Here is a 70,677-nt window from a genome sequence, read left to right on the forward strand (position 1 = left end):
AAGAGAAAGCTAAACCTCTAGATGTGATCATTGATTAGGGTGCTTTAGAGATTTATTCATGATGCTAAGAACAATAATGCAATGCAAGTTACTCTTTAGTCTAGACTTCAAAAGCAGATTAATTCATTCCCATGACAATAATCTCTTTGTAAATCACTTAATCAAGATTAATTCACCTTAAGCAAGATCAAGCAATCAACAAGCATAAAGTATCAAGTCTAATAATGACCAAACGGTTTCTATTTCAAAGAGACCGAATCTTACACAGAAAGCAGCAACAAGCAATCACATGATCTCAAAACCAATTAACTTAGAACTCAAATCTAGACTAATCCTCTCATGAAGGCACTAATCTCTACACAAATCCACTTTCAAACCAAATCATCATTTGTGAAATATGAATCAGTGAGCATTAAGAAACAGTTCTACTATGTCATTCATGCATTTAACAAATCATTCCCATGATGAAAAAGGCATAAACCCTTAGCTTAGCTCATTCAGACATTTCATCAAACACCTTGTGGGTGGAGAAATGACTAAGGTCTAGATCAGAGTGATGTGCAAAGATCTAGCATTAAGAGCAGCTAACTAAGGAAAGGAAATGAAGATCTAGAACCTAAACATCATAAACCGATCATCTAAGCACCCTAATCTACACACTTAGAAGCTTAAAAGATAACTACTCACTAATCATGATTAACACACCATTTCCTTTGCAAGAGGTGATGTTAATCATGATTAGAAGTTGAGATCAGATGATGAAATGATAAGGAACAGCTTTAAGATAATGAAATCTCTTAGATATCTCTTAATCACGTCGGTTTTACACAGATAAGGAAAGAGAAATCAAAGAGAAACTAAGATAAAGGATAAGATAATGGATAACTAGGGTTTTAGTCTCTAAAAACAATTTATATAAAAGGGTGTGGGCCGGGTCAGCCCAGGACAAACTGGGTACTGACCCGCCCTTTCTGGGTTGCTGGAGCCACCCCTCGCCATCTGAAGAAGTCTCACACCGAGGGCCATACACCAGGGGGTCATGTGCTGGGTTGAAACTTTGATGAACACTTGAAGAACATGCATGAGACTTGGCCTTTGATCCGGTTAAAGCTTTGAAACGTGAAGAGGATTTGTTTGTGATCTGGGTTGGAGAGATGAGGACCTCGGCATAACATGCCGAGGGGCTTGGTACCCGAGGTTTGTGAAACATAGGACCTCGGCATAACATGCTGAAGGGTTCACACCAAGGTCTGCTTCAACACTTAGTCGTTTTGGGATCATTTTGGTGATCAAGGGAGCCTTGGTGTTGAAATACCGAAGTCCTACCTCGAGGTATAGTCTCAAAGCTTCGTAAACATGCCTCCTCGGCATACATGCCGAGGTATTCACGCCGAGATAGGACACAACACTTAGCTTAGAGTCGCATCTCTTAAAACCCGAATTGACCAGCTTCTCTTCTGTTCAGTGTAACTTTCAGCTCATAACTCCAAATGGCCTAAAACCAGTTCCATGAGAAAGATAACTCATTCAGCTCAATCTTTGGTGAAGAAACTATCGGCGCTTGGGAAGTGGAAGGCTTCCTGGAGGGCTCATCTTCGCAGTGCATTTAGACGATCAGAGAGAGGCGTCTAGACATGTGTCCATTCCGGAAACGTTAACCTCTTTCTCATAGATCCGAATTGGATGATCTCGGACGTTCTGGAACGAGGACTCAAATATCTCTGATTCTCATGAAGGCCTCGTAAACCGAATCGGCCTGGAAGTGCGCCGTCCTTCGCATTCTTCGGAGCTCATCGGGTCGGTCCAAGACGGCAGCGAGACAGGGGTTTCTTCCGACGAGCTCAACTTTCTGCTCACGCATCCGAATTCCATTATTCCACTTGCTATAGAACCATTCTCCAATCTTCTCCAACTTTGATGAAGCCCCCGACAACTGAATCGGACCGGAAGGTTCCCCGGACAGGCGATCATTCAGGAGTATCGGATTGCTCCGGAATGGATGCGAGAGATGTCTGTCTTCCGATTATCATATCTTTCAGCTCCGTGGTCCAAATGCTTTGATTCCAACTTTTCTGAACTCTTGACTCAATTATCCCCAACGTTTATGAAGACTTCGACAGCTGAATCGGCCGGCAAAACCTTCCGGTAACGTGATTTCCGAGAAACTTAACCGCGGCACGTGTTTTTGGCCGAGAAAGCTACCCGCGGGAAGGATTTTGGCCGAGGATCTTCGACCTTCAGTACACCATTTTTCCGAGAAACTCAAAATTGCTCCTTTTCACCATTTTTGATCATTCCAACTCCATTTCTTCATCTGAATCACATCCTCCACTCCAAATTGGCTCCAAAAGCATCTGTTTAACACTCCAAAACATGCAAAACTCTCTTGGACCTAATGTAATCTCCTAAGTCCTAAAACAATGCCTAAAGACCTAAAATGCATGCAAATGAGACATGATTTGGACTAGAATATGTACATTAAATGATGCAATTTATGAATATATCAACTCCCCCACACTTATCCTTTGCTTGTCCTCAAGCAAAAAGAACAAATGAGAGAGAGAGGTTGAATGCATTGGGAGTTCATATTTCCTTTTAGAGAGAAGTGATCACAATGAGAATTCAAGTTCATGCTCAATTATGCAATGCAAAGCCATACTCAGATATATATCAACTCAACAAGGAATCTCCACAAGTTCTCCTCTCTCTCAACTCTTTCACATTCATTAAGGTTTTATCAAGTGAATCAAATGATGCAACGTTTAAACAAGCTGGCTTGGCTTGGGAGTGGCTATGAGATTAAAATGATCTCATCAGTGTTCAAGCGGGTTTAATGCAGCAAAAGGATCTCTCTATGAATGATCAAACTTTGGCAGAATGCTAAAGGTAAAAAGCAACCTATGCATACAAGGGCAAAGACTCATCACACCCCACACTCTACTCAAAGCTTTCTCACTGCTCACTCTCTCAAGAACCTCACTTTTCACACTCATTTTCCTCTTACTAGGGGACTTACTTTTCATTTTCACTCTCAAGTCTTGGGGTTCAAACTTTACACAGCTCTTTTTCTCTTTTGCAACCTCTAGCCTCTTTTTCTTTCTTTTCAAAACATTTGAGCTCTTTGGCTTCTTTTCTTTTCCTTTTACTTAGAGGCTAGACTCTTTCTTTTCAAGACACCAGAGCTCACTTTCTTTAACTCAAAACTCCAAGACTCATTTCTTTTTCTTTCATTCCCCTAGCTATTTCCACTTTCTCTTTTCCACTCATCTCACCTTTTTCCACTCACCAACAAGTCTTTTCCCCCACACTTATTCCTTGCCAACACTCTCAGTTCCTCAATATTGGAACACAGCACTCAATGAGACCTGCCCTTGTCGCTCTAAACCTAACACTTTCTGCTAAGTTTGATCCAAGGTGGCCTTTCAACTCACACACAAACATTGGCTTGAAAGAAGGATGGGTTCAAGGTGAGGGAACTGATCCATGATGTGGATTCAGCTACTTGAGCTAAGGAAAAAGGGCGGTAAAAACAATGGTTCTAGCTCAAGTATGTATGTCGGTATCCACAAGCTTATTCAAACAATGCATCACAAGATATTTTCAAGTCAAGTTCAAGGTTCTCATTTAATTAGAGTTGAGTTCAATTCAAACTTGCTTCTCAGATTCAGATCGTTTCAGACTTTGCAAGCACAGAAAAAGATTCACAAGCTATTCAGTTCAAGTTCTCAAAGTTATGTACTCTCTAGAAAACCTATCATTACTCCCAGCAAGATGCAACCTATATGATGCAACTAGACTCGATCCTAAAACATGTGAATGCAACTAGAATGAACATTTTTTTGTGAAAATTTTCTGATTAGATGCAACTACATGAGACTCAAGACTCAAAGTGGAAAATAAGATCAAAGAAAACATGATTAGTAAACACTAAACTCCTCCCCCACACTTAAATAACACAGTCCTCTGTGTTATAAAAGCATAAGAGAGAAGTGAAAGGCAAAAGCAAGAAAAATGCAAAATGAAAAATTAAGAACTAGATGCATATGTACAATGAGTTTGGAGAGTTACCAGACTTGTTCATGATGGAATGGAGGCATTGGACATGGAGGAGGATGCTGGTGCTTTGAACCCTCTGCATGGACTCAAGTCTCTCAAGCGTCCCTTTTTGTTCATGCTCGTTCAGGGACCCCTCTGCCTAGCCATGCCGAGGCTTCTATACCGAGGTGGACAAGTTTCTGTGTAAGTGGCAAGGGCACCTCGGTATTAGCTCAAGAACACCTCGGCTTTGGCTCTCCAAGGCTTCTCACAGCACTCTGTTCCGTGAAGATCAAACATGAGACCTCGGTAATGATCATCTCGAGGTGCTTGGCCGAGGTCTCAGGTTCACTGCTCCTTTGAATCATAAGGCCGCCACCTTTAAGCTCCTCTCTGCACTTGTTCCTTCAAACCATTGAGCAAGAACGCTTTCTAGAACCTGAGATCACTTAGCAAACCCATCAAAACGTTCTGAAAATACTAAAGAAAAGATTAAAAAGACTATATACAAGGATAAGCTTGGGGTGTCTCCCAAGAGCACTTTGTTTAAAGTCACTAAGTTTGACTTTGTAAAACCTTTCTTAATGAGGGAGAGGAGGAGCTTTGATGCTCCTTGTCATGTCCATGAATTCAAGCATGAGGTCCTTGTTCATCAGCTCTTGGACACCACCAGATCCCTTGTCTATGAGTTCTTGTGTGAGGATAGCTCTGACTTTGGCAAATGGTCTTGATCTTCCATTGCCTTTAACTCTGTATTCCACAGCTCCACCATCAAACTTCCATGGAGTGAGAGTTAAGACTTGAGAAAAAGACCCAAGAGTGAATGGTTTAATGCGTTTTGGGCTCTTGTCTTTGTACTCTGAACCATTGCCTTTATTGTGCTGATCTCTTTCTCACCTGGTGTAGGAGGTGGAGATTCCATGCAATCCTCATCATCACTAAAGAACTTCTCACCATCAATGAACTCAAGATCAAGCTCTCTTTGGTGTTCTTTCTTTTTCTCACAAGCAGCAAAAGGCTGATCCTTCTCTTTCATTCCACAAGTCCCCACATACGTCATCTCAAAGTTTTGAAACTCATCACAGAGACTTAGAGACACATAAGCTCGCGGTTCAATAGATTTTTCTTCTTTCTGAAGCTGTTGTTCGGCCTTCTCTTCAGCAGTAATCTGAACTTTGTCTCTAGAAGCTCCATGGATGTCTTTTATAGCGAAAACTTCAGTTCCAAGGGTCACCTCTCCACTGAGTTGCTCAATGTCCTCATTGTCTTGTGAATAAAGACCTCTAAGAGCAATGTCTTCTTGTGGACTAAAGAGTACACGTTCTATCTCCTTTACAGCAGCTTCATGATCTTTGCTCTCCATGTGATTCACTTGAGAGGTTAAACTCTCTATTTTGTTGTGGAGATCATTGTATGAACGCTTTACTCTTGTTGTGAGCTCATCTTGTCCCTTCAGAAGTTGTTGGAACATGCTGTTCAGCTCCATTTCTTGAGTCTTTGAAGCAGCTTGCCCTTGTGGAACAGACTCTTGCTGAAAACGAAGCTCCACCTCAGTTTTACCATCTTGACAATCTTCAGTATCAAGCTCTTTGTATCTTTCATTGCTCTTGGCCAAATTCTCAACAAGTAGCTCTCGTTGTTCTATGGTAAGAGTTGCAAAACGCCCATTGCTAGCTGTATCCAATGTCCATTTATGCTCTCTTTCAACTCCCCAATAGAAGATACTAAGGATAGCTTCTTGTTGGAACCCATGATGGGGACAATCTCTAGTGTAGCCTTTAAGTCTCTCCCATGCTTCATCAAAGGTCTCATGGATTCTTTGTTTGAAGCCCAAGATGTCTTTCCTAGCTTGGATAGTCCTTTGTATTGGATAAAACCTTTGGAGAAAGATCAACTTGCAATCATCCCAAGAATTTACCAAGTGGGATGGTAATGTTCTCTCCCATTTGCTTGCCTTTTCTCCAAGTGAAAATGGGAACAAGATCAGCTTGATACTGTCGTGGGGCACTCCTCCAGTCCTAAATGTCTCACACAACCTCTCAAAGCAATCCAAATGATCATATGGATTCTCCATGCCTGACCCCAAGAACTTAGTTTCTTGAATCAACCTAACCAAGCTTGCTTTGATCTCATAGGCCACAGCTTCAATTGGAGGAGGATGGATTCCATACCTCTTTCCATGACAACAAGGAGTGTCACAGCTTCCAACTGTTGGCGTTTTCTTTGGAGCTTGGGTCAGTGCAGGAGGCAGTGCTTGAAGTCGTGGCTTTTGTTGAGGTTTTGGGACTGGATAATGCTCTTGTGGACGTCCATCTCCAACAGCTCAATAGAACGTGTCTTTCCATTTCTCTTCTTGTGAATTTGGTACCTTTCAAAGCTCAAGAGAATCAAGGAAGACAAGTTAGTAACAATGAAAAAGAGAAAATTCATCATCTCAAAGAGATGCAGCTCTTAGTTATATACATTAACATGGTGAAAATAAAAGCTTAGTAAAACAAAAGAAAACAATGACTTGATCTCAAGAAGATCCAAAGTTCTAATGCTAGAATGAACTCTCCAATTGGCAACGGCGCCAAATTGATAGCAGGAATTTTTCAATCCTTGATCAATTCCTCAACTACTCATGTCATTGTAGCACTTGAGGTATCAATCCAAATGGAGAGATTCTAGACACTAGAACTATGAGGAGCTATCTTAATTCAAGTCTAACAAGCAGATGAGTTGGTAACAAGGTGATCTAAAACATAAAACAAACAAAAAACAAGCAGTAATTTAAGAACAAGCAACAAGACAACAAAACAAAGACTCAGATTCAAAACAAAGAGAAAGCTAAACCTCTAGATGTGATCATTGATTAGGGTGCTTTAGAGATTTATTCATGATGCTAAGAACAATAATGCAATGCAAGTTACTCTTTAGTCTAGACTTCAAAAGCAGATTAATTCATTCCCATGACAATAATCTCTTTGTAAATCACTTAATCAAGATTAATTCACCTTAAGCAAGATCAAGCAATCAACAAGCATAAAGTATCAAGTCTAATAATGACCAAACGGTTTCTATTTCAAAGAGACCGAATCTTACACAGAAAGCAGCAACAAGCAATCACATGATCTCAAAACCAATTAACTTAGAACTCAAATCTAGACTAATCCTCTCATGAAGGCACTAATCTCTACACAAATCCACTTTCAAACCAAATCATCATTTGTGAAATATGAATCAGTGAGCATTAAGAAACAGTTCTACTATGTCATTCATGCATTTAACAAATCATTCCCATGATGAAAAAGGCATAAACCCTTAGCTTAGCTCATTCAGACATTTCATCAAACACCTTGTGGGTGGAGAAATGACTAAGGTCTAGATCAGAGTGATGTGCAAAGATCTAGCATTAAGAGCAGCTAACTAAGGAAAGGAAATGAAGATCTAACCTAAACATCATAAACCGATCATCTAAGCACCCTAATCTACACACCTAGAAGCTTAAAAGATAACTACTCACTAATCATGATTAACACACCATTTCCTTTGCAAGAGGTGATGTTAATCATGATTAGAAGTTGAGATCAGATGATGAAATGATAAGAAACAGCTTTAAGATAATGAAATCTCTTAGATATCTCTTAATCACGTCGGTTTTACACAGATAAGGAAAGAGAAACCAAAGAGAAACTAAGATAAATGATAAGATAATGGATAACTAGGGTTTTAGTCTCTAAAAACTATTTATATAAAAGGGTGTGGGCCGGGTCAGCCCAGGACAAACTGGGTACTGATCCGCCCTTTCTGGGTTGCTGGAGCCACCCCTCGCCATCTGAAGAAGTCTCACACCGAGGGCCATACACCAGGGTGTCATGTGCTGGGTTGAAACTTTGATGAACACTTGAAGAACATGCATGAGACTTGGCCTTTGATCCGGTTAAAGCTTTGAAACGTGAAGAGGATTTGTTTGTGATCTGGGTTGGAGAGATGAGGACCTCGGCATAACATGCCGAGGGGCTTGGTACCCGAGGTTTGTGAAACATAGGACCTCGGCATAACATGCTGAAGGGTTCACACCAAGGTCTGCTTCAACACTTAGTCGTTTTGGGATCATTTTGGTGATCAAGGGAGCCTTGGTGTTGAAAGACCGAAGTCCTACCTCGAGGTATAGTCTAAAAGCTTCGTAAACATGCCTCCTCGGCATACATGCCGAGGTATTCACGCCGAGGTAGGACACAACACTTAGCTTACAGTCGCATTTCTTAAAACCCGAATTAACCAGCTTCTCTTCTGTTCAGTTTAACTTTCAGCTCATAACTCCAAATGGCCTAAAACCAGTTCCATGAGAAAGATAACTCATTCATCTCAATCATTGGTGAAGAAACTATCGGCGCTTGGGAAGTGGAAGGCTTATGGAGGGCTCATCTTCGCAGTGCATTTAGACGATCAGAGAGAGGCGTCTAGACATGTGTCCATTCCGGAAACGTTAACTTCTTGCTCATAGATCCGAATTGGATGATCTTGGACGTTCTGGAACGAGGACTCAAATATCTCTGATTCTCATGAAGGCCTTGTAAACCGAATCGGCCTGGAAGTGCGCCGTCCTTCGCATTCTTCGGAGCTCATCGGGTCGGTCCAAGACGGCAGCGAGACAGGGGTTTCTTCCGACGAGCTCAACTTTCTGCTCACGCATCCGAATTCCATTATTCCACTTGATATAGAACCATTATCCAATTGTCTCCAACTTTGATGCAGCCCCCGACAACTGAATCGGACCGGAAGGTTCCCCGGACAGGCGATCATTCAGGAGTATCGGATTGCTCCGGAATGGATGCGAGAGAGGTCTGTCTTCGGATTATCATATCTTTCAGCTCCGTGGTCAAAATGCTTTGATTCTAACTGTTATGAACTCTTGACTCAATTATCTCCAACCTTTATGAAGACTTCGACAGCTGAATCGGCCGGAAAAACCTTCCGGTAACGTGATTTCCGAGATGTATCTGCACTCGAGATTTTTGGCCGAGAAACTTAACCGCGGCATGTGTTTTTGGCTGAGAAAGCTACCCGCGGGAAGGATTTTGGCCGAGGACCTTCGACCTTCAGTACACCATTTTGCCGAGAAACCCAAAATTGCTCCTTTTCACCATTTTTGATCATTCCAACTCCATTTCTTCATCTGAATCACATCCTCCACTCCAAATTGGCTCCAAAAGCACCTGTTTAACACTCCAAAACATGCAAAACTCTCTTGGACCTAATGTAATCTCCTAAGTCCTAAAACAATGCCTAAAGACCTAAAATGCATGCAAATGAGACATGATTTGGACTAGAATATGTACATTAAATGATGCAATTTATGAATATATCACGGCCCGTGCTCATTTTCAGCCATCCATTCCGACCGGCCACACCTCATCATCTACATCATCTCACACTCATTCCGATCTGGAGCGCAGAGTTGAGAGACAGGGACGACGCTTTGAGCGCGTTGTCACCTTCTTACAGGAGCAGCACCAGTTCGCAAACGACACTTTGGAGGATGAGTGATTGATCAGCACTTCACTACCATCACGGTTCTATCATCATTTTCTTTTCTTTTCTTTTATTTTATTTCGCTTTTATTCACCATCTTCTCACCAACTTTTTCACACTGGGGACAGTGTGATTTAAGTCTGGGGGAGGATGTCTATCCGTACTAATCATTTTTCCTGCTTTGCTTTTAATTTTCAAGTACTTTTTAAATTTAAGTATGTAACCTATTCGACATTAAGTATTTTTCAGGAATGTTTGACGCAAAACTATGATGATTTAGACCTGCACACTTCTACACTATGCATGATAGCTCATTTGTGGTTAGCACTAGACTAGGCGGTAGCTAGAGTACTTGCACTACGAACTCCCACCAGAGGACTTCTATTCATAGAGATTCTTTCTGACAGGATATACTAGCTCATTTTATTTGGACATAATATTGATATCTAATTTTCTCATCATTGATTTTAGGCAGGCATCGACATACACATCTAAGACGTCTTTTACCATCACTTTTACCACTCTTTGTCGTCCTAGATGACCAGTTTATCTTTATCTGGTACCATACCCTAAACCCAAAACCTTTGTTTTCAATCCTCATGCATTCTCTCTTTAGTTTATATCAGCAGATATGTGCAAAAACGTCGGAGAGAAGAGGAGCGACGCAGTTTTCAGTCACTCGCAAAAGAGAGTATCAGAAACATAATAAAGCTTTACAAGACAGATATTAACTGGTAAATTCGTGCTCTCTAAGACTCTATATCTAAAGGCGTTCCCTTTCTTTAAAAAAAAAAAAAAAAAAACGTGAAAAGAGAAAGGGAAACAAAAAGCCTAATGAGTCTTAGATTGTCGAAATTTGTGGAGCAATGAGCAACCACTATTCGTTTAAGGAGCTATTGTTTTGAAAGATTTACAAAAATCTAAGTCTGGGGGAGTTTGAAGAGAACTTGAGGAAGAAGACCATGAATCTATGTCAAGAAGAAAGTGACTGAAAACTGTGGATACCAACAGCTTCACTCTCTCTTGCGGTTTTGCATAATGTCCTGCATCCTCCAGATCTTCAGGTAACCCTTAAACACAAAAAGCCATACCCCCAAAATAATCCTTCTTTACACCTAGCCTAGATTGCCTTGCCTAGATTTTCTTTGATGAGAACCACCGAGATTTTTAATGAATGTTAAGAGCTAGTTGACTGGAAGTTAGATCTTAGTGCATAGATTTCTGCATGACGGATTAACGGACTAGTTATGCCTGTATTGCTAGTGAGAATTTTCTAGGCTATTCCCGATTGATGCATACTGATTGATATTGGTCTAGAAGTTTGGTCTCTGAGATTTTGTTTAGTTCCTGCGTTTTCAAACCTCTCGCCGAGATTTAGCCTTTGTTTTGTTTGAGGACAAACAAAAGACTAAGTCTAGGGGAGTTGATAACACCGGATTTTGACCATTTTTATGGATCATTTTAATATCTTTTACAGGTGTTTTTACTCCATTTTCAAAGGTTTTCAAAGGATTTCTATGTTTTCGAATTTTAAAAAACTTTTCAGGTAATTTGGGATAAAGAGGCATAAAATGGAACAAAAAGACTCTTTTGGATAAATGCAGACCGTCAGAACTCTCATGGAGAGACGAAGACCTTCTCACCGTCTGATCACCCTCAAAATTGGACAACTTATAGAAGAATCAACCAGCTTTCAAATGCACTTGGTTTGGAGACATTCCAACGGTTGGATCTCAAGATATTCCATTAGCGCCGAAGCCACGCGGAGTCGGCCAGCAGCTCATGCGACCGCGGCCAACAAGCTATTTGCCACGGTCAGAAGCTTCCCGACCGCGGGAAACAAGCCAATTGCCGCGGTCACAGCACTCCTGACCGCGGCATTCAAGCTCCGACTTAAAGCCCACTTATCTGAAGCCCAAAGTCATTCCCAGCCTCAATTCCGGAACCCTAGAGACCATGGAGTATTGGAGACTATAAATACATGTCATTTAGGTCGTTTTTAGGAGAGCTTTTGATACTTTACAGAAACCCTTTTCCTTTAGCCGTTTTTATGAGATTTTTGTAGAAGATTGTTCAAGTCCGAGTTCTTCAATAGAGAAGCTTTCTTTATCTCTTTTCTTTGCTGTTTTTCATTACTTTTATTAAAACCAATGATGATGTCGAACTCAGCCATGTCTGAGTAGATCCCGAGTTGGGCTTAGGGTTCCCGAAAGGGGCTCTCATAATCGATTAAGACATCCAGGTTTATAGATCTGGGATTTCGACTTGTTCTCTGTTTATTCTTGTTCTTATTGCATGTATGCTTGATTGATCACCTAGTATCTGATCTAGATAGTTAGTGTTGCGAAAGTTTTCATTAAGTATCAGCCCTAGAATGAAACAGGCGATTTTTCCGTAGGAGTGGAAACCTACCTGCGGCGAGATCGTGAGTATTGAAGAGTCTTATGCAGCTCTTGCGTTCTCTCCCTTCCAGGGACAGAGTGGAAACCTACTGGTCAGGGTTGCGAGAAACAGTTGGTTATGATCACGACAGTGACGTAGTCATACCGCCGTACTCTAGCTCTAGAACCCATATATTGTTATCCGTCAATCCCAATCTATCTACCTTAATGTTAAAACCGATTATGATCCCTTAGAGTTTCCAAAAGCTCAGCGTTTTTAGCCATAGTTTACAATTCCATCGATTTTTACTTGCTTTCTTAGACCTGCATTTCAATTTCCTTAGTTCGTTATTTACTTGCTTTATTTACCTTTCATGCGATATTTTACTTGCCTTATTTTTGTTTAGTTCGATATTTTACTTGTTCTACTGCCTTTCATTCGATTTCTTTACTTGCCTTTTAGGATAGATTTATTTGCTTTATTTTCCTTTAGTTTAATTCAAGAAAAACAACCAACCTTTAAAACCAATTTAGTCTAGACATAAAGTTAAAAACCGTAGAAGAATACCAGGCACACAAATCTCTGTGGATTCGATCCCTAAATACTACAACAGATTAGCTGTGCACTTGCGGCTTTCTTTTGTTTTGTTAAGGGTAAAACTTGTTCCCTCACGTAGTTGACACACTCAGCACCGCATCAGTGTCCAACTGAATGTCCCGTCGCGAATACAATTTGTGAGAGGAGCCATAATAGAGCTAAAGTGAGGAACAAACCGACGGTAAAAATAAGCGAGTCCATGAAAACTGCGAGCTTCAGAGATTGTTGTGGGCTCTGGCCAAGACTGAATAGCAGCGACTTTTTCAGGATCAACTGAAATACCATCAGCCGAGACTATATACCCCAAAAAGTGTACTTGCGGAGAACCAAATGCACACTTTTTCAAGGTAGCAAAAAGCTTATCACGACGTAAGACGATAAGGACTTCCCGTAGATGTGAGAGATGGGTTTCGAGATCCATACTGAAGATCAAAATATCATCAAAGTATACCACAACAAACTTCCCAATAAAAGGACGCAAAGCTTGATTCATAACACGCATAAACGTGCTAGGCGCATTGGACAATCCAAAGGGCATCACCAACCATTCATAAAGACCTTCTCGCGTTTTAAAAGCTGTCTTCCATTCATCTCCTTGACGAATACGAATCTGATGGTAGCCACTCTTTAAATCTAGTTTAGAGAAAATGCATGCTGAACCAATTTGATCAAGTATATCATCCAAGCGAGGAATCGTAAATCGGTAACGAATAGTGATCTTGTTTACTGCGCGGCTATCAACACACATACGCCAAGAACCGTCTTTTTTTGGAATTAGTAGTGCTGGAACGGCGCAAGGACTTAGACTTTCACGCAAAAATCCCTTGGAAACTAAGTCTTCAACTTGCTTACGGAGCTCTTCATGCTCGCTGGGACTCATTCGGTAATGGGGGCGATTCGGGAGGGTTGCCTCAGGAACAAAGTCGATTTGGTGCTGAATATCGCGCAAGGGTGGTAGTCCAGGAGGTAGATCATCAGGGAAGACATCTGTAAATTCTTGAAGAATCTCAGAAAATTCAGGGCGTATCGGAAGCTTACTAGGGGTAGCGGAAGGTGTTGCAGTGAGGATGAAGACGATGACTTCTTCACGCATTGCAACTTCAAATGGCTTCTTTCGTAGCAACATAGAGGGGCAGGTGTCGAAGATGGAGCAGGTGGTAAAGATGGCTTGAGCGTAAAGCTTCGGTTGTTAAACTTAAAGCTGTACGTGTTGAGGAAACCATCATGTTGGACCTTACGGTCAAACTCCCAAGGACGACCCAGAAGTAAATGGCAAGCATCCATTGGAACTACATCACAGTAAACCTGATCACGATATGCATCACCAATCGAGAACGCGACCAAGGCGCGTCGAGTAATACATACATCATTGGTCTGTTGTAACCAGGCGAGTTTATACGGAGCGGGGTGTTGCTCATCTTTAAGGGCTAGTTTTTGAACGGCATCTGCAACAATAACATTCTCACAACTGCCAGATTCGATAATAAGCTTGCACACTTTTCCTGCAATCGTACAACGAGAATGGAAAAGATTGTTACGCTGAGGAAAATCTTCTTGAAGGCGTGGGGCAAGACAAGATCGACGCAGCATTAACGAAACTCCTGAGTCAGCTTCTAATTCCTCAGTGGATTCGTCGAAGTCAGGTTCATATTCGAGTTAAACATCACGACCAGAGGCGTCAAGTAACAATCCTCGACGATTGCGTGTCGGACAAGCGGACTGTCGATGACCTTGTTCACCACAAGCAAAACAACGAATGGTAGGGGGCGAGTGTTGCGAGGAGGGTCAATGGGAACAATAGCAGTGTCTGGTGTCGAGGTGATGGGGTCAGGGATTGTTGTTATGGAGCTGGAGGCTGTAGAGACGCGATGTTGGCGAGATGAACTCCACGCAGAAAAATTAGTCTTGGTCTGAGCTTCAACAGTTAAGGCTTGTTGATGGGTTTCCGCGATGGTAAGTGGGTGAAAGAGATTTAATGTATATTGAATTTGTTGTCGTAATCCTCCAATGAAACGCACTACTAATTGAATCTCTGAATCGTGAAGTTCAATACGGGTGATGAGTAAGAAAAATTCTGTTGCATATTCTTCGACGGAACGACTTCCCTGACGCAGATTTTGTAAGCGTTGGAAAATTAGCTGATTGTAGTTGTAAGGAAGGAATGTCTTTCGGAGATGTTTCTTTAATTTGTCCCATGACATGATTTTAGGTTTGCCCAAACGAACACGAGAAGCTTTGGTTTGGGTCCACCACGCAGCAGCTCTACCACGGAAACGCATCGCAAGGACTAGAACACAGCGTTCCACAGGAACATGTTTAAATTCAAGTATCTCTTCGATCGTTGCGATCCAAACAAGTAATTCAGGGATATCGAATTTTAAGCTTTGCTCCCAACGTCCAGTGTCATCATGTTGAATCACAGGATTAACGAGGTGTCGAGCAAAGGGGTTATCGTCAGCATCGGAATCATTGTTGTGTTCGTCTTGATGTTCAGGAGGAGGTGGGGCTTGAAGAGGAGCCATAGCCTGCATCGCGACAGTGAGCTGTTGAACTTGCCCTTGCAAACAAGCTAGGGCCTGGCGGGTGAGTTCGGCGTCGGTCGGTGGTGGATCACGGCGAGGAGCTCTCGGCATGGTGAAAGAAAAGGGTTTTGCTCTGATACCAACCTGATAGAGGGTAAAACAGAACTCAGCTCAATCTAGTGGTTCTAAGAACCTCTGGAGACCTGCTTCTTGAAGAAGATGAATTGAATCAAATCTTACTCAAGGAAACTAAGCAATCGCTCGTTTATTAATTCTTAAAAGTCTGGGTAACAAAGCTAAAGAAGAGAACTATATATAGGAGTCTTAAACCGACATAAGAAGAGTACTCCTAATAGAAATAGGAAACCCACTAAAATAAAGAAATAGATAAAAGGAAACAATAATCAAAATAAGGAAAGTCGTTAAGTTGTTGATCGAAGCTTCGAAGCTTCTAAGATGCTGCTGCATCAAGTTGGCTAATCTTAGAAGTGTCTATTCTAGTTTTAGAGTCATAGAAATTCCTTATCAAAAGTCCTTATGTTATAGATCATGAACCCTAGAGAAAAACCCTAATACTCAATTCCTTTTTATTTATTGTTTTTATCTATTGATTTTAGTTTTATTTCTTGCTTAGCTTAGTAGAAATCGTGACACAAAAACCCCCCACAAAAGCCCCCATTAGTCTTTGAAATCGATTACAAACCCAATTTGAAATTTTTGCAGAAAAGATAACTCTCCCTTTGGTTCGATAACCTAAGTACTACATCGCACTGTTGTGCACTTGCAGATACAAGGTTTTACAAATTTTAAACTTCTCCTGCAACATCAACCCTAGCAGCATCAATAGATGATGCATAACTAAGTGAGTAGATTAAAAAGAGATAACAAGGGTTCAAGAGAAGAATCTCTATCTTCCTAATCTAAACCTAAAATAAAATTTTGGTGCCTCAAAAACTCAATACAGGAGCACACACCCAAAATAAGGTTTTTAAGACATGTATTTATAGGTCTTCAAGTCTTCTAGGTCATCTTTAGGGCTTTCTTTGAAGAGACTTAGGAAATGGGCTTGAAGTTGGGCCTCTGAGTCGAGATAGGGCTTGCCATGGGTGAGAGTCTTCTGGGACCGGTAAAGCAGAGTTCCACTGCAGGTGAGAATTGTGAGGAGCGGCCAGACATGTTTTTGCCGCAGGTCAGCTGAATGTCGGGATGGTTAACGAGACATCTTGATCTTCATGTATCTTTTGAATGAACCATAGGATGAGCATAGGTCAAATTCAGGATATGCTTTCTTGCTAACTGATGGTGCCATTACTTGGAGTAGCAAAAAGCAATCTTGTACAGCTCTGTCCTTAACAGAAGCTGAGTTCATTGCTTGTTCAAAATCAGTTCAAGAGGCTGTATGGCTAAGGAGATTGTTACAAAGCCTACAAGTCACAATGAAGGTTTTGTGTCCAGTGACTATTCATTGTGATAGTCAAGCTTGTGTATCGCTTACACGAAGGATTCTAAGTATCATGGGAGGACAAAGTACATTGAGATCGAAAATAATTTTGTTACAGACATTGTGGTAAAGAAAAAAGTGGTCCTTAAGTACATACCTACTCATAGGATGATAGCTGATCCGTTTACTAAGCCCATTCCTAGAGATGTGTTTCTTGAACATGTTCGAGCTTTTAGGTTTGTGTAGAATTTGATGTATTTACGTACTAATGGAGCTTTGCTAGTTGACATTGTGACGTTTTCTTTTAATCTATATTTAAGGATATTTAAAACAGGATACACTGGCCTTGTTTACTTTGCATACTTACATTAATTTTGAAATGGGTCTCCAAGTTAGAGATTGGTTCACTCACATGAACATTCTCCTTAGATTTATTTGTGAACTATTGAGATGAGACGTGATGAGCTTGGCACTAGTGGGAGCTTTCCTCATAATGCTTATCATTGTCGCCTTATCGATCATGATTGTTCTAGAATTATGAATCCTTGGTATAACTAGATAAGTACATAACCAGGCGCTAGAAAGTGAGCTGGTTGTAGCTTGATCTACATAGTGATGTTTGGTTTATCCAGTGGACAAGGACTCTAAAAAGAAGAGTTAACCACTATAACATGTGACTCATACCACATGTGCTATCTAAACCATATAGGAATCAAGTGATTATTTTATTATGATCCCTATCTTTTGTAATGTGAGTTTCTATAAAACCACTTATGGTTTCAAGGTTACTCTTGAAATTTCAGTTATGTTATTGAAGGGATGAGCTAATGTTTGCAATTTTGGTATGTTCTTCAACGGTGATGGAATAATTAACCTTATGAGACATGCTAGGAAAGAAATTAATTTGGAACTGATAGACATGACAAAAGGAAGGGAAAGCTATTTATTTGTATATTTAAATATGTGTTTGGTAGTCAGCCACTATATCACTCAATGGAGTGTGAATATAGTGAACATATGATGTAATAAAAAGTCCAACATATGCTTTAGGGAAAAGATATGTTTGGACCGAGATAAAAGGCAAATGAGTTTGGGGAACAACAAGACATGCTGAAATACAAATTTTTTAAGGGTTATGGCAAGTATGTATCCTTAACAGGTTCATAGTTTAGCTCCCAAGGGATTTATATGTCTAGTGTTTTCCACGATTTCTAAGTTTATGTATAGACTAAATTGGGTTTAAGAGGTTTGGGGTGTGTCACTATCTAAACTAATCAAAAGAAAATAAATAAAACTATCCTAGAAACCAGTTGAATATCGAATGAATGCAAGTAGAAATGAAGATCTAAGAAACCAAGTAAACTAATCAAAGTTGTAAGCAATATTAAAAACGTTGGGCTTTCGTAAACTCTCTAGAAGATCATAATCGGTTTCAAACAACTAAGGTTTTAGATTGGGGTTTTTTTGGTGATATAAATATCTAGGATTCTAGAGCTAGAGTATGGCGGTATGACTATGTCACTCTCGTGATCATAACCAACTCTCACTCATGACCCTGACTAGTAGCTTTCGACTCTGGCCCCAACCACAAGTGTACGCAATATCTTCCACAAGACTCGTCAATACTCACGATGCATCCATAGGTAGCTTTCTTCTCCTATGGCAGAATCGGTCGTTTCATTCTAGGTCGGACACTAAATGAAACTTTCGCAACACTAACTATCTAGATCAGACGCTAGGTGATCAATCAAGTATACATGCCTTAAGAACAAAAATAAACGAAGAACATAAAAAAGATCCCAGATCTAAAAATATTGATGTCTTAATCGATTATGAGAGTCCATTTCAGGAACCTTATGCCCAACTCGGAATCTACTCAGACATAGCTGAGGTCGACATCATCGGTTGTTTTAATGAAAGCAATTAAAATCAGTAAAGAAAAGAGTTGAAGAGAAGCTTCTCTATTGATAAATCCAAAGTTGTAAAATCTTCTCTATAAATCGCTAAAAACGGCTAAGAAAATTGTCTCTATAAAAATCATGAAAGAGATATCTTAAAATAACCAAATTGCTAAGTATATATAGTATTCAATACTCCAAGACGTCTAAGGCTTTTGAATTAAGGTCGGGAAATGACTTGGGCTTCAGAATTCGGTTTTTTGATTCGGAGATAGCTGGCTGTGGTCGCGTGAAGCATGACCGTGGAGAAGGAAGGCTTTGCCACGGTCGCGTGGTCCTTACTGCGGTTAATGGTCGGCTGACCGCGGTCGCGTGGCTTCGAGGCAGTCTTCAAAGATCTCCTGGGCAACTAAAATATATTGAGATCTAACCGTTGGAATGTCTCCAAAATAATTGCATTTGAATTTTGGTTGAGTCTGCTGTTAAGTGTCCAATTTTATGGATGATCAGACGGTGAGAAGGTCTTCATCTCTCCTTGAGAATTCTGACGGTCTGAATTTATCTAAAAATGCTCTTTGTTCCAATTTGCACCTATTTCTCCCAAGTTACCTGAAAAGTCTCCTAAAATCCAAAAGCATAGAAATCTTTTGAAAGCTTTTGAAAACGGAGTAAAAACCTGCAAAAGATATTAAAGTGATCCATAAAAATGGTCAAAACCGGTGTTATCAACTCCCCTCGACTTAGAATTTTGTTTGTCCTCAAACAAAATAGAAATCAAATCTCAGCGAGAGGTTAGAAAACGCAGGAACTAACAAAATCTCAGAGACCATACTTCTAGACTAAAATCAATCATTATGCATCAATCGGGTGTAGCCCAAAATATTCTCACCAAAATACAAGCATAACTAGTCTGTTGATCCGTCATGCGAAAATCTACACACTTAGACCTAACTTCTAGTCAACTAGCTCTTAACATTAACTAAGAATTCCAGTGGTTCTCATCAAAAGAAAAATAAACAAGACAATCAAGGCTATGTATTCAAAAAGCTTTTAAGGGTTAAGGTTTAAAGTGTTAAGGGTTACCTTAATTTCTGTAGAAGCAGGATATTATGCAAAACAGCAAGAGAGGATGGAGTTCTCGATATCCACAATTTCCAGTCACATTCTTCTTGCCATAAAATCTCTGATCTTCTTCCTTAGCTACTCCTCTTAGTTCCCCCAGACTTATATCTTTGTCTATGTTATAAAACCATAACTTCATAGATGAATACTAGTCACCTTTTCTCCAATACGTTCGACCATAAGACTCTTTAGGTTTTTGTTTCATTTCCTTTCATTCTTTTTGTCTCTTCTCTTTTCTTTTTTTAAAAAAAAAATGGGGAAACACTTTTAGATATAGAGTCTTAGAGAGTATAAAAATTATCATTAAAAATGAGCTTTCAAGGTAGTTAAGATCACTGATACTCTTCCTTTCCAATTCCATTCAGTCATTCTCTTGAGTGACTGAAAACTGTGTGGTTCCTCCCTCTCCGGCATTTTTGCACATATCTACTGATATAAACTAAAGAGAGAATGCATGAGGTTCGAAAATAAAAGACTGGGTAAGAGTATGGTACCAGCTTAAAATGAACTGGCCATCTAGGACAATAGAGAGTGGTAAAAATTTGGAAAAGATGTCCTAAATATATATATATATATATATATATATATATATATATATTGATCTATGCCTAAAATCAATGATGAGAGAATTAGATATCAATATTATGTCCAAATTAAATGAGCTAGTATATCCTGTCAGAAAGAATCGCCATGGATAGAAGTACTCTGGTGGGAGTTCGTAGTACAAGTACTCTAGCTACCGCCTAGTCTAGTGCTAACCACAAATGAGATATCATGCATAGTATAGAAGCATATAGGTCAAAATCATCATAGTTTTGGTTCAAACATTCCTAAAAAATAATAAAAGTCGAATAGGTTACATTAAAAGTTTTAAGAAGTACTTGAAAATGAAAAGCAAAGCAAAGAAAAAGATCAGTACAGATAGACATCATCTCCCAGACTTAAATCACACCGTCCTTGGTGTGAAAAAGTGGTGAAAGATGATGAAAATAGATAGAATAAAATGAAAATGAAAATGAAATGAAAAGACTAAAAAGAAAATGGTGATAGAACCGTGGTGGTGGGCGAATGTGGTGCAATACATGTCTTGTCACTCCTCCTCCAAGACTCGCTCAAAACGTCGTCCCTATCGCTCAACTTTGTGCTCCAGGTCCAAATGTGAGCGGGATGAGGTAGATGATGATGCATGGTTGGTCAAAGCAGGTGGCTGATAGCGAGTACATGTTGCAGCTGTGTTGCGCTTGGCTCTAGCCACTAAATACTGCCCAATAATATATGGCAAAAGAGGAACATATGACACTTACTCATCAGATTTCAGAGTCCATTGTGGGTGTGCTCTGTGTAAAGCTTTGGGACTGATGCTGATGGTAAACAGACTCTGTGCTCCTCGGTGCTAGTGAAAAACTTGTAACCAAACCTCTCTGGATCCAAGATAGTGTGAGAGATAGTGTGGTCTCTAGAAAGATAGAGTAGATCATACCAGGCCTCAGAGAGTAGAGTATCAGATGAGAAATCGAATCCTACAGCTTGTAGTATGGTTGTAATGGTATTCCCAAAAGGAGTAGATGCATCCTCACATCCATGTAACTCATGCTTCACCTTCACCATGTTCTGCGCAATGATCCAAGCAAAACAAGCAAGTCTGGGGTGATCCGAGAATGGTATCTGAAGTGTGATGAGCTCTGACTTGAGGATGCATCCCATGTTGGCTCGAGAAAAGACTGTGTGTGCCAAGAGTTTGTGCACAACTCTCACTGTAGGGTAAGTGAAAAGAGCAGACTTGGACCTCCCACTATCATAGCCACCTTGACCCATCTCTCTCCATACATCTAAATCAAGTTCTTCCTCAAGGTGAATGCCATCAATGTATGGGAGCTTTAAAGCTTCACAAAGCTCCAAGATAGTGAGTGAGTAAGACTGTCCATGGACACAGAAAGATAGAATCCTGTCTGATATTATGGGGCTCCTCCTCTTCATGTGGTGGAGGGTGACGGTCGACAAGAACTCGCGGACTAAGTCGGCATAGATGGGTAGATTCAGCTCCATGTATGGTCGTAATCCTAGTGCATCAATATACTAAACAACATCCTCTCTAATCCCAAACATCTTGAGAGTGTAATAGTCGATGCAAAGCATCTGTTTGGTGTTCAGCTTCTTGAACTTTCTCGCATAGTTAATCCTCAGGTTCATCTCTTTCCTAATGTATCGAATCTTTGGTGGCTCAGGAGGTGGATCGGCTTTGCATGGTTTCTGGAGGAGCTTCATTATTCGACCTCTTGTTCCTGGTCTAGCTTGGCTCAGGATATACTCTCCCAGAGTGCTGTCATCGTGTGCTATCTCCGGGTTATTATTACTATGACTGGTAGATTCCATGTTCCTTCAAAACAAGAAAAATTCTTGGCAAAAAGAGTGGATATGGCTGTTGAATTGACAAGATTAATGATCAAGGATACTTATTTAAGTATCAGTAGACAAAATAATCAACAAATGGATAATATTGATACCAATTTTGAAAAATGGAGTAGTTCATGACCAGATTCGGATTTGATGTTCTTGACATAGATATTTTCCAAAAAAGAATGAGAAGTTTCTATGCAAAACTTATAGATTACCTACTACCAATCACTAATCACACAAGACTTAACTAAATTTACCAATTACACCCTCCGAATTTGTTTTTTCAAAGAAGCTTAAAAATTCCAAATTTTAAAAATCTCAGATTCTCATTAACCAGGTGCTAAAATTGACTTCCAGACAACCTAGAAGGTTAATCTAGAGTTTTTAAGCAGTTTCTATCAATAACAGACCTAGATCTAAGCTTTTAAGAAAAACCTAATTCTAAGACTATAAGAAAAAGATGAGATTAAACTTCATATCTTGGTGGAGAGTAAGATATGATTAGAGATTTGAAATTTACTTTGAAAAAGAGTGAGATCAGGCCTTCTTTAAAAGCTTAGGAATTGAAAAAGTTGTTCTACCTCCGAAATCTCCAAATCTCTTGGAAGAGAGAAAAAAAGATTTTGATCCAAAAAGTTTCTCTCTTTTCTTTTTAAAAGCGTTTTATCATTAAAAAAAAAAAGTTTTTCAAAAGTTTGCGGGAACCTACCTTGGTTTGATGATTACATGATTGAAAACCGAAAAAATTTTAAGCTTACAGGATTGCGGAATTTTCTGGACCGGATTTGGTTCGGATTGGTAATGCAGGAAAAAGAATGAAAGAAGGGATTTGGCTCAACGACCAACGACGGCGGTCAGGGGACAAACGACCGTGGCGAGCCATTGCTTGGCTGCGATAAGTTTTTTGGGACCGCGGTCGATTACTGGTTGGCCACGGGTCAGTTGATCGCGACCGCGGTCAATCTTCTTGAGGTCTAACTTCATTTCCTCGGTTATTGCTGGGCCGAGCAATAAAAAATCGATCCTTATTTTTGGTTTTTTCATTTTTTGATTTTTTTGGTCCTTTTATTTTATAAGAACACCTTAAACTAAGAAGAAAAAGAGAAACATTAATAGAAAAAGAGAGAAAAAATAAGAAAAGGTATACCTAAATGGGTTGCTCCCATTAAGCGCTTTTGTTTTAAGTCGTTTAGCTCGACTTTTTGGGAAGAGGATCATGGAAGAGGATAAGGTACTCTCTTGGATGTGCTTTGAACATCCTTGAGCCTTGTTGATATAGCTTTCTCTTCTTGTAGTACCAACTTTTTTTCTTAATTTTTCTTACGAACTTAGACATTGCTCAGGTTCTCTTTAGTGCCTTCAATCAACTCTTCGATTTGTTCTTCATCGGTGTCCACTAAATCTTGTGGGACAACAATCCTTACTTTTGCAAAAGGCCTTGTTTTGTGATTGGCTTCTCCGTTTCCTTCTCTTTTGGTCGATTTCCTTTAGGCTTTTTTTGTGATATTGGACTTCATCTCGGACAGTAGGATAGAACTTCTTAAAATCCACATTCAGGAAGACAACACATCGGTTTTTATGTTCTATTACTGCACCTACAATATGCTAGAAATTGGCAGCCAAAGATGAGTGATCTCTCTTTGTCTTGGTCCAACTTAAGAACTTGGAAATCTGCTTGAACAATCTTGTCTCCTACAAGGATTTGCATGTCTTGAATCGCCCCTTCATTATCTTTTCGAGACGAATCTCCAAAAATCACTTTAACAGTTAATTTCTTGAGTGATATTATTCCTAACTTCTCAGCAAATTTCTTGGACATGATGTTGACATTAGCTTCTGAATCGCATAGAAAATCTGTGAATCTGATTCCTGAAATGAAGCAAGAGAAGGAAAAATGTCTCAGATCATCGGATTTGGTAAACCTTTTTGAAACGAAAAATGTTGAGATACCTTGAAAAGTTGTTGCTTTGCATCGACATCTTTGTAGAGAGGCACAAAAATTGAGGTTTTATTGCCTTCTTCCTTGGCTTTTGCTTCTTCTTCCAGAAATGTGGTGATAACATTGCATAACCTTTGACGATTATCTTCAACTCTTCCCGGAAGAGCTCCATTTTGTCTCTTCATTGAATCGGTAGTTGGCGACTTGAACGTCTAGCTTCTTCATGTGAGTAGATAGTGCTTCAAACTTCCCATTTAGATCATTGTACATACAGTCAACCTTCACGTTTATATCTTTAGCGGTCTTCTCATTAGTCATGACGAGTTGCTGGATTGATTGCCCGAGTCTTCCGATTTGCGAGGCTAGTTGGTTTGGTGTGCCTCTTTGCTGTTATCTGTATTGACTGTTGAATCTCGTACCTTGGTAGTTGTAGGGTGGTCACGGTTGAAAGCCTCCATTTCCTCCATAGTTTCCGTTTTGGAACTTGTTTTGGAATGGTCTCTGCTGCTGCAGGTATTGTTGATCTTGGGGGTTCTCCACATTCAGATTTCGGTAAGAGAGATTGTTGAGGTTGGCATTGCGGAAGTTGTTATTGAAACCATTGTTGAAGCGGTTTTGATATGGTCCTTTTGCTTCTACATAGTTCACATCTTCTTCTTGAAAGTTTGGATTGTTGTGATCTGCCTCACAATATCCTTCATCCTCCACGCCATTGGTGGTTTCACAAGCATGGACTAGACGATTATGGCTCTTCAGAAGTTGGTTCACCATGTTCTTCAGCTCAGTAATCTCCTTGTTATCTGATCATGTCGGCTTTGTTGAGCGATGGACAATCATTGTTATTAGCTTGAGCAAGATTCTCGATGAGAGCTCTTCCTTTTACTATGGTCTTTTGTCCAAAATCTCCATTGCTGGCTGTTTCAAGTAAAAACTTGTACTTTGGTTGCAGTCCTATAGAATGTGCTCAGCAGACTCGATCCGGGAAAGCCGTGTTGTGGACAATCATGTTTATACTCCTTAAAACGCTCCCATCCCAAGCTTTATAAAAATACTCGATTGGACCTTGTTGGAAACTTTGGATTTTGTTTCTCAACAGGTCGACCTTGACTTAGTATAGAAGTGGTTCAGGAAAGCAGTTTTGCATTTTTCATACTTAGTAATTGATCATGCAGGTAAAGATTTTAACCAATAGTGAGCTTTATCACTTAATGAGAAAGGGAAAAGCTTACATTTAAGATAATCTTTGGGAACTTTGTTAGTTCTAATCAGGCTACAAATTTCTTCAAATAGCTCAATGTGATCCATTAGATGTTCAGAAGGGACTCCATGTAATTGGTTTTGTTTCACCAAAGAAATGATCTGTGGTTTGACTTTGGATTCATTTTGGTTTGGGAAAGGTACTTGAATTGCAGATGGGTTCTAGAAATTCTGAGTTGGTGCATCAAAGTCAGCTATACAATGGTTTCAGGCTTGTCTTCGGTGTTGATTTGTGGGCTGAATGGGGCGGTTGTTGCGTCCATTTTTCTGTACTCCTTGGTTGTCATTCTCGGCAGCATTGATTGGTGCATCAAGGGCTGCATGCTCTTCTCTTCTAGGGTCTACAGCATCTCAGTTTTGAGGATTCCGTGGAGGGATTTGGTTTCCATCTCCATCGAGCTGAGGTTAATCATCTCCTCTTTGATCATCTACTCGGTCATCACCATGATCAGATCCGTCATGGTTGTCATTAAGATTGCGGGTTAAAGGATCTCCATGATGGTCCGGATCATCGACCATCATTTTCGTTCTCCTATGTCTTCAAAGTTATTATGTGTCTGTCAATCTGGTCTAGGATCGAAACGTTTGCTGCAGGCGTGCGCCTAGTATTCATGCACCGTTAAAAGACAAGAAAAAACAAAAAAAAAGAGAAAAGAGATATCAAAAACTTAAAAAGAAACTAGAGATCAAGTGTCCAGAACAGAAGTTAGAACACGAAAATCAACAAACAGCAAATCAAATCCCCGGCAACGACACCAAACACTTGATGCGAGATGTGAGTAGTTCCTAACAAGTTTTACCCTAAATAGATTAACGAGGCTGCAATTGCACAACTGATCGGTTGAGTACTTAGGGATCGAATCCACATGGATTTGTGTGCCTAGTGTTTTCCATGATTTCTAAGTTTATGTCTAGACTAAATCAGTTTTAAGAGGGTTGGGCTGTGTCACTATCTAAACTAATCAAAAGAAAGCAAATAAAACTATCCTAGAAAGCAGTTGAATATCGAATGAATACAAGTAGAAATGAAGATCTAAGAAAGCAAGTAAACTAATCGAAATTGTAAGAAATATTTAAAATGTTGGGCTTTCAGGAACGCTCTAGAGGATCATAATCGGTTTCAAATAACTAAGATTTTAGATTGTGTTTTTTGGTGATATAAATATCTAGGGTTCAAGAGCTAGAGTACGGCGGTATGACTACGTCACTTTTGTGATCATAACTAACTGTCACTCACGACCCTGACCAGTAGCAATCTGCTCTGGCCCCGGCCACAAGTGTACGCAATAGCTTGCACAAGACTCAACCATATGTAGCTTTCGTCTCCTATGGTAGAATCGCTCGTTTCATTCTAGCTCGGACACTTAATGAAAACTTGCATAACACTAACTATTTAGATCAGACGCTTGTAAACTATGATTGATAAAGTAAGATTTGTTTATATGTGTATATATAAGAAGGAGAGAGATTGAGTGGAAGTAAAGCGACGATATATGAAGAGAAGAAGCTTTTAATTTAACTTCAGTTACTTACAAAATAGAATGGGGAGGTATCATCTATTTATAAGGGGAAGCAAACATAAACTACCACAAGTAAATGGTAATGAAATCTACACATTATCACATTAAAGATAGGTAAATATTGTGGTGGAAAATCATTTACTTAACACTCTCTCTTGATTATCCATCACTAATAACATATTACGTAATGCCTCGTTAAAAACCTTATCATGGAAAAACTCATTGGGATAAAAAATATGACAAGGAAAAAAAGTACAGTATCGTAATCTCCCTCTCGAAGTGATGAATATAAATTTTCTTCATAGATCTTGCAGTCAGCGCATTCCAATACTATAGATATGTTTTCTGAATGATGTAGTGGGAAACGCCTTTGTAAAGAGATCTGCTGCATTGTCACTCGAGCGAACATATTGGATATCCACTTCCTGATTCTTCTCTAGTTCTTGAGTGTAAGAGAAAAACTTTAGAGGAATATGTTTTGTTCTGTCGCTCTTGATAAAACCTTCTTTAAGTTGAGCGACACATGCAGCATTATCTTTGAACATTTTTGTTGGTTCCGTATCCATGACTATTCCACTTGCACCTTGTATATGTTGAGTCATAGATCGGAGCCATATGCATTCTCTACATGCTTCATGGAGAGCAATGATTTCCGCATAATTTGAAGAAGTGGCGATCAAAGTCTGTTTTTGAGAACGCCACGAGATCGCTGTTCCACCAACTGTGAAAACATATCCAGTTTGCGATCGAGCTTTATGCGGATCTGATAAATATCCTGCATCTGCAAAACCAACTAGACCAACTTCGAGGTTTCTAGGATAAAATAAACTCAGATCAATCGTACCTTGGAGATAACAAAAAATATGTTTTATCCCATTTTGATGTCTGCGCGTAGGAGATAAGCTGTATCTTGCAAGTAGATTATTAGCAAAGGCTATATCTGGTCAAGTACAATTTGCAAGATACATAAGCCCACCAATAGCGCTCATATAAGATACTTTAGGACCTAATACGTTTTCGCTATCTTCACAAGGTCGAAATGGATCCTTGTTAATATCAAGTGATCTATTGACCATTGGAGTATTCAAAGGAGTTTCTTTATCCATTTTAAAGCGTTTTAACACCCTTTTGGTGTAATTTGATTGATGCACAAATATTCCGTCATGGAAATGCTAAATCTGGAGCCCTAGAAAAAATTTTGTCTTTCCAAGATCTTTCATTTCAAACTCTTCTTTCATGTAAGTTCTTGCATGATCAATCTCCTTTTAAGTTCCGATTATGTTCAATTCATCAAGATATACAGCAATGATCACAAATCCTGATGAGGATTTCTTAATAAACACGCAAGGGCATATCGCATTGTTGATGTATCCTTTACTCAACAAGTATTCACTCAAGCGATTATACCACATGCATCCGGATTGTTTTAATCCATAAAGTGATCGCTGTAATTTGACCGAACATATATCTTTAGATGCTTCAGGCATCTTTGATCCTTCTGGGATATTTATTCCCTCTGAGATTTTCATATATATGTCATTATCAAGTGATCCATATAGATATGCAGTCACAACATCCATAAGGTACATATCTAGATTTTTAGATGCCGTTAAGCTCATTAAGTACCTGATCAATCAAGCATACCAACCTTAAGAACAAGAATAAACGAAGAACATAAATAAAATCCCAGATCTAAAAAATTTAGATGTCTTAATCGATTATAAGAGCTCCTTTCGGGAACCCTATGTCCAACTCGGGATCTACTCAGACATAGTTGAGGTTGCCATCATCGTTGGTTTTAATGAAAGCAATTTAAAACAATAAAGAAAAGAGATGAAGAAAAGCTTTTATACTGATGAATCCAAGGTTAAGAAATCTTCTCTACAAATCACTAAAAACGGCTAAGAAAGTTGTCTCTGTAAAAAACATGAAAGTGATACCTAAAAAATGACCTAATTGACAAGTATATAGAGTCTTCAATACTCGAGGACGTCTAGGGCTTCAGAATTAAGGTCGGCCTTTTGATTTGGGCTTCAGAATTGGGCTTTGTGATTCAGACATAGCTGGCTACAGTCGCATGAGGCATGAACGTGGAATAGGAAGGCTTGGCCGCGGTCGCATGGTCCTGGCCGCGGTCGCGTGGCTTCGAGGCAGTCTTCAGTTGTCCCTGGGAAAACTGGAATATCTTTAGATCCAACCGTTGGAATGTCTCCAAACCAATTATATTTGAAAGCTGGTTGAGTCTTCTGTTAAGTACCCAATTTTGGGGATGATCAGACGGTGAGAATGTCTTTGTCTCTCCTTGAGAGTTCTAATAATCTGAATTAATCTAAAAGTGCTCTTTTGTTCCAATTTGCATCTATTTTTCCTACGTTACTTGAAAAATCTTTTAAAATCCAAAAACATAGAAATTCTTTGAAAACATTTGAAAACGACGTAAAAACACCTGCAAACAGATAGTAAAGTGATCCATAAAAATGGTCAAAAACCGGTGTTATCATTTGTGATTGTTGGTAACAAAAAAATTACAGAGGAGATAGAAAACATTTTTTAGAGAGAGAAAGCTTGGAGAGATCAATTGGAAGGACATTTGAACAGTGTTAAGTGGTTGATTTCTATATCTGATCTCTTCCCCGATCTCTGCATCCGTTTTCAGATCATACTAAATCATAGTCATCGCTAAATCGGGTGAAGGTATTTGTTCGACATTCAAGCTTCTGCATAAAACTCTCACTACACCTCCAAATGTTGCAGGTTACAAAAGAAATGATACATCTTACAAAATTTTCCAGCTTCAGATTCACTTAGATCTGCCTCATGACCGCTCTATGCATCTAACCTTTGTCAATGATTTCTCCATGTTTTGTTCTTCGAAATGTCAATATAAGATATCAATATAGACACTAAAGAACTTTCACCAAGACGACCAATAAGATTTCAAAGACAGAGTCCAAAAAAACTTAGAAATGGCATAATATTATATAAAAAGAAGTTACAACAAAACACACTAACATAACATCCTCTTGTTAGATCTAGAGACAAGTATAGGGCATGAAACAATTACTTAACATGGAAAGGATTTAACAAAGTCGTTGATGGCGTAGAGGATTTGAGAGACCAAACCTTGAAAGATGCGGAGTGCGGTAAATTAACATTATTTGAGCATGGTGAGATCTGTGTCACCGGACGGTGGTTGAGACACCATAAACCTGCAAATTAACCTAACTTGATTTACATTTATTTAACGGTTTTTTTTAATAACAAACTCATTAAATACTCATTTATTGTCTAAAATACTTTATTAGAAAAAAATAAACTCGAAACTCGAAACGTCTTAACAGTAAATCAAATTTTAAATATTGAAAGAAAAACTAAAGAAAATATAATTAAAATTCTTTTAAAAAATAATTAAATAAAATGTGCCCATGTCCCCAAAAGCAACACCGCATCATTCACTACACCTAATACTCTTAGGTCTCACCTGAAAAAGAAGAGAGAGGGGGGGATAACAAACTACTCAGTGAGAACGATCCTACCTGTTCACTTGATCTATACGAAGAATTTAACATAACCACATATATGTTTACTTAACCTAAGATTAGACGAACAACAATCATAAATCTTTCACAAGTACATGAAAATATAGCACACAAGTTCCCACTCACGAGAACATGACACTGTTTAAATTTGGTGACTCATCAGCCACAAATCTCACAGGCCCATCAGTCCCTGTACTGGCCATACTTCCTCTGTGTATGGTCCAGCCATGGTCCCACTTCGCGAAACGTCTTTCGTGAAGACCAGCAAGCAATCCGTCCATAGGCCAGGATCAATCATGCGCTCTTACACGTCTAAACTAACACCAATCAACAATACATACAACAGTTCTCAAAAAATCATTCATATTCGTTTCTATTACCAATCAATCTCTTATTCTAGGTTCAGAACACACATATACAACTATGTCTAAGACAACCTATAGATCCACAAGTCCCGCCTCACATTTCCCTTGTGGTTGAAGATACGGTGCGTTGGAGAAACTGGTTAGAATATGCGTCCCAAGGTCTGCGATACACACAAAACAATAAACAAGGGTTTCAGATTTGCATGACTAAGCTGTTTCTTGGTCGAGAAGGCAAGCCCATAACTTTCGCATCCCACCTTAGAATTAAAATGTGAAACTTGATCTGAAAGGTTGGATGCAAGAGCTTCAAACTGATGGGTAGACCGTGATCTGGGTTTTTTTAAGATCGACGGCAAAACATTTCTCGAAATTAGCTTTGCGAAACTAGAAAAAATAATTTTTCGCCAACTTTGAGCTCGCATACAAAATGGAACTTACCTCGGATTTATGATATAAAAACTGCTATGGATTTCTTTCAGTGAGATCTTTCCAGAGGTATAAAGATCGATCTGAGTTGCTGACAAACAACTCAGCAAAACCCTCACTTGGACAAATTTTAAACTGATGCTATAGAGGTTTTTTTTTTAGTTTCACTTCGTTAACTCTTTGTAGCAGAAAAAAATGGCTGACATTTATATAGGGAGGGATCGAGCAAAAATACTAAATTACTCTTATTAACATTTATGACTTTTTTTCTCTATAACTTTAAGGATTTGTAAAAATTAAAGAAAAATGTTTAAAGATCGAGTCGCTGGGAAAAAAAAAAATAACCTCAACCCTAAATTTGGGATTTCACAGTCGTGGTCACTATAATACAACTTTTCTTTTGCTCGACTTTTTGTTGCTAATTTTGAACAGCCGCTGCCTCCAGCCACAGTCACCAGTCAAAAGAATTTCAAAAGATGCTTTTTTCTCCAATTCCATCTCCTTCGTCACCCTATCAAATATTGTTCTATCTTGTCATTTCCCTTTCAATGTGAATCATGCGAGCTCTTTACACTTATTTTATTTGCTGTTTGATGTGCAGGGATAGAGAAATTTAATGAAATTGATTTTTGTTAGTTTCGTTGCAGCGATTGAATCAAAGGTTGTTGATGTGTCAAATTAATTTAGATGTGTATTAAAGGAACGTTCTCATTAATGTTCTTAATTTTTCATTTATTAATGTGGCAACACTAAAATTAACAAAAAGGTGAGTTGTCATCCCCAGAAAATGCAATTATAAAATTATAGTGTTGATTACCGTTTCTAATTTGTCACAAAAGAGGATGCGTTACTAATTAGAAACGGAAATTGGAACAACACAAAACAAAGGCAACAAATAAGGAAATTGCAATTACTCTTTTCTTTACTAATCTAAGCATTGGTTCAATAGAAGAAAAAAAGCATTGGTTTTAAAATAAAAGCATTTAGCTGTTTAAAAACAAAAATATAAAACATCACATTTGGCAATTCTCTTTACTATATCCGCCTTTGAAAGCGCGTCTCTGCGTTTTCTCTGCCGTTTACTCTCTCCTTCCTTTGTCTGAATATGAACAAAGATCACTGGAATTTTTAATATATTAATCCAAATAATCTATCAAAATTGTCGCCGGAGAAACAGTGTGCATGGCGATGGAATTGAGGAGAAAGTTGTGCATTGCGGTGGCAGTTTTCATAATTGTGATCGAATTTGCATCATGCAATTTCGTGTTTAAGGTACAACACAAGTTCGCAGGGAAAGAGAAGAAACTTGCTCATTTCAAGTCTCACGACACACGCCGCCACTCTCGGATGCTTGCGTCCGTTGATCTCCCTCTCGGCGGAGACAGCCGCGTAGATTCTGTCGGGTTTTGTTCTTATCCCCCTCTCTTTTGAGGCCGTCTTAAATTCGAACAATGTGAATTAGAAAGTCCATTAGAATCTCCCACATCGAAAGTCTTAGACCTAACATAGTACAATATAATGAACGTATACCTCGGTCGCAATTATCAATTGGTTTTGAGTATGAAACCCATAATTTCTAAAATTGTATTATATTTTACTAATTAACATACTATGTAATGAACATACCAATCTCCACTAATTGCCGATTACAGTTTTGAGTTAGAACTCCATGATTCGTAAAATGCTTGTAATGGTGAATTTTTGTTTAGTTGATACGACGTGGTATTATGTATGAAATGAAATCATTTGGGAAGACAATGCGCAAGTATAGGTACTCATGAAGTTAAATTAATTTGGTTACTTTTTGTTTCAGTTTATACTTCACTAGAATCAAGCTCGGGTCGCCACCAAAGGAATATCATGTTCAAGTTGATACAGGAAGTGATATTCTATGGATCAACTGCGCTCCGTGCCCAAAATGTCCCTCGAAAACTAATTTGGGTGTAAACGCTCTTCTCCTTGCTTCATTTTCTTGACGTCTATTGTCCTCCAGCTCTCAGCTTGGATCATCTTTGTTTTCTTTTTTTTTTTTTTTTTGGCCAATGCAGTTCAGTTTATCGTTGTATGATGCGAAAGCTTCCTCAACTTCTAAGAAGGTTGGCTGTGAAGATGATTTTTGTTCTTTCATAGCGAATTCCGATAGTTGTCAGCCCGCTGTTGGATGTAGTTATCATATTGTCTACGCAGACGAAAGCACAAGTGAAGGGAACTTTATCAGAGATAACTTAACACTCGAACAAGTTACCGGAGATCTACAAACCGGACCACTTGGTCAGGAAATTGTATTCGGGTGAGAGCTTAATATCTAGCTTCTATGTTACCTGATCATATGAAAGAATGCATTCTTATGAATTGTGTTGACAATATGATGCTTTTGTGTATGCGCTACATCCATATCATTGCTATTTGTGATTTTGGGATCTTTGAGAGCTTTGGCATTAATGTGACATCGTGCTAAAATGTATTGAATTATATTTTGTGAAGTGAACTTTTAAGTCTTCTTGTGTTTTCTCACAAGGACTCCTCTTTGAGACAGGTGTGGAAGTGATCAATCTGGACAACTTGGGAATTCTGAGTCAGCAGTTGATGGTGTTATGGGATTTGGACAAGCAAATACCTCTGTGCTTTCACAACTAGCTGCCACAGGGGACGCAAAAAGAGTTTTTTCGCATTGCTTGGATAATGTCAAAGGAGGTGGGATTTTTGCTGTTGGTGTAGTGGATTCTCCAACTGTTAAAACAACTCCTATGGTACCTAATCAGTACGTGATGTCTTCTCAAGTCATTTACCTTATGTTGCTTATAAATTGTGCAAGTTCATCCTTTAGATTGAACAGCTTTCTTGATATATGCCGTAATTTCATAGATTTGTCTAGTATGTTCTGATCATAATTCTTGGTTGTGCCAATATGAGCTGGAAGTTTCTTCACCGGTCCATTGAGCTGGTTTGATATTATCTTTAGTGCACTTTAAGACTTAAGACATGTTTATATCTATTAGGGGTGTTCTTGACTCATGAATTTTGTGATAACATGCGTTGCTGGAAATTTTTTAGGATGCATTATAACGTTATGTTGACGGAGATGGATGTCGATGGTGCTCCTCTGGTTCTTCCACCAAGTCTTGTCAGGGACGGAGGAACCATTATTGACAGTGGTACAACTTTGGCTTACTTACCAAGGGCACTTTACGAGTCCCTAATAGAAACGGTAACTTTCTCTGCTCCAAGTTGAGTTTATATTCGAAATTGTGAATCACAATCCTAGCATGACTTTTTTGCTGTGTAGATCACTGCTCGTCAACCCGTAAAACTTCACATAGTAGAAGAAACTTTCCAATGTTTCAGCTTCAGTAAAGAGTAAGACGGCATGCTTTTTTACCCTAACGTGTTTCTTCTTTGATACCAAATTATGAATCAGTGGCTTGTTTTCGATAACTTGTATGTGTGTGTGTGTGTATTGTCTTGATTAAGAAATATTCATCTTGCTTACATAACTTCTATGTCACTATGTATTTGTATAAGCATGCGTCAATCTCGAATTCATTGTATGTGTTTATCAGTCTTGTGGAATAACAAAAAATCTATAAGCTGTTCTGAAACTAGCTTGAACCTATCAGTCATTCTGTTGTATGCTAAGATCTTCTTCTTCCTTGAACATGCAGTGTGGACCAGTCATTCCCACCAGTAAATTTTCAATTTGAGGACTCTCTCAAACTAACTGTTTATCCGCATGATTATCTATTTACACTTGAGGTAAGCAAAGCCAATAGGGCAGCTCTTGCCAGATTCCAACAACATTGTTAAACTTCTTATCAAGATTGATTAGGATTTTGTAGTCATACCAATTCTGTTCTGTATTTTCGTAGTTCAATTTGAATGTTCACTATTCCAGAAATATAACTCTTGTGCACTCATTTGCCAATAGAAAAACATGTATTGCTTCGGTTGGCAAATTGGTGGAATGACAACTGAAGATAGATCAGAAGTGATTCTCTTGGGAGGTAAACTTCAAAGTTCTAATGAAATCTTTCTTTCGATATTGCTCACTATTGAGTTAAACGGCACACATAAACATTGAAGATGCTAGATTGTAGCAGTTAACCTCAATAATGTGTGTCTCGTTTTGGTCTGTCATGTTTTATAATATAACTAGGACTAGTCATTTTGTAGATATGGTGCTCTCGAACAAGTTAGTAGTATACGATCTGGAGAACGAGGTGATTGGATGGGCAGACCATAACTGTAAGTATCTCTAAGAACCCAAAAAGATAGCAAACCAAACTCACTCTTCATCCTTTCTTTGTCTTACAAACAAATGGTTTCATGTTTTAAGGTTCATCAAGCATCAAAGTAAAAGACGGATCAGGAGGAGTTTACTCGGTCGGAGCAGACAACCTCTCATCGGCTCCTCCTTTGTTGATGATCGGAAAGCTTCTTACAATTTTGTCGACATTCATGGCAGTGGCTTTTACTTCATTAGAAAGACCGCTCATCTGATTATATGAGCATATTTTTTTGGTGATGAATGCTGAAAGAAGATGAAATGATGTAAAAAGTTCATCTCAACAAACACACTTCTCAATTTGTTGTTCAGTTTTTTTATACAGATCATATACAACAATATATAGACATTTACATTATATGTTATAGAGAGATGAGAGAGAGGGGGTGTAATTAGAGGGTGTTCCTCAAGAACTGTACAACAAAGTAGACAATTGCAAGAAACAGTGCAATCTGATACACATCTCTCTCCAAGCTGTCGTCTCTTTGGAAATACTGCATCATTACAACATTATTTTAGTTTAAACATAGAGATCGGACTATATAGCCTTTTGTGTCTAGTGTGTCTCGGGTTTGTGAGACCTACGTTATGGTTCAAGAAAGAACTATGAAAAACAGTTAGTGTTTGTGGAAACTGACCTTAGTTGGATCGGTTGGATCACGATATATCTCTGTATCTTCTCCCCGAGTTGTGAAACTGGCTGTGATGTCTTTCGTGGCATCGACCAAGTCTTTTGTGGATTCAGAAGAAGCAAAGAGGCGGCGGGATGTCCAGAAATAAGCTTGAGCAATAGGGGACGATGAAGATGAATCCCAATACTCTTCATGCTCAATCACTTGGCCACTAATCTGGTTAAGAGTAAACTCAGATTTGACTTTGATGATCAGATCTCCACTCACAGTAGCAAGAATAGATTTTGGTTTTCCTTTGACTGTCCATCTAATACGCAAGACACTGGTTGATAACATTACCATCTCTTGTATTGTCTACAGATAAATGCCATAAATACACAAATAAGAAGGAGAAAAACACATTTCTTGTAACTATAATGGTTAGAAAATGCAAAAAAAAAATGTTAAAGGTCGAGATTGGTTCTCACCACGGTGGGATTCTCTAACCCATTAGTTATCCACAGTGGTCTTTTATACTTCTCACGGCCTGTAAAACATCTAATCGCATCCTGCAATCACTATCAATCACGATATATTTACTTATTGCCAAGGAATATCATAAGACCAAAAGAGAGAAATGATGAAAACAACTGTTGTACTGTTCGAGCAAAATCAATTTTACGCGGCCAAAATGTCTAAAACCTATATTTTCCTTCATCCATTAGCTTATTAGCCATAATGTCTTTTCACCAAACATATGTAGGATCATTTAACTAGAAAAAAAAAGCTTCTTCTCTTTTCAATGTAAGAGCTATCTCATTCTAGCTAGTTTTGAATTTGTTCTAGACAGCTTGAAGCTGGAAGAATTTACTCACGAAATAAAAAGTAGTACTACGTTTAGCACAAATAGATATGAGCTTGTAACATATAATGTGACGAAAAATGTACCTTATATCTAACGGAAACTGCATAGCACGCAAAGGCGCGGTTTCCTTCCCTGAGTTCAAGAATATCGCGAGCAAGTTGTCTGGCAGTGGATTCGACCTGCGGGCTACTTGTGCACTCAAATTCATTGCATAGCTCCCCAAAATCAATCTTATCAACAAGCTTGTCTGCTTCTGATTTATCAATGGATACTTCAGTCCTGCTGGCATTATTCAAGACTGAGATAAAAAAAAAAAAAAACGAGGAGATAGTTACATAGTAAGATAGAGTACATTGGGAAATTTACAATCTGTTATAAATCAATAGCAGATGTATCATTCAACAAAGAACATTAATGAGTGAACATTCTTGAATGATCCAGAGTGGATCTTGAAGAAATCATACCAAAAAAGGCTAAATGCATCAAATCGTCTTGAACAATTACTACCAAGCGTTTCTTTTGCTTCTCATTTTGTGCTCACACCTCAGAAACGTAGCAAAAGTAAATCTTATGTTCTTGAAGATTGTACATGGGCTAAATGTGGTGTTTAACTCAATGCTAATGCTTGCGATTTTCTTCCGATCCTATGGTTGCTCCTTAACAAAGTTACTAGGACATATAAGTCAAATAGAAAGAAGGTAAAAAGACTAATGTTATGTGACATCAGGGTTCCATGTATCTAACCAAATGCTTCAAATAGAAGATGAACAAAAACATGTGAACTGAAATTTTTTTTGAAAACAGTTTGTAAGTGGTACAGCTAAAGAGAGTTTGGAATCATCGCTTAAAATTGAACAAGATCACATATAAACACTGAAGATTCCAAAAATCAAAAGGAATGTACCTCGAGAAATACGGTGGTGGACCTTGGAGGAAGACCAAGACCGGTGGAGGAAGCGCCGAAGAAGGGCGGCGGAGGGAGGAGAAGCATGGAGGAGAGAGCAGGAAGTAGTCATTGGAGTCTATTTCCATTATGATTCGTTATTGTGTGGCTTAGGGGTTAATGGATGTACACGCGAGTTTCTCATTTCTTCCTTGCCCCTTTTTGTGGTTTTTAAATCAAGACCCTACTTTTTGGATAAGGTTTTCTTGCTGTATTTAGTAAAGAGATAGTAATTTAATTTTGTGAGTAAATTATTCAGATTTCTTTTCTTTTTGGAACCTTTTAACTCAAAAAAGGTTAAAGAAACAAACAACCCACTAAAACAAGCAAATTATCCATTCAAACAAAATTTTCTCAAAATGCATTAAGAAAATCAAAGATTGTGTTTTATTAGAAGAGAGGAAGAAAACAGCAGATTGTGTCTCACTCTTCTTCCTCAGCTTCTTCCAGCTAATTCACAAACGGCTCCAATCCCTTCACAAACGTTTGCCTACAAAACCAACACAAAACATTACTAAAGAGGTAAAGGGAAGGGGTGAATCCTATTAATAAAAACAACCATTTTTTCCTAGAAAAAGAAAAACAGTTACCTGCCCTTAGGATTGCTTCCTTTTCGATACCAATGAAGAATAGTGTCTTCAGCAAGAACATCTAGCTCATACAGTGACATCACTACCTCAGGAAACACTTTCATCAGCTTTGCATCCTCATAGCATTGCATATGTACTTTGTACATCAGTTGCATCTCCATTTTCCCGCTGCTACAGAATGTGTTAAGAAGCGGAGCCTTACCAAACAACAACAACAACAACAACTTAGCTTCAAGACCGAAAGAACCTTAATCTTGCTTTGATACTTCCAATAACTCTAAAGTCAAACACTAACTTGACGTAGTACAGAGTTTGCTGCTGCTTTTTCCCAGACCATTGAACAGCATCCATTATTTCGTCCCAGATCACACGTACGACATCAATCTCTGGCAGTTTAGCATCTTTCACCTGTTGCTTCATTGTTTCAATCACTTCATCTATGTCAGTTTCCTCTGTCACTTGGCCTGTAAGTACCGCTTTGATCCCGCCTTGCTGTTAAAATCACAAGGAAAAATATTGTACAAAAAATCAATGTAGATATTGAGTAAAAAACGCAGAGAAGGCAACTGATAAAAGAAAATAGAATCAGGACACAGATGGAAGAGTAAATTATAGAATATTCTTGACAATGCATGTTAATCATATGACCTGGGAATTGTTGAACTCAACAAATTATCAACAAAAGTTAACCTACTTATGTTCACAAAAAAAGTTAAACTACTTAGAATCGTTCTCACTAACTCTATCTTAGCAATGGCATTTGTATCGATGTTAAATGACAAAAAAAAAAAAAGAGAAATGGATGGAAACCGAAGAGCAAGGAAGCTGTACAAGTGGACTAATGCAGGAAACTTCAAGCAATAGAAACTCACGTGAAATGCTCAGCAAAACTTTCAGTAGTTCGCTTTGTGGGTGGCAGAAAATCCAAGAGTTTGTCTTCCATCTTGCCACGCCTCAGAATAGCAATCAAGTCATCAAGGCTGTTCTCAACTAAATATTCATTGAGGAAGTCTGTTACAAAAGTGAGTACTATCCCTTTGGCAACGAGATTATCTTCAAGCAATGGCTGGAAGACAGTCTCTGCAGGTAAACCCGAGAGCTTCTGGGAAAACGCGAACGCTGTAAATATTGCAAGATTCTTTCTCTCACTTTCCTCGAAAAGCTCCAGCGACTGCAAGAACCTCCGCGTAACGTTTTCAAGGTTCTTTATAAGGAAGGGTTTCCTCCGCAAAATATTCTGTATGTATACAACTGAAGGTAAAATAGCTTCTCGCGTTGGTTCACAGTCGATTATAGAGTAAGGATGGCATTCTCCATCATCAGATTTCACTGAACAAGTTTGTGTACGTCCTCCAATGAAAACAACCTTAAATCAGAGAGATCCATCAATTAATAATCTCGGGAAAGATAAGCAAAACAAAAAGTCACTCGATACAAGAAAACATAAACTAGTCTCCCTTGTATCGAAGCAAATCAAACATCCACGAGACTGTGAAGAACACAAACTAATGATGCAGTTCTCCTAGTACACCATCTTTAGCAACAAGCTCCTAAGGTGCAATACTCTTACAAGCAATTTAAGACATAAGACAAAATACAAATACTAGAACACAAAAGAAGTACCAGATCACCAGCATTATCTAGATATATTACGACAACTGCATCAGAAAAAGCTGCAGGGTCCAGAGGAGGAGCAATATTCCTTTTGCGGGTCTTAATCCGCGTACCTCTACACATAAAAAAAAAAACTATATTAAAGGCAAGCAGTTTCTAAACTTAATGTGCACTAAATATTTCTCTAACAATAAACTCATTGGTTTCACATTTCATTTCAAAAGAGTCACTCACATTTCATTTCAACATACTTTAAAACACTCTACCACAGCTTAAGACTAATCATTAACATCAAAACACATACATTTTCAACTCCCATGGACAGAGATAGAGAGAAAGAACATTTACGAACCGCTCAATAATACAAAAAAAAATATAAATGTGGAAAAGATTCAAATTTGAGTTAAATTTAATAAGCAAAATGTAGATATTGAGATCACTTACCCGAGAGTGGGTTTCTCCTTCGAGCTGCACGGAAAGATCATAAAATTGATTAGCTACTTACAGAGAGAAGGAAAGAAAAAGAAAAAAATCCTTTTTTAAGCCAAAAGAAACCCTAGCAGTCGAAAAGGATTTCGTTCCAGTGATCCAAAATTTCAAGAGCCCTAATTAATAGATACAAAATACCTCCAAATTCAATCAAGAACAGCGAATAACCAAGACTGAAAGGAAAAATAATCAGTAGAGATTTCAAACGCAAAATCGAAAAAAAAGAAAAGAGATCTGTGTCCACAAGACGACCTATCAATATTTTAATGAGGAAACAAAATTGGGCAGAAGCAGATTCGTCATCATATCAGAAAACGCACAAGAGTGTTAAGGCTTACCTCATAAACCGAGATGTAGAAAGATCAAAGTCGAGATGAAAAAATCTGTATAAGCAAAAAAAAGAATCATGAATTTCAAGAAATGAATGGTGAAGTTTGCGATTTCTGCAGAAAGTCGAGGGTTCTGTCCACGCGAGCGGGCGGCTGAAAAGTCATAATTGGTGAAGAAATATGCTGAAAAGCCAAAACTCTAATAATTAATTGAATCAAATCTTCATATACTCAATTTATTCTCATATATTAGCTTTATAAAAATTAATTTATTTTTAAATTATTTTAAATCAAAAAGCGAGAAAATACTCAGTCACCTTTAAAACATTAAAATATTTACTGATCCAAATAGTCATGAATCAAATATCCACACCCAGTTAGCTATACCGAATCTGATTTCAGGTCTAAATTTAAATAATCCTAAATTCGAATGTAAATCATTTCTGGAAAATTCGTTCCATTAGGTACAACTACGAAGATACTACGAAAAATCTTAAATTTTCTAAACTGATCACAATCTTCAAATTCGCATCAAATTCGTTCTTCGTTTCTTCTTCGTTTTTGTCGTTTTATTGTAGATTATCTTAGGCAGAAGGCTTACGAATGAATCTGTAGTGTCTGATACATGGGTTTAGGAATGAGGAACTGAAATTAATATTACCTGCAAAATTTGAGTTCAGTTCACTTTGATTGATGTGTGGATCCGGTGATAATTAGATGTGTCTTACTGTAATGACATCATTCGGAGGAGATAGTGAGTCGCTTCAATTAACGCTGTGGGAGCCATTACGCTTTCGTAGTGAGATTGAGGAGCAAACGCGTAGTGAGCAAACGCGTAATGATGAGGAAAACCAGCCGCCAATACAACCACTGAGTATGTATTTTAGTCCAAATCAGTACAACAAGGCAATAAAGTTGGGTACTGGATCCACAACGCAGTGGAGAATCTGGAGTCGCCGTCACTGGGACTGAGACCCGAGGAGCTAAGATGGTTTAGCGAGCATCCTCAATTCAAGCACTTCTGGAATATGTACAAGGCCATGTATTTGGATACAACTCATAAAACTCAGGGGTTGTGGACGCTCCTTCTACGCACAGCAAAGACAAACAAGAGGAGAGAGTGTTGGTTTGTTGTTAATGGAGTTCCAATTCGGTATTCGCTTAAGGAACATGCACTCATATCTGGATTAGACTGCCATGATTATCCAAAGAATTATGAGAAGATGGGCAGTAGTGATTTTAAGGAGAAGTATTTTAAGAAAGGAACTGTCCCTGCACTTGCTGTTGTTAAAGAGAAGCTTGAAAAGATGCGTGGTGGTCCTGATCGCTTAAGAATGTGTGTTTTGTACTTTCTAGCAAGCGTGTTAGGTGGTAAGGCTAAGACTGGTAAGGGAGCTCCCTCGGTAGACCCTTTATTCTTGAGGATGGTAGAAGATCTCGATGCGTGTAGAAGATTTCCTTGGGGGAGGTATTCATTTGATGCGAATCTAAAGGAAATTGAACATACATTGAGGCACTTCAATGGGGTCGTCGAAACAGATTCTTGGACATTTCCTGGCTTTGTTACTCCCTTGGAGTTGCTACCTTTTGAAGCAATACCTTGTCTGAAGGACATATACAGAGAAGAAGCTAAAGGAGCAGACATAGAGTGTCCTCGGATGTGTAAGACAAAGTTCAGACCATTCACTCTCAAAGGATTTCCTCTGTCGGACCTCTACAAAACACTCGGTAATACCAAAGATATCCAGAGTATCTTGGAACCATCTGCTGATGAGGAAGATATGTTAGCTGGTATCATGGAAAGGTATGAAGACCCAGATAACAGTGATACAATTCCTGATACTTGGACGAGTCGTATAATTGATGATGGGAAGCCGATATTCTGGAAGGATATGAGCTTGGACGATGAAAAAACCGAGTTGAACCAGTGAAGAATGCCTCCTCTAAATCTCCAGCGCCGAGTGGGATTGTGGACCAGATTCAAGGGTTGAAGAAGAGTATGGATGAGCAGTCCAACTAATGAGAGACCACATCAATGGCATGGATATTAGATTGAAGTCCGTTGAATCATATGTGAAAGAGGCAATTCAAAGTGAATGTCTTGGAGAAGAGAAGGAAGGAGAAGAACAAGGTGATGAAGGAGAAGAACAAGGTGATGAAGGAGAAGAACAAGGTGATGAAGGAGAAGAGGGAGAAGAAGGAAAAAAAGGAGAAGAAGAGAATAAAGAAAGAGTTGAAGAGAATGAAGAAGTGTGAGGTGAGGTGGCAAAGAAGGAAAAGAAGAAGACGAAGATGAAGGCAGCGGTTGTCAGAAAGTATTTGACCAGACAACGGACTGGAATTCAGGTATTATTTGGTACTTATAGGTATTATTTGGTAGTAATAGGAATTAGTTGATACTAATAGGTAGAACTATAGTATAAACCACATATCTTTGTTACCATGTAGGAACAATCTGGTGTTTCAGCCGAGGAAGGGGAGGTGCAGCATGAGAAGAAGAAGAAGAAGAGTAGGAATTAACAGTCCCGGATGTTCACTCTATCACGCTATCTATTTGAATTTATGGTTTTTTTAAGAACTAAATTGTGGGATCGTGTTGTTTGCAAAATTTAAATTTATTTTGAGGATATTGTTTTGTTATTGTTATAAGAATCAGTTTATATTTAATTAGAGGATTTTGGTTTGGTATTAGTCGGTTTAAAATATTGCTGCTCTTTGGTTGTTGGGTAACTGTCTTGTCGTTATTAAATTATGTTATCTAAAACGACGCGTGTGAGAATAGAGAAAGGCAGCATTTGTATAGTGAGAGAAATCCCATAGTGAGACGACGCCATAAATGCATGCCACCGCTTAACTTCTTCTTCTATAAATACCACACCCTCGCCTTCTCATAACACCATCGCAGAGAAAGAAACATTCCCTAAACGTCAAAAAAAATAATCTTATCTTTCCCTTTGCTAACTCAAAACCCTAATTTCCCCAAATGGCCCACTTTGCTCACAACATTCGTCCGGCGTCATCAACACGTCTCGAGTACTGGATGCGCCGATACCTGCTTGACCTCCAGCCAAACCTGTCGCCCATATACTCCGCCGGGGTGGAGGCAGAGGACGTGTATGTGTGGGCGGCGACCATCACCGGTCCGCCGGGAACTCCCTACGAAGGGGGTGTCTTCTTTCTCCGCATCATCTTCCCTCCGGATTTCCCCTGGAAGCCACCGAAGGTGCACTTCCAGACCCCCATCTTCCACCCCAATGTGAGCCATCGTGGCAACATCTTTCATCCGATGCTCATGCCTGATACATGGTGCATCGCGACATCTGTGGCCCAGATGCTGATGAGTCTGGCCCAGATGCTATTGCATCCGCTGGTGGCGGAAGGCGACGTCGTGAGGGAGGTGATATATTCATAAATTGCATCATTTAATGTACATATTCTAGTCAAAATCATGTCTCATTTGCATGCATTTTAGGTCTTTAGGCATTGTTTTAGGACTTAGGAGATTGCATTAGGTCCAAGAGAGTTTTGCATGTTTTGGAGTGTTAAACAGGTGCTTTTGGAGCCAATTTGGAGTGGATGATGTGATTCAGATGAAGAAATGGAGTTGGAATGATCAAAAATGGTGAAAAGGAGCAATTTTGGGTTTCTCGGCAAAATGGTGTACTGAAGGTCGAAGGTTCTCGACCAAAATCCTTCCCGCGGGTAGCTTTCTCGGCCAATAACACGTACCGCGGTCAAGTCTCTCGGCCAAAATCTCTGGGTGCAGACACGTTTCCAAAATCGCCTGTCCGGGGAACCTTCCGGTCAGATTTAGCTGTCGGAGTCTTCATAACGGTTGGAGATAATTGAGTCAAGAGTTCATAACAGTTGGAATCAAGGCATTTGGACCACAGAACTGAAAGATATGGTAATCGGAAGACGAACAGGTCTCGCACTCATTCCGGAGCAATCCGATACCCCTGAATGATCGCCTGTCCGGGGAGCCTTCCGGTCCGATTCAGACGGCGGGTGCTTCATAGAAGTTGGAGAGCATTGCATCACGGTCTCTTAGCAAGTAGAATCGTGGAATTCGGACGCGTGAGCAGAGAGATAAGCTTGTCGGAAGGAACCCCAGTCTCGCAGGTATTCCGGACCGAGCAGATCAGTTCTAAAGGATGCGAAGGACGGTGCACTTCCAGGCCGATTTAGTTTCCGGGTCCTTCATGAGAACCATAGAAATTTGAGCCTTCTTTCCAGAACGTCCAAGAGCATTCAATTCGGATCTATGAGAAGAAAGATACAGTCTCCGGAATGGACACATGTCTAGACGCCTCTCTCTGGTCGTGTACATGCACTGCAAAGATGTGCCCTCCAGGAAGCCTTACACTTCCCAAGCACCGAAGCTTTCTTCACAAAAGTTGGAGATAAATGAGTCCTCTGTCTTCTGCAACCGAAATCATTCAATTCGGACAAGTCTCATAGGAGTTACACTCTCCGGAATGCGAAGTGGTCTAAGCTGCTCTGGATGCTGCGAGTTGGAGAGGAAGGAGACCAAGCCGCAGCAACACTCGCAAATCACTCCGACTTGAGCCTGCGACCTAGGTGCAATAGAGACCAACCCGCACAGTTTGTACATTCCCCAGAAACCGCCTTAGCCCTGCGAGTTGGAGAGGAAGGAGACCAAGCCGCAGCAACACTCGCAAAACACTCCTACTTAGGCGTGCGGCTAAGACAAGGCGATTCAGGCTTCACAAGACAAGTCTTCATCTACTGCGACTTAGGTGTGCGACCTGGGACATACTGGACTGACCCGCAGGATTTCCACTTGACCCAACTGAGCCGGGTCAGTACCCAGTTTGTCATGGGCTGACCCGGTCCATTAGCACTAGGTATATATAGTTTTTTGGGAGAAAAACCCAAGTATGTTATCTTCTACTTAGTTTTCTCTCTAGTTTTCTTTCCTTTTGAGGGTAAAAACGTTTTTGATTAAGAGATATCTGAAGGGATTTGATCATTCCAAGTCTGTTTCTTATCATCTCATCATCTCATTTCTACTTCTAATCATGATTAACATCATCTCTTGCAAAAGATTAGATGTGTTCTTCATGATTAGTGAGTAATCATCTTTTAAACTTCTAGGTGTGTAGATTAGGGTGCTTAGATGTTTGATTGGTGATGTTTAGGGTTTAGATTCTCATTCCATTTCCTTAGTTAGTTGCTCCTAATGCCAGATTTCCTTGGGAAAGTGAAATCTGGGTTCATAGGCATTTCATGCACCAAAAGTGTTTGATGAAATGCCTGAATGAGCTAACTTAAAGGTTTATGCCTTTTTCATCATGGGAATGATTTGTTAAATGCATGAATGACTTATTAGAACTGTTTCTTAATGCTCATTGATTCATATTTCACAAATGATGATTTGGTTTGAAAGTGGATTAGTGTAGAGATTAATGCCTTCATGAGAGGATTAGTCTAGATTAGAGTTCTAAGTTGAAATGTTTGAGATCATGTGATTGCTTGTTATGTCTTTCTGTATAAGATTCAGTCTTCTTGGTTGAGAGATTGTTTGGTCACTTATTAGGCTTGATGCATTATGCTTGCTGATTGCTTGATTATATCTAATGGTTGTTAGACTTGATTAAGTGATTTGCAAAGGGATTATTGTCATGGGAATGAATTAATCTGATTAAGAAGCCTAGACTAAAGAGTAGCAAGTGTTGCATTATGTTCTTAGCATCATGATTCAATATCTAAAGCACCCTAATCAATGATCACATCTAGAGGTTTAGCTTTTATCATTTGCTTAATCACCATCATCTTGTTTTGTTTGCTTGCTTAGTTCATTAATCATAGCTTGTTTGTTTCTTGTTTTATGCTTTCTTGTTGCTGGTTTCACAAAACTCATCTTTGATTACTTGACTTAAGAACCTATCACATAAACTAGTGCCTAACTACCACACATATGGATTGACACCCCTTATACTACTTTGACAAGGGGATTGATAACCCATCTAAGGCTTTAAAAACCTTAGTTATCAATTGGCGCCGTTGCCATATTGTGTGGGGATTGTTAGCATTAGTTTCTGATATAGTTTTTGAGATCAAGTTTATTTTGTTTTACTGATCACCTTTCAAGCTCTGACTCTAAATAATTGTGTTTTTTTATGTTTTTTTTAGTTTTTGTTGAACTTATTATTATGTTTTGTGTATGTTTATATTATGTTTTTATTTGGTTATTAATATTATTATGTTTTTTTGTGATTAATGGAAATATTTCACAAACTTTTTAATAACCTATATGCAACCCTAACATCTGATAAGACTTGGTAGTTGGACCAGTTTTACATCGAGAATCCGCACTCATTTATAGCCCCATTTATACTGGTTACGTGTGAAGACGTCATCAAGCAGACGGCTCTTTTTTTATTCATAATGGATAAGCGTAAATCACGGGAATTTATTATCTTATTTAAAGTAATTATTATTTAAAAATATATATTTTTTTAAAATAACTGAGGTTAAACCAAAAATTACAAACAAAGATATCCAAAATTCTAAAATCAAAAACTGAAAACCAAAAACCAAATGTGAAAAACTGAATACAAAAACCTACATCGTCTTTGCATCCTACAAAGCCTAATTTTGTTCAAGAAAAAAAAAACAAGATTACAAGTATAAGCATGAGCAATCAACGCCAATCAACGCTTTATACTTGTAATCATGTTTTTCTTGCCTGAACAAAGATTAAACCTTGTATTTCCCAGTCTGCAACATCAGGTGACCAAACTCGCTGACCAAACTCTGACTCGCTGATCTGACTCTTCATCAAGTGAAATACCCTTCCTTCTTGCTTTTATGGTGTAAGTACGATGGGTATTTCATCTGATGAAGAGTCTGAGATCAGCGAGTAAGAGATTGATGATTATTTTCAGGTTTATGTGTTTTTGAAGGACGACATTTCTCCAGGGTAAGATCTGACTCGCTGATCTGACTCTTCATCAGATGAAATACCCATCCTTCTTGCTTTTAAGGTGTACGATGGGTATTTCATCTGATGAAGAGTCTGAGATCAGTGAGTAAGATATTGATGATTATTTTAGGGTTTATGTGTTTTTGAAGGACGACGTTTCTCCAGGGTAAGATCAGGAATATATATATATATATATATATATATATATATATATATATATATATATATACAAGGAGAGGATGAGTAAAGAAAGCAGATAGATTCAATGAATAAATTATTTTTCGAGTAGTCGTGTTTCAATGAATTTTATAATCCCATTTTAAATAGATTAATGATAATAACCAACGCCTCAATTTTCCTTTAATACACCACTACTCATTTCATTTCTTTCATTTCATTTATTCATTGTAACATCTATTTATTCTCGACTTGTCAGAAACCCTAATTTTAAATAAATGTCTGTTCATCAAGTGAAGTCTCTCAAAATGGCACGGCCGCATCTTCTTGAGATATGTTTTTGTTTTCTTATTTTGTATTTTTGTATTTTTTTTTATTTTGATATTTTCACTTAATTTGTATTTGCAATGATATCTCTATTATTCACTTTTCCAACATTAATTATTATTTGGAATATAATTTTTTTATTTTATTTTCAATACATTAATGATAATAAATGATATCGTTTACCAGGCTTGGTAGTTGTACCAGTCTTACATTATAATTGTAAGCGTCACCAACCATCGCCCACTTATCCTTAAATACCCTAGTCTCCTTCTCATTTCATCACCCCAACCTTTCATTTCCTTTTAGAAAAAACCGCTTACTTATCGTTCTCGATATGAAACCCTAAGATCGTACAAAAAGTGGTTGATGAGAATATGAGCAACTTAGGAGACTGAGCGAAGAGTTTGGAGGAAAAATCCAAACACCAGCCTCCTAAGTTGTTTATCTTTTTCATCCACCACTTCCTGCACCATCTTAGTATGGATCCACTCAGATCGCCTTGTAATTCAGGTAAGTATTACGAAGGAGAATAGAATCTAATTCTTTAATATGTGAAATAACCGTACAATATGAAGAAACCCTAAATAATAGAGTCGTTATAATTATTTACATGGGGTTAATTCGTCCAGGGCAAATTTAAGAAATTATAAGTTCTCGTACAATTTGGTATAATTCGGCCCAACTACGTGTAAATTTGGGAACCCTTTGGTATAATTTGGCCCAACTACGTGTAACTTTAGGAACCCATAAAATCTGGTACTATTTGGTATAATTCGGCCCAACTACGTGTAACTTTGGGAATCCATAAAATCTGGTACTATTTGGTATAATTCGGCCCAACCACGTGTAACTTTGGGAACCCATAAAATCTGGTACTAATTGGTATAATTCGGCCCAATTACGTGCAAATTCTTGAAATTATAATAACTTTTACAAATTGGTATAATATAGCCCAACTAAGAGTACTTGTCAAACCATAACTCGGTAAAATTAAATTATCAGAAATTAAGGATAAGATAAGTTCTTAGTCTGCGAATGAAACAATCTGGGAATTAAACAAGGATTCATTAAACAACGGAATTGTTAAAGAACTGTACCAGTTCTACACATTAAACCCTAAACGGAATTGTTAAAAATGGTTTGACATTTTTGCAATCCTTGAGCGCAGGTCCTTAATCTCACATTTTAGCCTAGAAATCTCATCATCGACAGCGTGATCCCATTTTACCCTAAAGTGGTAGCCATCGTTCTACACAACAATTCATAAACTTAAATCCAGAGCCGTGCTTATAGTATATTGAAAAAGGCATTTGCCTCAAGCCCTTGGATAATAAAATTAATTTTAGGGCCTCCATATACAAAATATCTTTCATTTGTAATGGTTACATGTTTCCTCCTACTTTGATATGCAAGTGAGTTCAGCTATTCAAGTCTCACTTATGCTTACAATAGCTATTTTTTTAATTAACTTTATATTATAACTAATATCTGAATGATTTTAATAATTGTTTTTAAGAGCTGCTTTCTATTTTTGTTTTTCTATGCTATAAATTTAATTCTTTTTAAAATTTTAAAGAGTTTATTGTTTGTAGAAGAAAAATAAATATAACATTTATGTAAGAGATTTTTCAAAAAACTTAGAATTTATGTATAAATTTTAATATATTTTATATCATTATTGTTAAAACATTATAATATATATGTATTTTTTTTTTAATTTGCCTTAGGTCTCTAAATGTCTTAGCATGACACTGCTTAAACCTTATACACTCAACCCAGGAATTTTAAATCAATCTAAATCCAAAAAATTAAAGTAATTCAAACCTTATACACTTTGCAGGTGTAGTATCTCTTTCCTGGATCTTCAGAAGTCTCCTGGATGATTCCTCTACCACATGGACAAACTGTTGGAATCCCAAACTCTGCATCGGCTACGTGGTAAAGGCGGTCGATAAGCTGCTTGTTTCTCTTCTCGTTGCTGTAGGTCGGGTCCATAGTCGCTGTAGCAAAGGAAGTTCACAAATTTGAAGAGAGAGAGAGAGAGAGGAATGTCCCAAGAGAGAGAGACAGAATATAAATATGTGAAATGAAATTCAAAATGGGGGGGGGAAGTGGGGGGGAAGTTCGAATTTTGCTGAATTTGGGTATTGGGGGAACATTCAAATTTGAATTATATTACAACTGAGAAAAAAGGAAATCTAATATTATTTAAGTATTACACGCAGAAAATGGGGTCGTCCCTCACGTGTGGAATTCTCTCACGTGCCGCCGCCAATAGCTAATATCCAATAACGCGTGGACACATGTCATTTCTTCATATGAGATTTGATACGTTTTTGTACGTAGTATGACAGTTATACACACTCTCAAGTAGTTGTACATTTCCGATTTTAACCAAAAAACTAGTTATACTTATATTAAATATGTAATTATGTAGTTGAATTATTCACAAGTACTACTTAATTTGTTGCCCCATCATGTTCATGTAATCAGATTTCGTTTTCGCTTTTTTACGTTCTGTTCGATGCCTTATGTGGTTACTCATCGGGAACTCTTCATAGAACTATGATGTGTATTATGAGAAAACTTGTTTCAAAGTTCAAAGATTTACAAATTGCTTATTTTGGCTAGTTTAAATGTTAATCATAACATAACTATGCATACAATCTACGAGAACGCAATCGATTTCATATAATTTGGTGTATATGAAATCAATTTCATGGTTATTATAATTTGAAATTGGTTTACCGAACCGATAAATACGGAAACCTAGAACCAAAACAGAATGTATTCATATATTTTAATAATATATTAACTGAGAATGTCTGAAAAAGGTCTTGTCTGATAAAGGTATAGTCATCTACTCCAGTTACGGTGTCTAGCCCACAACCCTTTATCTGATAAAGTAAAAAGTAACTGATTGTAACTGATACGTGTCTATTTCTCACGGATGCTTATTTTCCGATGAAATGAAACAGAACATTCTCACTCGTTTTCCATAATTGTTAGAAAAGCCTTGGACACATAGAGCTTTCTTTATTTTTAGGACGAGAGAACAAGCAAACCCAAAACCAAGAGCTGAAAATAGTTGAACATAGTTGTACCAAGTTATTCATACTATTACAAATTAAAATGGTTAACTATTGTGAGAACATAGTAGTAACGTTTTTCTCCGGAAATTCTTTTTTTCCCTTCTGACTATGCTTCTGATTTTTTATATTTTTATTTTTTATCCATTACAAATTTGTAATAGGTTCCGTTATTTCACCACATTTCAATTTTCAAATACATATTCAAATCCATATTTGAATATCTCTCTCTCTCTCTCTCTATCTATTCAAATTTCAAAACCCTCTCTTTTAAGATTTCGTCAGAATGACAAACAACGTGCTTTTCCATTTGTTGATTGATATATTCGTAAGGGTAGGGAGAGAGTCTGCTGCTGATGCTGTTTCATTTGGTTGTACGTCGAAGGTTCTAAGCCAGATGTTGAAAGATCCAGAAGTCATCAAGGTGTTGAACCTGTCTGAATTCGTTAAGCACCCCCGTTTAATTGGTCGCTCCCGGATTTCTTTGAGTCGGCGGTCAGTCATGGTAATCCATACGCCTTATACCTTCGTGGCATGAGCCGGATGATTCTCGATGTTGAGATCGACAATTCAGTGCCTTTTTTTTAATCGGGCCTCTAAGGCGGGAATTGATGCGGCGACAGTCATGATGGCAATCTGCACCACCGCATATGGTTTCTATCCAAAGGGACTGGAAATCCTAGACCATATCGATGGTTTGAAATCACATATTTGTACCAATTTATTAATAAGCTTACAAATTAAAATTGTCATCTGTCCTGAGTACTAGATCCACCCTGAGTATTACCCTCAGGATTACTGGCATTGAAATATTGCCACCAGCCTCCACCATGAGTATTACCATGTGCATTCCCTTCAGGATTACTGGCATTGAAATTTGGATCCTTGCCTTCATTCCCCTGAGTATTACCATGCGCATTCCCGATTCCATCCTCAGTATTACCCTGCCTTTTCTTATGCTTATTACTTGGCCTTAGACCACGCTCTCTAACCGATGCAAATTTTCTCTGTTGCCTTCTTCCAGCTTTTTTCGGGACCTCAGGTGGTTTTGGAGCAGTCTTCTTTTTGATATCATCTGGAATTACCCATTGTGAACGATGAGGAACAGGGTATACCGTCGTGGCATATGCAAGTGCCACAATTCCGTAGTATAATACTTCGAGCACAAATCATACGAGTGGATGTCCTCACTTCTATCTTCCCTGGCCATAAAAATTCTCACTGCGACAGGTGCATGGACGCAAGGATATTTGTCTATATCAAACCATCTACATAAACAAGATTTGGTTTTCAAGTTCACCAGATAAGTCTTTCCATCTCCACCAACAACAGTGTATTCAAGCAGAAACGAGTTCAGCTCAGTCACATTTAGGGACTGAGCAATTTCAACTCTCCCGTGTAAGACATTTTCGACATAGGGAACCAGTTTATGTGCTCTAGGTGCTGTAGCAGCGTCCTTCCTATGTTTGTTACACCACTCAGATACCTTTGACAAGATGGCATCCATCATAGGTAATAAAGCATACTTCCTCGCATCATCAAACACGCTGTTCATAGACTCTACACAGTTACTAGTGTCGATGTTGTACCTTTCTCCCGGAAAATAGCACCTTGCCCATTTTTCCTCAAGCAAACTATTACATAAATACATAATTGCATCTGGATACCTTTCTCCCAGTTAACCATAAGCCACAAGAAACTCAGCCTCTGTATACTTCCTCGCAACTTCCATGAACTTGCCTATAACTAACTCTTTCTCTCTCCGAACGTTCTTTTTCACATTCTGGGCCAAATGATAAATGCAATAACCATGCTTAGCTTGCGGGTACACATCCCTTATTGCATTGATCAGGCTTACATTCCTGTCAAAAACAAACACCAATTCAGATCTGTCAGGTATACGGGTTTTAAGTTTAGTGAAGAACCAGTTCCAACTATCATTATTTTCCCCATCAACTACCCCAAAAGAAAGGGGATAATGGTGATGATTCGGATCCTGAGCTGTTGCAAATACAAGGCATCCACCAAATCCATTCTTCAAAAAAGTTGCATCAACAATTATCACTTTCCTCATTGCCGCAAACCCTTCAATGGTAGGACCCAGAGCGACGAATAGGTACTTGAATCTTCCTAACTCATCCACTTCAACACTTGATGTTGTACCAGGATTAAACTGCTCTATCATGTACAAATACGAATGCAGATGCTCGAAACTCTCTTCTGGAGTACCACGAACATAACTTATAGCTTTCTGTCTGCCTCTCCATGCGGTAGAGTATAATACCTCCACACGACCTCTAGTTTGAACCAATTGCATGATATCGTAATGGTTTTAATCGACCTGGGTAAGTTTTACTAACAACGCCTGCAACTAACCCAGGTGTGCCTTTCCTTCGTTTGCTGCTAATACACGCAAAATCCCGAGAGCAAGAATGCATTTTCCTATATATTCTAACCGTGAAAATATGTGACTGAGCTGTCTTAGCGGCATTTATATACCAGTTACATCCAGTTTCAGCTTGACCGCATTTCACATAGTATCGTTTCTTATCAGAATTGTGTACAGTGATGCCAAAACAATGTTTATGAGAACCTCTGTAAACTAAATCTATTAGCTCTTGCTTACAGCTAAACTCTGCACCAACTCTCAGTTTCAAACCGTTTGCCCATTCACGTTGAATACGTTGTTCTTCTACACAGTTTGGAGGATCAACAATATCAAGCATTCGATATGTTTTACTTATGTCATCTTGATCTCCACCGTTTTCCTCATTCTCACGGGATAGATTAACACCTTCGTCATTCCCCATTACTGGCACATGTTGTTGTTCTGTTGAACCGTTTCCTGTGTACATAACAATAGCACCATCATTAAACTCAGCATTGCCGACAAAAATGTCATCACTCGCTATATCATTAGCTGCGCTCACCTCCTTGACATTCACAACAACATGACTTACCCTCTCTACACGTGAAACTTGCTCGGCCACCTCAGACACTCCATCTACATTGATGACCTCTACATACAAGACACTTCTGCGTCCCTCATTATCAAACAACGTCAGATAGATACCGAGATCATCGTCATCCAAAATATACCATTGTTTCTTCGTTTGCACTACTACCAGAATATAACTCAGTTTCAACTTTGTGGATGATTCTCCTATCCCAACCTTCTTGCATATCCTACCCACTAAATCAGAATAGCTTATTTCCTCTAAGCCTGATGTCTTAAACATTATACCGTACATGGAACCTTCTCTTGAAATCCATTTATCATCGGTACATGAACAATGTCCTCCATAATCAAACAATATGTTTGTTATCATTGTGTTCTGAAAAAAAAAATATACTTAACTCATTAATACCAATTGTTCCGAGTTATACGAAAACTCCTACTATAACCAAATTGTCCCCCAGTTATCCTGAATCGGCGAATTTAGTGTACAAACTAAATCTCATTACAATTAAACCTCACCAGTCAATTAAAAGAGCATATGCGACCCAATGTGAATAAGAAAATTAACTCTCCCCATTCTGAATTGCCCTATTTTGTAAATCGAAATTATATCCAAAACCCAATTGTTCCTGGGCAAAATAATCATTTAGCGATTTAACAAGAAAAATACAGACGCCGAGGATGAAGAAAAACTTACCTCGTCCTTCGGCGTTGGAATGGAAGAGTAAAAGCCCCGTTCCCGAAGAGAGGAGATGTTGCATGCAAACGATGCAAACCCAGTTTTTCTGATTTCAGCAAACCCAGGAAAGTAGAATAAGACCAAGATTGACCTGATTTCTGATTGGCTTAAAATTTGGTCTGAAATGTTTTAATTGGCTGAAACTTCCCTATTTCCTATTGGTCGACATTTCCTTCCAGCACTTTTGATTGGTTGAAACTAACACTTTTGATTGGTTGAAACTAACACTTTTGATTGGGGATTGGGCTTCTTGTTGGGCTTTTCCATTAATGGAATTGTCGAGAAAAAAGGGCAATATGGGGATAACAAGTTTCATTGAAATGTTTTTATTGGCTGAAATCTCCTTCTTTCTTATTGGTCGACAATTCCCACCAAGACTTATGATTGGCTGAACATTCTTAATTCTCATTGGTCGATTATTCATTTTCCTAATTCACAGTTAAGGGTAATATGGGGATAACACATTTCATTAAAAGGAAGGGGGACCACCACTGGTATGAGAGAATAACTTGGGCATGGTAGAATAAATCATCACTACTTACTGGCAGAAGAGAATTTCCTCCTAATTAATTTTCTTTTGATTTTCTTTTAATTAGAAAATCCATGGAAATTCTACCATTCTCCTTATAAATCAATATAATAACGAAAATACCAGGGTAAAATCCACCCGTTTCAAATCCACCCGATAACCCGAGAATAATTCAATTTTTTCCCAAAAAAATAAAACTAAATGAATAAAAAACCGAAAATAGAATATTGAAAATCTTAAACCGAAAATCGATTTGGTAAAACCTAAAACCAACTCAACCTGAACCGAGTCTATCTAAATCGATTTACTTCTCCATCCAAAAACCTCGAAACGGCTATCTCCCTCTTCTCCGAAATTCTTGCAACTTCCCATTCTCACGAACTGAAACTCCCACAAACCCTAATCGATTTGGTTTCTCCAAAATCGTAACTTCCCCCTACTATATAACTCTCTCTTGTTAATCCTAACTCCTAATTCCTTTCTTCTCCATCATCGATAGCTATGGTTAAAACTCGATCCGGCGGGATGGTCTATGATTCCGAAGAACCCAGTTTACCCAATAGCAGCGAAGAAGCAGCCAGGGGAGATGAAGACCCCGAAACAACTTCGGAGGGAAGAGGAACCGGCGATTGATGAACAACCCCCTGAAGTAAGTCCGAGAGAAGAAGAAGGAGTGTTAGAAGGAGAAGAAGCGATTCCCGAGACCACCAATCAAGCACATGAAACCGCACCAACAGAAATGGAAGAAGAACCACCAGTTCTGGAAACCAACAATGAAGCAGCACCAACACCCATGGAAGGAGAAGCAGCGATTCCTGAAACCACCAGTCAAGCACATGAAACCGCACCATCAGCCATGGAAGAAGAACCACGAGTCTCGGAAACCACCAATGAAGCCGCACCAACACCCATGGAAGGAGAACCACCAGTTCTGGAAACCACCAATCAAGCCGAACCTACACCCATGGAAGACTGTGAGAAGGATCAACCCGAGAAACCCGAGCAAGAAGTAGGGAAAGAGGGACCGGCGGAGGAATCCCAGAAAGGAGAGGCAGCGGAAGAGGTATCCCAAAAAGATACAGCAGCAGAATAGGAATCTGAGAAAGATGCAGAAGAAGAGGGAGGGCGCACACCCGAGGAAGAACGAGAGAAAGAAAGAGAAGAGGAAGAAAATTCAGAGGAAGAAAGAGAAGAGGAAGAAAATTCAGAGGAAGATAAAGAAGAGAAAGAAAATTCAGAGGAAGAAAGAGAAGAGGAAGAAGCGCATGACGAAGAGAATGTAGAGGAGTCAGAACAAGATGAATCAAAGAGAGATTTAGAGGTAAGTATATTTTGAATTGAATTCTTGTTATGTGTTTTGTTGGACAACTGGGACAACATGTACAACTTAGCTTTACATAATTAGGTAATATCCGGACAACTAGGACAACTGTATAGAATAGTTACATCTGGATAACTGGGACAACTTGGTTTTAGGTAATTAGGTGCATATGGACAACTGGGACAACTGAGACAACTTGGTTTTACGTAATTAGGTGCATATGGACAACTTGGACAACTGGGACAACTTTGTTTTCGTAATTAGGTAATATTCGGACAACCGGAACAACTGGTATAGAATAGTTATATCTGGACAACTAGGACAACTGGGATAACTTGGTTTTACGTAATTAGGTGCACATGGACAACTGGGACAACTGGGACAACTAAGTCTGATAGGATTGTGTTTCTTGTTTATTTTTCAGGATGCCGATGATGATGGGCAACCGATGCTACCTGAGAAGCTTTACTTCGGTCCAACCGAGTACAGCAAGGGTTGTAGGATATTGACAAGGTGCTCGGTTAGAAGTGTTGTGGACAAGATTGATAAACTTGCTGAGGAGAAAGCATGGTTCAGAGCACATCCCCAATTTAAGCACATTTTTCACATGTTCAAGGAGCCCAACCACATGAATCAAGGATTGTGGATGCTTCTCCTTCCACTGCTCATACTGAAAGGTTTAGTGAGTGTTGGTTTGTTGTTAACGGAGTCCCAATTAGGTATTCTCTGGGAGAGCATGCGCTTTTGAGTGGACTTGACTGTCGTGATTACCCGGCTAACTACAAGGATTTGGGGAACACGAAGTTTGTTGAGAAGCACTTTGGTAGGGTGGATAAAATCAAGATTTTGGAAGTGGAAGCTAAATTAGATTAAATGAAGGAGAGCTCTGTGGACAGGAAGAAAATTGCACTCCTCTTGTTTTTATGCAAGGTAGTGAAGGCGAAATACAAGAGTGATGGTAACATTGATCCTTTCCTTCTCCGAGTTGTCAGCGATTTGAATGTGTGTAAAACGTTCCCTTGGGGGCGTTACACATTTGATGACATGATGAAGGAGATCCGGCGTGTGATGGCAAAGTTTGATGGCAGCATGAAAGACAAAAAAGCAGAATGTCCCCTTTCTACCTCTACAGGTAATTCTCAGTCACCATTTCTTATAAATTAACTTCATATATAATTTAACGATGATCTTTTGTAATTTTTTTGTGTAGATACTTGCTTTTGAGTGTATTCATAGCCTTGGCCGCAAATTCCGAGAAGCTGTACCTGCCCTCCAAGACTGTCCAAGGATGTGCAAGCACAAGTTCACTGATGTTTGCATGAAAGGCATTCCGTTGGATGATATAAATGCAGCAATCAGAACAAGTGCAAAGGTTAGTGTTTGCTGGGTTTGGTTAGGGTACAACTATGATTGACTTGCTGTTAGTGGTTTAAGAACAACTGGTACAACTGAGCAAAAATTAAGAATTATGGATCGTGGGACAATTAGGACAACTAGTACAACTATGTTTTACTGGTATTGGTTAAAGGGCAACTAGGACAACTTGTACAACTATGTTTTACTGGTATTGGTTAAAGGGCAACTAGGACAACTAGTACAACTATATGTAATGTCGTTACTATTGGTTCAATAATTTGTGTTTGTTTATATTGGCAGGACATTCATAGCATCTTGAAGCCTGCAGATTCGGGTGAAGAAAAACTTTTGCGTCGGATATTAGATCATGACTATGATGATGGGATAGGGCTCATTGATGTGGGTGTTGAGAGTAGGATGCATCATCTCACAGTGAAGAAGAAGAAGATCTTCTGGAGATCTTTGTATGAGTTAGACATTCAACATCAGGGTAGATTCACTGCCGAGGCTCCTCAAATACCTGAACCTGAGGTGACATCAATGTTGGAGCTTAAGGCTGCGATGGGTCTGTTAGAGAAAAGGGTGGCGACGCTCGAACAGCTAGTGCTTCCACGCCCATCCTCTCCACCACCCGCCTCTTCACCAGTCTCCTCTCGTCTATCCGCAGTGGCCTCCCCTTCAAGCGCACCTGCACCGGTTTTGTCTCGGCGACCTGCAGTGGCCTCCCCTCCAAGCGCACCTGCACCAGTTTCATCTCCTTGAACCGCAGGAGGAGGCACCCCTCCAACCGCACATCCACCAGAATCCTCCTTTTCATTGTTGGATCGTGTGGCGGTGTTGCATCGTGATGTATGGCGCCAAGAAATAGTGAGGGTGGTTTTATCCAACAACCGGTACAAGATCAAGATTGTTGACACGTTGGCGGAATTAGAGTTCATGTACTGGGATGTTGGGCATCATCCGCACCACAACCATCCACATCATCATCAAAAGGCGCACCACCACTGGAAACATCCTCATCCAAAGGCGGTAGAGCTGGAACTAAGAGGCCCCGGAAGAAATCAAAGTTCAAGCAGTCGCCTTGGGTCTCTGGGGGAAACACCAAGAAAGCGAAGAAGTAGATTGTGTGGTTTATTTCTTTTGTTTCTATGTTTCTTTTGTTTAGGACAACAAGTACAACTATGTTTATTTTGTTTAGGACAAGTGGTACAACTTTGTTTATTTTGTTTAGGACAACTGGTACAACTTAATGTCTTTTGTTTAGGATAAATGGTACAACTATGTTTCTTTTGTTTAGGACAACAAGGTCAACTACTACAAATATATTTATTTTGGTTAGGACAATTTGGATAACTATGTTTCTTTTGTTTAGGACAACAAGGACAACTTAATCTGAATAAGAAACATAACATGAGATTAATTCGAAATAGTTTTGGGATATTACAAAGGAGAACAGAAACATGATGAACAAAGGAAAACATGTGAATAAGATACAACAATCCAACATAGCTCACATAAGAACTCTCAACCACATAAAATCTTCTTCAACCTTTAGTCTTTTCCATAGCTGCCTCAAGGGATGCCACCTTGGACTCCAACTGGTTGAGCTTCGAGTGAACGGTGTCAAACAAAGACCGCATGGCTTCTTGGGTGTCGTTTAACATTTCAATCTCTTCAAGAATGGCAACATCCCACCACTTCTTGAAGCCACAACTGGGAACCTGAGAACCAGAAAATCGGATGAAACTCTATTTAGAAAACAAAGAATTGCTAAATTGACAAGTACTTCAGGGAAGTTTTTTGGGCCACAACAGCCGTAGAAACACCCATAATACTTGCAGCCCCTATCGAGCATAGAGTTGTCGCTTAGACACCCAATTGGAGCTATACCGCAGTAGCAAACTTTTGGAATTCCCTTTTGAACAGGGCATGGCGCCCTGGTCCTGACTCCATTCACTTCTGGTCCCCATCTAGTAGTTATCCCGTAATCCTTCTTGGGTAAGGCAGAATAAGATCCCTCTCCTTTGCCTTCAGACATTTTTGGCGAAGTTTTTTTGTGGGGAAATTTTCGGCCGCAGCGGAAACGCTAATTGGGAAAAAAAATTCCAAGTGAGGGAATGAATGGAAAGAGAAAAACACGACAACAACCCTTTTCAATGAAAGAGAAAACACTAGGACACTAGACTTCTCCCCTCTTATAGCCTGTTTAAAAAGAAAAGAAAAAAATAAATATTTTTATTCTCAGCTGCCATTTTAGTTGTACGGTTGTCCCAAAAATGTAATAATTGTCCTTTTGTCGATTTACTCGTATTTTCAGGACTCCTCCTACCGATATTCATTTTTTCTAGTTGTCCACAGGAATTTCGAACATTCTATAGCAGCTCCAAAGGCCTAGTGTAATTAATTTTCTATTTTCTCTATTTTTGTGTTTAGTCTGTTGTAAGATGGATAACATTGTCAAAGAGTTCTTTATACCATAAGGGTTATTTCATGTGAAACCCAAAAAAAATTTAGTACTTTGAAGAAAACTATGTTCTATAGAGTTTTCCTATTGTAGACGTTCAAGATACAGCAATTAAAAGTATGTGTTGTATTTGTTTTCGGGTCTTCAGTTGTACAAAATTAGGGTTCCCTACTTTCCCCTAGTTGCACCTCGTTGCCCCTTGTTGCCCCAGTTGCACCATGTTGCCCCTAGTTGCACCTCATTGCCCATGTTGCTCCAGTTTCCCTACTTGCACCTTGTTGGCCATAACTGTACATAGTTGCACCTAGTTGCCCCTAGTTGCACCTCGTTGGCCATAACTGTACATAGTTGCACGTAGTTGCCCCTAGTTGCACCTAGTTGGCCATAACTGGCCATAAGTGTACGTAGTTGTACCTAGTTGCACCTAGTTGCCCTAAAATTCATTACATAAATTTAAAAAAGTTCAACATAGTTGCACCTAGTTGTCCTGGATACATTCTAGAAATCCAATAAATCCTAAATACAAATAACCCCAAAATACATAGTAATGCAAGAAATCCAAGACATAAAAAATACAAATAACTCCCAAATACTCGAAAACCTAGCTGGTTCCCTCTTCTTCCATTGGGTTTACTGGTTCAAACCAACGTCCAAGATTAATATTTGGGTTGGCCTTGTTACTCCTCTGAGGTTCTCCGGTGGAAGAAAACCGCTTCTCCTTCTTTCTTCCTGATTTTTTGGTGTAGTCTGGTGGGTAAACAACTAAATTTCCAACCTCCTCAGGAATAATCCAAGTTGAATGATGCGGCACCATATAAATGGTTCGGCAATAAGCCAACGCCCAAGTATCAATCAAGTAGTACCTCGAGCATAAATCGAAAATATGTATGTCTCTTCTTCTAGAGGACATCCACATCATTGCAATGGTTGCGGCTATTGCATGCACACATGGAATCTTATCTATATCAAACATACGACACTCACAGCTTTTTGTTACCAAATTGACCAGATAGCTCTTCCCATCAAGTCCAACCACACTGTACTCAAGCTCAGGAACATTTAGCTCACTCACAGTTTACGGTGTCGCTATTTCACATTGGGTATGCAACTGATTTTCCTTATACTGCACCAATTTCTTCGAATATGATGCACCAGCAATGTCTTCCCTATGCCTGTTGAACCATTCAGACACTTTTTCAATATACGCATCAATCTTAGGCAATAATGCATACTTTCTTGCTTTCTTGAAGACACTGTTCATAGATTCACAGACGTTGCTTGTGTCCAAGTTATACTTGTCTCCTTTAAAGTAGCACCTTGCCCATTTCTCAAGAGGAAGACCATTCTCTAAGTACTCTGCAGCTTTGGGAAACATTCTACCAAATTCGGTATATGCACTTAGAAACTCACTTTCGTTGTACTTGTGAGCAGTCAATGAATTTTTTAGAACACAAATCTTTCCAACCATTGGCTGCTTTAACCCTCACATTACGAGACAAGTGCCAAACACAAAATCCATGCTGAGACTGAGGGTACACCTCCTGCACTGCCTTCGCTATGCTTGTGTGTCTGTCACTCATAAAAACAATCTCAGGATTATCTGGTATAACAGTTATGAGCATTTCTAAAAACCACCTCCAACTAGCATCTTTCTCACCCCATTGCAATGGGATAATGGTGATGATTAGGATCCTGAGCTGTGGCAAATACGAGCATACCACCATAAACATTCTTAAGAAATTTTGCATCCACAACTATGACTTTCCTCATTGATCTAAAGCCTTCAATGCTGGCACCTAAAGCCACAAAAAGATACTTGAACTTATTATTAGCATCCACTTTCACGCTCGTCACTATACCGGGATTCACCAGCTTCAACATGTACAGATAAGAATGCAATCTTTGAAAGCTCTTAGCCGGACTACCCCTCACTTGACTAATAGCGAGTTTTTTCCCTCTCAAGGCAGTAGAGTAGGACACATTCACATGAGCTTCAGTTTGAACGACCTTCACTATACTTCTAGGAGCGGGTTTGTCCACTACACCTGGATACGAAGCACGCAAAACATCTGCTACTACTTGTGGAATGCCTTTTCTTTTATTCTCAAGTGTGCTGGTAAGGACCCGAGAGCAACAATGCATATTCCTGTATACTCTAAGGCTGAAATAAGTTGAACCCTTCATTCTTACAGCATGTAAATACCATGAACAACCATGTTCAGCTTGATGGCATTTTAGAATGAGTCGCCCAGGATCAGACTTCACAGTTTTTACCTCAAAACATCCCTTATGCGAAGCTCTGTCAACCAATATTCGCAACGCCTCTTTCAACCTCAATTCTTGATTTTTCTAAAAACCAGCACCATCATCCCATTCAAGAACAAACTGCTGAGTTGGTTCTTGATAACACCGTATTTTGACTACTTTTATGGATCGTTTTGAAATACTTTTTTCTATGTTTTTAATTGCTTTCAAATACTTTTATTACGTTTTTCTAGTATTTTTAGTTCCAAGACTCTTTTCAAGAAACTTAGGGAAAAGCTTAACAAAATGGATAGAAGACCAGATTTTCAGCTCAGAGTCAAACCGTCAGAAGTTCACCCCCGATTGAAGGCCTTCTCACCGTCTGATCCAGCTCAAATTTGGAGATCTCAAAGATGGAAGTATCAGCTTTCCAGCACACTTTAGATCTTGCAAATCCAACGGTTCAATCAAAAGATACACAAAGAGCAAGATGTCCCGTAAATCAGCCGGCAAGCGTTTCCACCCGCGGCCAACAGGCCATTCCCCGCGGTCACAAGCATCCCGACCGCGGCCAGCCATCCATTCCCCGCGGTCACACACATCCCGACCGCGGACAGCTAACTCCGAGTTTGAAGGCCCATTTCTGAAGCCCGTATCATTTTCCCAGCCTCAATTCCGTGGAACCCTAGACACCAGAGAGTATTGGAGACTATAAATACATATCATTTAGGTTGTTTTTAAGGAGAGAAAAAGAGAGACGAAATACTTTACAGAAATTTTACTTTAAGCTTTGTTTTTAGGTTTTAGGGAGAGAGAGATCTTAACTCATTTGTGAAATATGAATCAATATGCATTAATAAACAATTCTTAATGATCATTCAAGCAAATAACAATACATCATCATGCAGAAAATGTTTAAACCTCTAATACAGCTCTTTCAGGAATTTCATCAAACACTTTTGGTGCATGAAATTCCCAGAATCTAGATCTCAAGTGATATGCAAGGATCTAGCATAGAGAACAGCTGTTTAGAGAGATGAATCAATGAATCTAGCCCTAATCACTCCTAATCTAACACTTTAGCACCCTAACCTACACATCTAGAACCTCATTAAGGTGACTACTCACTAATCATACTAATCTCTCTTAAACCTTTGTAAGTAGAGAAGATTGGCATGATTAATGATGAGAAATGGAGATGGAGATGATAGATTCAAAAGAAAACAGCTTTAAACACCCAGATCTCTTAAAACTCTCTTGATTAAACACTCAAATATAGATATTTCTCTTCTTAATGGAGTCTTTCACAAAAGAGGCAAGAGACAAAGGGAATAAAACTTAGTTCTTTCAGAAAAAACCCTAAAAAGTATTTATACCTCTCTAAAAACGAACCGGGTCAGCCCGGAACAAAGTGGAATTACTGGATAAAGTGGAATTACTGCGGGTTGGTCCAGTGTCTTCCAGGTAGCACGCCCAAGTCGCAGTAGATGAAGAACTTTGCTTGTGAGACTTAAATCGCTTGTCTTAGCCGCATGCCCAAGTAGGAGTGTTTTGCGAGTATTGCTGCGGCTTGATCTTCTTCTTCTTCAACTCGCAGGACCAAGGCGGTTTCTGGGGAATTTGCATATGTGCGGGTTGGTTTCCATTGCACCTAGGTCGCATGCTCAAGTCGGAGTGATTTGCGAGTGATCGTGCGGCTTAGTTCCAGGCGCGGCTAACTCGCATGCCTAAGTCGCACGATTGTGGACTTAGCATTTCTCTTGCTCGGGAGCCTCAGACCTCATCCAGTGATAGCTTACCCGCACTTCTCAACTCGCAGCATCAGCTTTCAGGCATTCGTCTTCAGGCCTGCGGGTTAACCAAGTCGCAAGACCATCTCGCAGCATTCAGAGCAGCTTGGACCAATTCGCATTCCGGAGATTGTAACTTCTGAGGTACTTGTCCGAATTGAGTGATACCGGTTGCAGAAGACAGAAGACTCATTTATCGCCAACTTTGATGAGGAAAGCTTCGGTGCTTGGGAAGTTGAAGGCTTCCTGGAGGGCACACCTTTGCAATGCATTTACACGATCAGAGGGAGGCGTCTAGACATGTGTCCATTCCGGAGACCGTATCTTCCTGCTCATATCTCCGAATTGAATGATCTCGGACTTTCTGGAAAAAGGACTCAAATTTTTCTGATTCTCATGAAGGCCCCGGAAACTGAATGGCGTGGAAGTGCACCGTCCTTCGCATTCTTCGGAGCTCATCGGCTCGGTCCAAAACAGCAGCGAGACAGGGGTTTCTTCCGACGAGCTTAACTCTCTTCTCACGCGTCCGAATTCCATGATTCCACTTGCTATGAAACCGTGATCCAATCCTCTACAACTTCTATGAATCACCCGACATCTGAATCGGACCGGAAGGTTCCCCTGACAGGCGATTTTGAAAAGTGTCTGCACCCGGAGATTTTGGCCGAGAGATCCTTTAGGCGGTACGCGTTTTGGCCGATAAGATCCACCCGCGGTACGTGTTTTGGCCAATAAAATCTTTCCTGGTACGCGAGAATGGCCGAGGAAAACCTTCCTGGTCAGCGAGAATGGCCGAGGACCTCCTTTCAAGTTTTGATCACCATTTCTCTTCATGGATTCACCTCTTCAACTCCAAATAGCTCCAAATGCACCTGATAAACATTCAAAACATGCAAAGACTCCTTGGGACCTAATGCATCTCCTAAGTTCTAAAACAAACCCTAAGGACCTAAAATGCATGAATTAAAACATGATTTGGAATGAAATATGCAACCTAAATGATGCAAATTATGAACATATCAACTCCCCCACACTTGTCCTTTGCTTGTCCTCAAGCAAACAAGAACAAATGAGAGAAAGAGGTTGAATGCATGGGAGTTCACATTTCCTTTTTGAGAGAAGTGATCACAATGAGAATTCAAGTTCATGCTCAATTATGCAATGCAAAGCCATACTCAGATGTATATCAACTCAACAAGGAATCTCCACAAGTTCTTCTCTCTCTCAACTCTTTCACATTCATTAAGCTTTTTACCAAGTGGATCAAATGATGCATTGTTTAAATAAACATAGTTTGGCTAGGGTGAGGTTATGAGACTAAAATGATCTCATCAATGCTTGAGTGGGTTCAATGCAGCAAAAGGATCTCTCTATGAATGACCAAACTTTGGCAGAATGCTAAAGGTAAAAGGCAACCTATGCATACAAGGGCAAAGACTCATCCCACCCCACACTCTACTCAAAGTTTCCTCACTTGCTTACTTTTCACACTCATTCTTTTCTCACTAGGGGACTCTCTTTTCTTTATCATACACAAGTCTTTGGAGTTCAAACTTTCCATAGCTCTTTTTCACTTTCTTTTGTAACCTCTAACCTCTTTTTTCTTTCTTTTTTAAAACAATTGAGCTCTTTGGCTTCTTTTCTTTTCACTTAGAGGCTAGACTCTTTCTTTTCAAAACACTAGAGCTCACCTTCTTTGACTCAAAACTCCAAGACTGATTTCTTTTCTTTTTCTATCCCCTAGTTCTTACCATTCTCCTTTTATTTCCACTCATCTCTCCTTTTTCCACTCACCAACATGTATTCCCCCACACATAGCTCTTGCCAAAACTCTCAGCTCCTTGATGATGGAACTTAGCACTCAATGAGACTTGCCCTTGTCGCCCTAAACCTAACACTTTCTGCTAAGTTTGGTCCAAGGTGGCCTCTCAATCACACACAAACAATTGGCTTGAAAGAAGGATGGGTTCAGGGTGAGGAAAACTGATCTATTATGCAGATTCAGCTATTTGAGCTAAGGAAGAGGATGGTAAAAACAGGATTCTAGCTCAAATATGTATATTGGTATCCACAAGCTTGTTCAAACAAAGCACCACATGATAATTTCAAGTCAAGTTCAGGGTTTTCACTTAATTAGAGTTGAGTTCAATTCAAACTTGCTTCTCAGATTCAGATCATTTCAGACTTTGCAAGCACATAAAAAGATTCACAAGCATATTCAGTTCAAGTTCTCAAAGTGATGTACTCTCTAGAAAACCTATCATTACTCCCTGCAAGATGCAACCTACATGCATATGCAATCTAGACTCAATCCTAAAAATGAGAATGCAACTACATAATCATTTTTTGTGAAAGTTTTTCAGATTTTTCCATTTTTTTGGTTTTTATATGCACTTAGATGAGACTACATGAATATGCAACTAGAATGTGACTCAAGACTCAAAGTGTAAAATAAGAAAAGAGAAAACATGATTAGTGAAGGATGAAACTCCTCCCCCACACTTAAATAACACAGTCCCTTGTGTTATAAAAGTATGAGAAAGGAGTTAAAACAAAGTAAACAAGTAAAATGCAAAAGAAAAAGAAAATCTACATGCTATTTACAAGGTTTTGAGTGTTACCTAGGAGCTGTGGAAGTCAGACCCCAATGAGTAAGAGGGGTTTGAAGTGTGGCCGGATGGTGTCTCCCAAGAATGATGGCTAGCCTCATCAGAGCCGTCGTCAAGATCCACCCAAGTGGTTCCATATGTGACCAGGACTGTGCAGTTCATGGAACTCTCTCCAACTTCCTCTCTGTTCCTTGGTGAAACCGGTGCTGGAGACCCACCTTTGCAAGGGTTTTCAAGCTTCTTGATCCTCTTATTCATCTCCTTGATGCACTTGGCCATCTTGTGGATGGTTTTGTCTTGGTACTTGCACCATTGTTGGAGAATACCAATCTTTTGTTGAGCTCTGAACCCTGAAGTGCCTGGCTCCTCCCAGTTGTAATCATCAAAGTGATATCTGTTTCCACCAAATCGTTTTTGAGGTGGAGGCAGATCAGCATCTTGAGCACCAGCAGCACTTGTGGTAGCATCTTTAGCGGTTGCCTTCTTTCCCTTGGAGGCTTCTTCTCTGCAAGCTTGCTTGTATGTGAGGATTGGTGGATCAGTTTGGACATTGTACAGCTCTTCCTTCAGCAAGAAGAAGTGAATATTCCTCTTAACTTGGACTGTGGTGATGTAGGGATTGGGCAGGAGAACTTGGGCTGGCTCACTGATGAGAGTCTTGAAGTTGTATACTACCTTGGTACCCACTCTTCCTTGGAGGAAGCCAATCTTACACAAATGTGCTTTATTAATCAGATCAAACTTTGCCTTGTTCTCCTTGAATCTGTACCCCTTGGCTTTCAAGATCTTTGTTACCACCCATCCATGGGCCAACTTTGCATCTTGCTTTGTAGAACCCCACATGCACTTTTTGTAGAACATCAAAGACCTTGCTAATTGAGAGGCAAGGCAAAGTGGGTATTCATACCCTTCATAGGGTTCCCCATCTTCATGAGTTGGCATCAGCGGTTTCAGCCCCACACCAAGAAGCATCAGATCTCCTTTGTGAACTCTTCCAACATCAATCTTGAAGTAGAAACTGTGAGAGAAAATCTTGTGTACATATCTCAGAACTGGATTCCTTATCCAAGAGGACTTAGCTGTTCCAGCTGTGTACTTCCCAGAAGCAATTGATCTCCATAGAAGTTGGATCTCATCTTTTCTGAGATTGACCTGGTTGGAGAGAAGTTCATTTCTAGGTGCTGAAAACCCAAAAATCTCATTCAATTCTCTGAATGACACTGAATACTCCTTCCCTTTCACAGTAAACTCCACATGTCCAAGCCCATCTCCTTGAATAATTCTTGAATCCCTTGGGTAGTAAATGAAAGCTTCAAAGGAAGCCAAGAACTCTTGAGACTCTTGTTCATAAGCGATCTCTCTCATCTCCAAAAGTGACTCAACACCCATGTTCGCAAGCAAAGTTTTGACATCTTCATAGATGCCAATCTTCTTCAGAAAGTCCAAATCAGGGAATCTCCCTTGCTGGATTTCTATCTGTTGAAACTTAGCCAGATAATCAAGTTTCTGGTTCAGTTTTCTTGAACTTCTTTGATCCCTCTTCAATGGTGCCTTGGGAACCACCAGCTGAGCTGCTTGAGTCACTTTCAGTCTGTTCACTCTCAGATACCACAGCCAATTGTTTCCCCTTCTTCTTGGAACCAGAAGCAACCACCAAAGCTTTTCCTTCAGGCCTTGTCCTTTTTGGCGCTGGATCACACTTTCCTTGCTATGTGGTATTCTTTGCTCCTTGACCTTTTTTCTCTTGGTTGTGAAGATCCTGAGACCAAACCTTTGCCCTTTGATGCAGTGCCCTTCTTCTTGGCCAGAGAGTTGGTTCTTTCAGTCATCTGCCAAGAGATTCTCAAAAACAATGTTAGTACAAGAACAAGCCTCACAAAATTCTTCAAAATTTTGAAAAACATTTGTTGCAAGAATCGATTTTAAAACCACATGAACAGGTTTCTCAAGCCAAGTATCAATCCAATAAGTTCATAGCAATGCAAAAACAAGAGTGCAAAGCAAAGACTCAGCAAGAAACCAATTCATCTCTTTTTTAAAAAAAAAAATCAATTTTTTTCATGAATTACTTGCAACAATTTTCAAAACTCAAGAACAAGGAATCACCAACAAAGTGCTCTGTTTTCCAAGACTATCTAGCACCCTAGCATTTATAAAAATAATCCCAAGGTCTAAAACAACCTATCAAAATCGATTCACCTGTTCCTGATGAACATTACCCTGATTCAGCCCTTGACCAACTCCATTACCAGCTCCATTACCCTGAGCCTGTTGCTCCTGAACTGGTTGTTCTATGTCTACCACGTGATCTCCTTGTTCTGCCATCTCAGCCTGATCAACCTGTCTACCACGTCTGTCCCTTCTCCTTGATATTGTCGTTGAGAGGGAAAGGTGGACCACAGCTTCTTGATCTAGACCTGGTGTTCATACACCTGAAATCACAAACAGAACTTGAACGTAATCAGTAAAAACAAGAAAGTAAGCACTTGATCTCAAGAACAGATCAGAGCTTAATGCTAAACAAACCACAATTTGGCAACAGCGCCAATTGATAACTAGGGTTTTCAAGGCTCTTTGTAGAGATTATCAATCCCCTGTCTTGTAGTACAAGGGGTTTATCAATCCAAGAATGTGGTGATAGACACTAAGCTATGTGATCAGGTTCTTAATTCAAGCAAACAAGAGTGATTTTGGTTAACTAATGACAACTACAATCTTAAACAGGATTAAAGACTAATGACAATGACAAATGATGTGAATATGATATGATGGAGGCATGAGATTCTAGACATGATAGTTGGTTAGGGTGCTTTGGTGCTAAATTAGAAATGTTAATGACAATGATGAGACATGATTCAAATGATTAAGAACTCTAATCTAGGTTAATCCTCTCATGAAGGTATTAACCCCTATACTAATTCATTTTCAAACCAAATTCCCATTTGTGAAATATGAATCAATATGCATTAATAAACAATTCTTAATGATCATTCAAGCAAATAACAATACATCATCATGCAGAAAATGCTTAAACCTCTAATACAGCTCTTTCAGGAATTTCATCAAACACTTTTGGTGCATGAAATTCCCAGAATCTAGATCTCAAGTGATATGCAAGGATCTAGCATAGAGAACAGCTGTTTAGAGAGATGAATCAATGACTCTAGCCCTAAGCACTCCTAATCTAACACTTTAGCACCCTAACCTACACATCTAGAACCTCATTAAGGTGACTACTCACTAATCATACTAATCTCTCTTAAACCTTTGCAAGTAGAGAAGATTGGCATGATTAATGATGAGAAATGGAGATGGAGATGATAGATTCAAAAGAAAACAGCTTTAAACACCCAGATCTCTTAAAACTCTCTTGATTAAACACTCAAATATAGATATTTCTCTTCTTAATGGAGTCTTTCACAAAAGAGGCAAGAGACAAAGGGA

General features: G+C 39.1%; 6 protein-coding genes and 1 non-coding gene across 10 annotated transcripts; 4 read left to right on the forward strand and 3 right to left on the reverse strand.

Moving 5' to 3' along the window:
- The first annotated feature begins 5,780 nt into the window (after positions 1-5,780).
- On the forward strand, positions 5,781-5,886 carry LOC112087321. Its single transcript, XR_002900020.1, has one exon. It is a non-coding gene; the product is annotated as a small nucleolar RNA R71 (small nucleolar RNA).
- Positions 5,887-32,085: 26,199 nt separating this feature from the next.
- LOC18009256 (aspartic proteinase-like protein 2) lies at positions 32,086-35,492 on the forward strand. Its single transcript, XM_006391512.2, has 10 exons — positions 32,086-32,360; positions 32,771-32,900; positions 33,006-33,247; positions 33,494-33,718; positions 34,012-34,165; positions 34,244-34,314; positions 34,620-34,710; positions 34,883-34,958; positions 35,128-35,199; positions 35,291-35,492. Exons 1-10 carry the CDS (start codon positions 32,140-32,142, stop codon positions 35,452-35,454), a joined length of 1,446 nt encoding a protein of 481 aa, XP_006391574.2. The 5' UTR covers positions 32,086-32,139; the 3' UTR covers positions 35,455-35,492.
- Positions 35,493-35,516: 24 nt separating this feature from the next.
- On the reverse strand, positions 35,517-37,801 carry LOC18009446. Of its 2 annotated transcripts, none has more exons than XM_006391513.2 (5): positions 37,620-37,801; positions 36,799-37,013; positions 36,339-36,419; positions 35,878-36,225; positions 35,517-35,733 (listed from the first exon to the last, which is right to left on the reverse strand). In XM_006391513.2, the coding sequence occupies exons 1-5, from the start codon at positions 37,729-37,731 to the stop codon at positions 35,632-35,634; spliced, it is 858 nt and encodes a 285-aa protein (XP_006391575.1). In that variant the 5' UTR covers positions 37,732-37,801; the 3' UTR covers positions 35,517-35,631. The 2 variants fall into 2 exon arrangements, with proteins under 2 accessions (XP_006391575.1, XP_024011501.1); XM_024155733.1 differs by having other exon boundaries at positions 36,799-36,994; positions 37,620-37,783.
- Positions 37,802-37,910: 109 nt separating this feature from the next.
- Positions 37,911-40,864, reverse strand: LOC18009441 (basic leucine zipper and W2 domain-containing protein 1-A). 3 transcript variants are annotated; one of them, XM_024156650.1, is made up of 7 exons: positions 40,690-40,864; positions 40,307-40,330; positions 39,872-39,977; positions 39,121-39,614; positions 38,544-38,740; positions 38,249-38,445; positions 37,911-38,148 (listed from the first exon to the last, which is right to left on the reverse strand). In XM_024156650.1, the coding sequence occupies exons 1-5, from the start codon at positions 40,692-40,694 to the stop codon at positions 38,704-38,706; spliced, it is 666 nt and encodes a 221-aa protein (XP_024012418.1). In that variant the 5' UTR covers positions 40,695-40,864; the 3' UTR covers positions 37,911-38,148; positions 38,249-38,445; positions 38,544-38,703. The 3 variants fall into 3 exon arrangements, 2 of the variants coding, with proteins under 2 accessions (XP_024012418.1, XP_024012416.1); XM_024156648.1 differs by having other exon boundaries at positions 38,249-38,740; XR_002899652.1 differs by lacking the exon at positions 39,872-39,977 and having other exon boundaries at positions 38,249-38,740; positions 40,690-40,829.
- A 548-nt stretch (positions 40,865-41,412) lies between these two features.
- LOC112086189 (uncharacterized protein At3g43530-like) lies at positions 41,413-42,611 on the forward strand. Its single transcript, XM_024154989.1, has 2 exons — positions 41,413-41,554; positions 41,620-42,611. Exons 1-2 carry the CDS (start codon positions 41,413-41,415, stop codon positions 42,609-42,611), a joined length of 1,134 nt encoding a protein of 377 aa, XP_024010757.1.
- Positions 42,612-43,663: 1,052 nt separating this feature from the next.
- Positions 43,664-44,092, forward strand: LOC18009448 (ubiquitin-conjugating enzyme E2 11). The gene has a single exon (XM_006391515.2). It carries the CDS (start codon positions 43,664-43,666, stop codon positions 44,090-44,092), a length of 429 nt encoding a protein of 142 aa, XP_006391577.2.
- A 17,099-nt stretch (positions 44,093-61,191) lies between these two features.
- LOC112086191 lies at positions 61,192-62,774 on the reverse strand. The gene is made up of 4 exons (XM_024154995.1): positions 62,248-62,774; positions 62,043-62,159; positions 61,715-61,966; positions 61,192-61,627 (listed from the first exon to the last, which is right to left on the reverse strand). The coding sequence occupies exons 1-4, from the start codon at positions 62,772-62,774 to the stop codon at positions 61,192-61,194; spliced, it is 1,332 nt and encodes a 443-aa protein (XP_024010763.1).
- Positions 62,775-70,677: the final 7,903 nt, after the last annotated feature.

This window comes from Eutrema salsugineum, unplaced genomic scaffold, assembly GCF_000478725.1.
Source record: "Eutrema salsugineum unplaced genomic scaffold, Eutsalg1_0 scaffold_9, whole genome shotgun sequence".
Taxonomy (NCBI): domain Eukaryota; kingdom Viridiplantae; phylum Streptophyta; class Magnoliopsida; order Brassicales; family Brassicaceae; genus Eutrema; species Eutrema salsugineum.

Coding starts and splice junctions, on each gene's coding strand:
- LOC112086189 (XM_024154989.1), top strand. CDS start 41,413: ATGACATCATTCGGAGGAGATAGTGAGTCGCTTCAATTAACGCTGTGG. Junction 41,555..41,619: donor GCCGCCAATACAACCACTGA/GTATGTATTTTA, acceptor TCCACAACGCAG/TGGAGAATCTGGAGTCGCCG.
- LOC18009446 (XM_006391513.2), bottom strand. CDS start 37,731: ATGACTACTTCCTGCTCTCTCCTCCATGCTTCTCCTCCCTCCGCCGCC. Junction 36,420..36,798: donor CAGTTTCCGTTAGATATAAG/GTACATTTTTCG, acceptor TAGTGATTGCAG/GATGCGATTAGATGTTTTAC. Junction 36,226..36,338: donor GGTTAGAGAATCCCACCGTG/GTGAGAACCAAT, acceptor ATTTATCTGTAG/ACAATACAAGAGATGGTAAT.
- LOC18009256 (XM_006391512.2), top strand. CDS start 32,140: ATGGCGATGGAATTGAGGAGAAAGTTGTGCATTGCGGTGGCAGTTTTC. Junction 32,361..32,770: donor AGCCGCGTAGATTCTGTCGG/GTTTTGTTCTTA, acceptor TTTTTGTTTCAG/TTTATACTTCACTAGAATCA. Junction 34,959..35,127: donor AGAAGTGATTCTCTTGGGAG/GTAAACTTCAAA, acceptor GTCATTTTGTAG/ATATGGTGCTCTCGAACAAG.
- LOC112086191 (XM_024154995.1), bottom strand. CDS start 62,774: ATGAAGGGTTCAACTTATTTCAGCCTTAGAGTATACAGGAATATGCAT. Junction 62,160..62,247: donor CATTATCCCATTGCAATGGG/GTGAGAAAGATG, acceptor TATGAGTGACAG/ACACACAAGCATAGCGAAGG. Junction 61,967..62,042: donor GCCAATGGTTGGAAAGATTT/GTGTTCTAAAAA, acceptor CGAATTTGGTAG/AATGTTTCCCAAAGCTGCAG.
- LOC18009441 (XM_024156650.1), bottom strand. Junction 39,615..39,871: donor TAGATAATGCTGGTGATCTG/GTACTTCTTTTG, acceptor CTCTGATTTAAG/GTTGTTTTCATTGGAGGACG. Junction 38,741..39,120: donor AGTTTTGCTGAGCATTTCAC/GTGAGTTTCTAT, acceptor TGATTTTAACAG/CAAGGCGGGATCAAAGCGGT.
- LOC18009448 (XM_006391515.2), top strand. CDS start 43,664: ATGGCCCACTTTGCTCACAACATTCGTCCGGCGTCATCAACACGTCTC.